At 45.0% G+C, this 71,317-nt stretch overlaps 1 protein-coding gene across 6 annotated transcripts; it reads left to right on the forward strand.

Moving 5' to 3' along the window:
* The first annotated feature begins 8,056 nt into the window (after positions 1-8,056).
* Ptp4a2 (protein tyrosine phosphatase 4A2) lies at positions 8,057-35,063 on the forward strand. Of its 6 annotated transcripts, none has more exons than XM_039110880.2 (6): positions 8,057-8,198; positions 23,751-24,444; positions 27,276-27,368; positions 30,466-30,596; positions 31,882-31,956; positions 32,845-35,063. In XM_039110880.2, the coding sequence occupies exons 2-6, from the start codon at positions 24,349-24,351 to the stop codon at positions 32,951-32,953; spliced, it is 504 nt and encodes a 167-aa protein (XP_038966808.1). In that variant the 5' UTR covers positions 8,057-8,198; positions 23,751-24,348; the 3' UTR covers positions 32,954-35,063. The 6 variants fall into 6 exon arrangements, with proteins under 6 accessions (XP_038966808.1, XP_017449154.1, XP_063144583.1 ...); XM_017593665.3 differs by lacking the exon at positions 8,057-8,198 and adding an exon at positions 8,256-8,392; XM_063288513.1 differs by lacking the exon at positions 8,057-8,198 and adding an exon at positions 8,552-8,689.
* The last annotated feature ends 36,254 nt before the right edge of the window (positions 35,064-71,317 follow it).

The raw sequence follows: 71,317 nt of genomic DNA on the forward strand, positions 1-71,317 counted from the left end.
GTAGCTGTCTTCAGATACACCAGAAGAGGGCATCTGATGGTTGTGAGCCACCATGTGGTTGCTGGGAATTGAACTCAGGACCTCTGGAAGAGTAGTCGGGTGCTCTTAACCACTGAGCCATCTCTCCAGCCCAGTGTATATGTGTTTGTATATAGATGTGTGTATATGTTTGTATATGTGTGTGTATGCATGTGTGCATATGTGTATATATGTATGTCTGTGTGTATGTATAGATGTGTGTGTATGTTTTATATGTGTGTATATGTGTATGTATGTGTGTGTTTGTGTGTATTGTGTATGTATATGTTTGTGTACAGATGTGTGTATATGTTTGTGTATGTGTGTGTATATAGATGTGTGTATATAGATATGTGTATATGTGTGTATGTATGTATGTGTATGTGTATATGTATATATGTGTGTATGTATGTATATGTATGTATGTGTGTATGTATGTATGTGTGTATGTGTATGTATGTATGTGTGTATGTGTGTATGTATGTATGTGTGTATGTGTATGTATGTATGTGTGTATGTGTGTGTGTAGGTTAGCAATCACTATTGGGTGTCTTCCTTAATTGCTCTCCATTTTATTTTTTTTATTATTATTTTTTATTTATTTATTTTCCCTCCCACTCCTCCCACGGCCCTCCATTTTATTTTTTGACCAAGGATCTCTCACCAAATCTGGAGCCCACTGATTTGGCTAACAACATGGCTACAAAGTCCAAGCAATTCTGTCTCTGCCCTTGAAGTGCTGGGGTTCTTATACTGTACTTATACTGCTGCCACATTCAGGAAAGTCCTTCTGATGCTAACTCAGGTTCCTAATCTTGGTGGCAAGCACGTTATCAGCTGGGCTGATGCTTCAGCCATGTTCGTCTGAGACAGACTCTTCATAGCCCTGGGTATGTGCGAGTAGCTTTTATTTTCTCAGATGTAATTGTTGTTTCTGAGACTTACTGCTGAATAAGCTCTCCATTTCTAGCTCTTTCTGAACTCTGGCTGACTGATCGGGCTCAGCTGTTTAGGCTCAAACTCCTTTCTGTGCTGACTGATTCAAACTGGCTTCTCTTGGCTTCTGATTGAATTCCTCTGCTCGGCATCAAACTAACTCTGGCGATCTGTTCTCATCTCCTGGCACCTTATTCTCTGGCTCATGCTGTCCTCACCTGCAGCCTATCTCTGTAAAACTGTCCTGGTAAAACTGCCACACACACCCTGCCCGCCCCATGCTCTCCACCTGTCTGTCCTGTCTGTTCTCATGAGAGTTGGGCATATCCTATCTCTGACTCCTTCTGTCAAATCTTTCTCTGATTAGTCACTTTACCCCTCAATTAGACATCACTTTCAAACATAGGTGCTTCCTTCTAAAACTAACCTTACCTACATTGCTTGGGATTAAAGGTGTGTACTAAGGGCATATGTGTATTCCAGCCAGATCATACTGTAATCCAGGGTATGGGCTGGATCAGATCTTTGGGTGTGATCCTTTGCCAGAACAGCCATGTTGCTGGATTAAAATTCCTCTACTGGGTGACTGGGAACTTGGTATATAAACCAGGCCATTCTCAGACTTGTAGCAATCTTTGTTGTAAATTTGACACTCTGTTAGTCCGCCTTTCAGTGGCACCACTTTATGTCATAGCCTGGTGTCAGGTGTGTTATATTTCCATTCAAGTTGTGTGTCAACACTCACCCCATTTAAAAGACTCCGGCCACCTCAGATTGTTCTGTCTTGTTCATTCTCTTTGTTCCCTTGTCTGTTTTTCTTGTCTGTTTTTCCTGTCTGTCTGTCTGTCTGTCTGTCTCATGTCCCCACTTCCCCAATAAACCTCTTGTGCTAGATCTGTTGTGTGACTTGATCTCTTAGCAGTACACCTTGCCCCGAAGCCACCGGTGTACCCCAGCCACTTTATCTAACAATCCTCCCAAGTGTTCCTTAATGCTGAGGTTACAAGTGAATGGAAAAAAAAAAAAGAAATAAAAAAGGAAAGGCCGTGACTGCTCCTAGATATGGTGGAGGAGAAAGTTTGTTGTAGATATGTGGGACAGCATAGACACATTTGGGAGAGTTCAGAGTGAGCATGACCATGAACCGGGCTATGTGAAGAGAAGTGGAAGGGAAGAGAGGAGAGGAACAGCCAACCAAGATGGGTAGCCTGGGCCAAGAGACTGGCCAAGGGTAAAAAAGCTTACCCATAAAAAGGGTAGACCAGACCAAAAAGCCAAAAAGGATCAGCATAGCAAAATGGCTGGATTATATGGGGAAGGGAAGCTGGGGGAAGGACAGCCTAGCCCTTAGGCTGGAAAAGTTCAAGGGTAGGGGATGAGGTATGCCAGCCCAGCGGGCCCTGTAACAAGTAGGGACTGCAGGGATGCCTGGAGAACCTAGTGGCCATTGTCCACTCTGACACATTAATAGACACTTCAGTTATCCCTAACAACAGGCAAATGTCACTATACCTAGCTTGAGAGCCTATATATATTTTTGTTTGTTTGTTTTGAGACAGGTTTTCTCTGTGTAGCTCTGGCTGTCCTGGAACTCACTCTGTAGACCAGGCTGACTTCACACTCCCAGAGATCCAATTGTTTCTACCCAGTGGGCTGGGATTAAAGGTGTGTGCCACCACTACCAGGCCCTGAGAGCCTATAATTTTTAATTAAACTTTATAACGCCAGTAGTATCAAAGTTTATTTCATATATTATTCTACAGTGCCAAGTGCCATTCTAACAATTATGTTAATTAGCATTTATTAAACACTCGCCTTGGATCTAGTAGAGTGTTACATGAGATGTATACAGTAAGGTCTTCCATGCTCCAAAAGCTTCTTTTTAAAGCATCATGGCCTCCCCCCTTTAATTTTCACCTATTTCCCCCCTTGTGTGGGGGAAACTGAACCCAGGGACTTATGCATGCTAGAAAGTGCTCTACTTGAGCCATAACCCAATCCTGTTTAATTATTAATAATGGCATGCCACTAAGTAAGAAGTTACCTTTTGTTTTGTTTTGTTTTGTTCTTGAGGCAGGGTTTCTTTGTGAAGCCCTGGCTGTCCTGGAACTCACTCTGTAGTTCGGGCCTTGAATTCAGACATCTACCTGCCTCTTCCTCCCAAATGCTGGGATTAAAGGCATGTAACACCACCGTCTGGAGAAAAGTTATCTTTTCATTTTGTGTGTGTGCTGGTGAGCATAGGGGCCAGAGGGCAACCTCAGATGTCATTAGTTCCTTAAGAGCTACCCCAGCTTGTCTTTGTGGTGTGTGTTGAAGACCGGGCCTCACTAGCTTTGCCTGTCCTGGAACTCGCTATGTAGATCAGACTGGCCTCACACTCACAGAGAACTGCCTGCCTCTGCATCCCAAGTCCTGGGATTTAAAAGTGTAGCCACTATACCTGGGTACCTTATCTTTTTTAAGGCAGGGTCTCTCACTGGTCAGGAGCTCTCATCGGCTAGTCAGGCCAGTCAGGGAGCCACAGGGATGGATATACCTGTCTCCACTTCCTCAGTGTGGGGAATGCAAGTGCTTGTATGTGTGTGTGTGTGTGTGTGTGTGTGTGTGTGTGTGTGTGTGTGTGTTTTGTGTGTGTGAGTGAGTATACGAGTGTATGTGTGTGTGTGAGAGAGTGAGTGTTTGAGTGTGTTTGTTTTGTTTGTTTTGTGAGTGTGTGTGTTTTGTTTGTTTTTGTTGTTGTTTTTCATATGAGTTCTGGGACTTGAACTCAGGCTCTTAAGTTTGAGGCAGGCGCTTTATACTTGGCGAGCTCAGCTGCTTAGCGGCCTCTTTTCATTCTATAGAAGGGGAAACTGAGACGCTGAAACTTGAAATAAGGTCCTAAGGGGTCTGCTATTGCTGTGATAGACACTGTGACAAAAAGGAACCCGGGGAGGAAAGGATTCACTTCACCTTTCGATTTATCACCTGTCTCAAAGGAAAGGCAGGGCAGGAGCTCAAGGCAGGAACCTGGAGGCAGGAACTAAAGCACAGGGCATAGGGGAGGTTACTTACTGACTGTCTTGAAGGGACTCTAGCGAGCTAAAGTGTGGCACACATGGCTCTGGTGGGCCTTGCCCTTCTTCATTCCCTCTGCCTCGTTTAAAACAAAAAACAAAAAACGTTTTAGATTACACTCCTAAAACTAGACATCAAGGTCCATTTCCTTTTTGAACAATTCCTGCCCCTGAGGCTGACCACCAAGGCCCAGCTGTTAAAGTACTGAAGTCCAGCAATCAAAAGCCCCCTTTGGCTCGCCTAATTAACCTGTCCAATCAAAATTAAACACGTCATCCTAACACAGGGTTTCCCCCTGTACCTTTAAGAATGGCTATTGGCGGGGCTGGGGATTTAGTTCAGTGGTAGAGCGCTTACCTAGGAAGCGCAAGGCCCTGGGTTCTGTCCCCAGCTCCGAAAAAAAGAACCAAAAAAAAAAAAAAAAAAAAAAGAATGGCTATTGGCCTATGGGCCATGTCTGTCTCCTCTCTATCCAGAGGGAGTCCTTTGTCATGTCATCTCCTATCCCGTGTTCCCCGCCACCACACACACACACATACACACACATACACACACACACACACACACAAACACACAAGATAGACACACACACAGACACACACACAGACACACACACAGACACACACAGACACACACACAGACACACACACAGACACACACACACAGACACACACACACACACACACACACACACACACCTTCTCCCTCATCCTCTATCTCCCGTCTTTGTTTCGTATTCCCTGCCCTTTCCCTTTGTCTCTCTGGGGCGAATGAATCTTCTTGGTGCTGAGAACTTGGTCTTGCGGTGTCCTGAGCCCGTATTGATTCCTTTTATTGCTCCTCGTGGCTTGCTCAGCTTCTTACCTCACAAATCCTAGGACCATCTGTCCAGGGGTGGTTGGCGCCACCCATAGTGGTCCAGGCCCTCCCACGTCAATCATTAATCAAGAGAATGCCCTACAGACTTGCCTATGGGTCATTCTAATGGTGGCACCTTCTCAACTTTAGTTCTCTCTTCCCAAATGACTCTGGCTTGTTCCAAGTTGAAAAGAAAAGAAAAAAAAAAAATCTAGTCAGGACACAAGATTACATAGCAACGTTGTGGCCACACAATGACTCCAAGTAAGAGAGCATAATCTCACAGAATGGGGACCAGGGATGTGGGCCGTGTTCCAACCTTAGCACCTCAGTTTCTCTAATGTACCCCATTACTTCTTTGGTACTGCTGTGTATGGCAGGCCCACACAGCTTCTGCTTCCAAGGAGATCATGCTCTGTAAAACGAGCCAGGAATACCGCCAGCTTAGCCTCACGGGGTGCTGGGAGGATTAATAAGCTAATGGCACTTGGACTGCTTCAGCAATGACCCTGGATAAACTCGAAGTACTTATGTGTGAAACTCACTGCCAAGGGTGGTTTGCGTTTAATAAGGCACCTGCAGCCCAGTTCCCGATCTGTTTATGGTGAGGGAGAAGTAAAACCACATTGTAACCTTCTCTGGAGAAACTAGATTGAGAGCCTAGTATGACTCCTCACTGGCCTACGGGTAAGGCAAAGTGGTGGTGACCCTGTGGACTCTTAGGGGTGGGTGCCTGAGGTCTCAGAAGGCTTTCCAGCATACCCTAAGGGACACCAATTAATGCCGGAAGTCAGAGACTAACACAGTTATTTGGGCCCTAGAGGCAGACAAACCTGGGCCAAGTTCTGCTTCTGACGTTTCATTTCTCTAAGCCTCTATTCTCTTTTAAAATGAGTTAATAATACTTTCTTCACAGGGTTATTTAGAAACATAAATCTGGTAATTTATTTAAAAGCACCTTGCCCAGAGCTTTGAATAGAGTAGATGCTTTTTAAAATGGCCATTAGTGTAGGTGTTATTGTTATCCTATGTTGTTGTGTTATTTACTGGTGTTTTAGGGCCAGGCTGAAAGCCAGATGGTAGGAAATTCATTCTCTCAGTTATCTACTAGTTTGCCCTAGCAGACCCATCAAGCAGAGGAGAATCATGAAAACAGGCATTTATTAGCATGCTGTACATGCTATGGTAGGATGTGCATTAATAAGGTGTTTTGAGGCCATAAAGGAAGCATCAGTAACTAGGAAATGCAGCAAATGTTCTGCCGGCTGGCTAGTTCTTCCTCCCCAGTCAGTCCTTGGAGAAAACACTGCCTAACAAAAAGGCTGGTAGAGAAGCGCAAGCAGCTCTTGAGCGTTCACACCCTCCGCCAGGGGCCTTGATTCTAATCTGAAGCCTCTCTTGCTCCTCAAGGCCTTTCAACTCCCACACAGCGAGGCCACGCAGCCTTGCCCTAAAATACCCGGGTCCTCCTGAGTTCTGCGCTGTGGCTGGAGGAGGCTGAGTCATTAGAGATTTCCTTTTAAAACTAGGTTCTAATGGACAGCTTCAGGTCAGGCTACTCCAGGTCTGCCTTGTGGGAAAGGGCTAACGATCAGCGACCACTGCGTTTCCTCACAGGGCAAGGGCTGGATGAGTGTGCCGGGGAGACAGATTAGGGAGCATTTTAATTTCCCTTGTAAATAAGTGACAGTCCTGGGCGGGTGAAAGTTCCATGCTGGATACTGAGTACACACTTTTTTGCTCACTCCAATCTTGGGGGAAATCTAACCCACTTCTCAGGCCAGCCTCCAGAGCCTTTTCCTGCTCCATTTGGCAATCGGCCAAACCAGTCTCTACTCACTGGGTAACCACATTTTCCAAACTAGAACTCAGGATGCATAAGGTGGCTTATAATTTCTGGCCAGGTTCCAAATGCAAACGGCAAAAAACAAAAACAAAAACAAACAAACAAAAACTCTTTCCACTAGAGATTCTCTAAGATAACCTCCAAAACTGTTAAAATGGGCATTGATTAGACAATCTTGACATCTAGCCCAAACTTTTTTTTTTGGGGGGGGGTACCAAGAATTGAATTTAGGGCCTCACATGCAAAGCGAGCTTTTACCAGAGTGATATTCCCAGTTCCAATTTCAGAGTTGCTTTCTTTTTTCTTGATTTAACCAGTTCTGTAGACCAGGCTGGCCTTGAACTTCTAGGGTTTGGGATTAAAGGCGTTATGCCACCACTGCCTGACTTTTCTTTAAAAATCACGTCCATTCTTCACACTTTATATAGGTACTGAAGAGTGTCTGTGAAGACAGTATTACTTCCGCTTTATAGTTGAGAATAACTTGCTCCTTAACTCTGCATTTCCATACATAAAAGGTTTGTGTATTGCTAGCCGGGTAGGGGTCTGGTGAGCAGTGCAGAGCGATCCTTCGCGGAGATGTACACCCCGTTCGAGGCCTCCAGGAAGGGGCAGCCAAGTATAAGGTACTCGGTTCCCCACTTCTGAACTGGAAATCCCCAGCTCAGGTCTCGGTTGCCGCCCAGTCCCAGTTCCAGTCCCAGCGGGATCTCGCTCCAGGTGCCTCCCAGGATCCGGAATCCGCCCGCGACCTTGCGGGTCACTGCGTGGCCAGAGGCGCTAACTTAGACCCAGGTGCGGATGGGCGAGTCGCGGCGTGGGCGGGCGCTTCCCTCCGCCACGTTCGTCACCCCGCTACCCCCACCCCGTGCCGGTCACATGTATGCGCCTTCCGCCGCCCCAAGTGCCGAGCGCAGCAAACCACGCGGAGGCGGAGCGCGGGAGGCGCCCAGGCCAGTGGGTCAAAGCTCCCTGGGCAGAGTGGGCGTGGCCAACCGCCGCGAGCCGCCGGTAGCCAATCATCGGTTCCGAGGGCGTGGTCGCGCCGCGCCCCGCAGCGCCCCCTGAGGGGCGGCGGCGGGAGCTGGTCGGGCTGCGCGCGCAGCGGTGGTGGCGGCGGCGCGATCGGCCGGGCTGTAACCGTCGTCCGTCCGGGAGCGGCTGTAGCGGCAGCAGCGGCCGGGCACCGCGCGAGGCGACGCCAGCAGGCAGCGGCGGTAGCGGGGGCAGCGGCGGCAGCGGGGGACGCAGCGGCGGTCGCGGTAGCAGCAGCAGCAGCAGCAGCAAGACGGACTCGTGGACACGCGCCGCCGCCGCCGCCGGGCCGGGCCGGGTGTCGCGCGCCGAGGCTGGGGGGGAGTCGTCGCCGCCGCCGCCGCCGCTCCCGCCGCCGCCGCCGCCGCCGAGGTGACTGAGGAGAGAGGCGCCTCCTCGCTCCCGCCTCCGCCGGCCTTCAATGCCCAGTCCCCAGCTCGCCAGCGTGAGTGCGCCCCTCCCGGGCGGCCCCGCGCGGCACCCGGGCCTCGGGCAGGGGAGGGCGGGAGGCGCCGCTGCCATTAGAGCAGGCCCGAGACACGTCCCCGGAAGGAGGGCCGGGCCGGGCTGGGCCAGGGGCGGGGAGCGGGGCTCGAGGTGGGGGAGCGAGCGAGTGAGCTTGGAAGAATGCGGGAGAAGGTGCGTGTGCGGGCAGCATGTGTCCTTGTGGGGGCGAAGGTGTGGCGAGAGCGAGTGGGGGCGAGGAGGAGCGTGGCGGACGAGGAGGTGTGCAGGGGTGCGCCTGCGTTTGTCCGGCGCGTGAGCACAGGCATCCTGGAGGCCCCTTAGTCTTTGTGTTGATAGTGAACCTTCGCGTCCAGGGTCTAAACTCAGGCGGAAGCGTGGGATCCCTGAGTTGCAGTCAAGTAAGAGGAAAGGATCTGAGTCTCCCGAGACGCTGATCTCTGGCGCTTCTTTCCCCTTTCGTAAAAAAATGTATGTAAATTTATGAATTTCCAGAGATGTCTTTGCCGTCCTCCCCACTCCCATTTCCCAGCGCTAACCATCCAAGCTTGACTCTTGTCCAGAAGCCTGACTTTTTGCCGGTAAAGTATTCGGAAGCATAAACTTTTTTTTTCTTTTTTGGCAAATGCTTAGTGTTCAGGTCAAGGATATTTAATGAGGTAAACCGCGGTATTTTATCAGTGAGTGACTCTCTTATTCTGCAGGAAAGCGCCTAAGAAACGGTCATAAATATCGATATAGAAGTGCCATAGTTGAGTCTGTCCTTGGATTTGTCACGAAGTATTAAGTGACTAATCTAGCGTCATCGTAGGCATTCAGCAAATGCTTCAGTTTGGAGTTGCTATTGCTGGATTAGTATATGGTATTCACTCCCCCTCCCCTCTGTTGCTGAGCAGTTTCAGACAGGAAGTGAGAGAAGTTCAGCCTTGTTAGTGCGCAAGAGGAAATAAGACTATAGAACTCACATTATCAGGGCTTTGTTTTCTGATCCTGACATTTTTCGTTACGGATCGAATGATCGGAAAGAGTTGTTAATGACCTTTTTCCAGGGGGGTTGCAGAGTAATTCTTCTGTTTCATTTGTTTTGTCGTACTTGTAGAAATTCCAAATAGTATGGTCTCAAACTCTTCCTAACAGGTTGGCTTTGAGCTCTGACCCTCCTGCCTCAAGTCTTCCAAGTGTTGAAAGTATAGGTGTAAAAGTAGGCTGAAGGGGGGATTCCGAGATGAAGAGTAGTTGGTACGGATTTTATATTCAATGATGTAATCATAGAAAGTATTGGGAATAAGTAGGCAAAGCTACTTGGGAGTCAGAGGCCAGAGGATGGAAGATGTCAAGGGCAGTTAATGGCGTGAGATTTTGTGAACCTTAATCTAAAAATAGTAAAGGGGTCTGGGGGTATAGCACTGGCTCGTGTAAAGAAGTACTCATTTAATTCCTCGTGCTACTACTACCAAAAAATGTTGGGAATAAGGAAAGTTTTGGTTTTTTTTTTTAAAGGTGGTTCTTTGTGATAGTGGGTATAGAATTACAACAAAATTCAATGTTACTTGAAGTTAGAAATTTTCCCTATATCTAACTTATTTTTTTGAGCCTAGGTCTTATTCTCTAACCTGGCCTGGCATTTGTGGTCTTCTTGCTGCAGCTTCCCAACTGTTAGGATGGCAGGCATGACCCAGCTAAGCTTGGGTAGAAATTAATGGTGCATTCTTAGGGTGTCCTTTTTTTCAGAAATTAGCACACTCTGCTTGAGAAGTATTGTCTTTCACTGGGAGGTGGGGGTAGTTAGTAATAAGTGCCACTTACTGTACTACAGGTGGTTTTTTAATACTTAATTCTCACAACCAGGACGGTGGAGGATGTCCTTGGTGGCCCTTGGTTGGCAGTTGTTTTGAGATGCTTCCGTTTGCTGGGCACTAGGGATGTGGCGATGTGCCCCTGGATGTGACAGTGGGATGAGAGACACATGAACAGCGGATACTTTGTTCAGGAGCTTGTCCCAGGTCACACAGATAATAAGAATTGGATTAAAAATTAATGTCATCTAAAGCCCCTGATTTTTTTTTTCCAGAATACCAAGCTATTCTCTCAGTAGCATATCTGACTTTGAACTTTCTCATTCTTACAATGATCTAGCAGCTTGCACACAGGAGAGCTGTGGAAACTAATGGAGAGGACAAGTGGATGGTTGTAGGAGATGCTGACTTGAGATTTTGGGGGCCTAAACTCGGCTTTTATGTGGGAGGAGATTCTGCCTTGAAACTGTCTTGGGGCCCCAGGGTGTGTGCTTTGAGACAGTTTTTATGAGGCACCTGGGATATGTCTGGGAGGAAAGGCTGATTAAAGAAATGTAGCAGACTTTTATATTTGGGAATTTTGTTTGTTATGGGGGTATTTATTGGAGCTGAGGAGTCAACTGAAGTTGCCACTTTGTAAAAGTTTTTCTCTTGGGATGTGCAGCTAATTAAGTCAAGAGATTACAACGCACATGTAAGAGAATTCACTTGAATGTACTATCAGTTGAATTTCAGATGCAAAAGTATTACTAAGACAACAGTTTATTACATTTAGTATCTAGAATAAGCTGGCATTTCAGAACTCCTTTACCAGTGAAGAATAGTTGAGAACTGCTGAACTGGGTATTTTCTGACTCAGAACAGAAGTCAGACCACTCCCTCCATGAGTCAGTCAAGTAATATTTAATTTGAACCAAGTTTATAGCAGAAACCATTTACAACATCTCTGAACTTTGGTGGCATAAGGAAGGAAGAGTGAACGAATGCTTCTGCACGTGTTACTTAAAGTCAAAGGTCCGTACGTAGTAGTTGGGTATTGTGAGCAGATTAAATTGCATTTCTTTTTCTTTTTTTTTTCTTTCTTCTGTTAGGTCCACCTCTCTACCCTACCACCTTTGAACCCAGGGTCTCCTGTAGTCACTCTGTCTACTACAGAGCTTCATCCTAAGTCCTTAGAGGACAGTGTTGAAATTCAATAGGGACTTACATGGTAATCAACCTTTTATTGGAATTAGGGTTTGGAGATCAGTAAAACCTCTGGAGAAAGCATTCTCAAAGAAAGCTTCAGGGGAAGAACATAGAGCTTTTCCACATTCACTCTGGAGACGGAAACGTCATATTATTCCTAAATAGAAGTTGAAGATTGTTAAGTGAGAGTTTGCGCGAATAGAAATTTGGACACAGTTTAATGTGGGGCAGTAATAGAGCAAATTAGTAAGGAGGGTAGTGGTAGAGACGTGGTTTTAGATGCTTATAAAATACGTTAAATTTCGGGGTTCTTGGTAACAGCACTAAAAATAGTGCTCCCCTTTTTAGAGGCCTATTTGTGTCTGATCACAAGCCACAACCTTACATCCATCGAGGTGATAGTTCCTCAGGGAAAGGCGCTTATTGACAACCTGAGTGTCATCCTTGCAACTCTCACAATAGAGAGCCAACTGCAGGGTGTGCTATGACTTCCACACACATGCACATATACAAACATGGGCAGAATAAATGTAAAGAAACAAATAATTCATCACATTTATTAATTAATCTCACAGCAATACTCTTTTACCTTTACAAGTAAGGAAATTGGTTTATAGAATAAATGTTGAATTCCAAGTATTGGTATCTAAGCTGAGACTACAGTAAGGACACGGTGGTGAGTGAAAAATTGTTTTTCCTTTTGGAATTAAAGCACTTACATACCTGCTGAAGCAGAGGATACTACTAATCAGACTTGCATTGGGAAATGGTGATTTGAGTTTAATCTGTTGAATACAGGAAGAGTTGTCCCGCCATTCTTACAAATTGTCATTTTCTCTTCACCTCAATGAAGAAGCTGCTTAGAAACTGTAGGCTCGGGGTTGGGGATTTAGCTCAGCGGTAGAGCGCTTGTTTAGCAAGCGCAAGGCCCTGGGTTCGGTCCCCAGCTCCGAAAAATAAGAAAAAAGAGAAGGAAAAAAAAAGTAAAAGAAACTGTAGGCTCTGTTCACTTTCCACAAGTCCTCATTAAGTTATCAGGGCTTGAGTGAGAAAATGACCTTTCTGTACAGTGCTACACCCTTTAAAGGTATTTCCCTGCACTGTATATATTCTCTCCCTCCCTTTCTCTCCTCTCCTACCTCTCCCCATCTCTTTCCTCCTCCCCCCTTGCTTTCTTTCTGAGAAAGGGTGTCTCTCTGGCAGTCCTAGAATTCATTATGTAGTCCAGGCTGGCCTGGAATTCTCAGCTCCTCCAACCACTGCTTTCCAGTGCTGGAATTGAAGGAGTTCACTATCACACCTGGCCCCTCTATATCTTCAGTCATTGTAGATTTGTGACGGATCAAAGTCTTTCCAAGAAAAGTATATTATTGTTATTTTGAAAAGTATACTAGTTATACAAGTTTTTGTGACTTGATTATCTGTTTCTTGTATGTCTTTTTGACACTTAGGTTCAGTCTGCAGGCTGAAGTTAAAAGTTCAAGGTCACCTTGAGCTTTGGGATCACCCTGGGCTACAGTGAAGCTATGTCTCAAGCACTCTTTATTTATTAGAGAGTTTAAAGATGAGGCTTTAGTGTGCTCCTGTGCTGGTTGAACCTGGTCTGAAACAACACACTTGAACATTCAAGCAGTCTCCTTTGGAGAAGTGGTGTTTAATTCCTTTCATAGTATTTTTGGGTTGAAATTTCATTCTTCTCAGAGAATGTTAATTCTTTTGGCATAAAAATGCACCCTTGATACATTTGTTTTAGCAGTTCTGATAAATTATATTTTTATTCCAGCAGTGGTAAAAAATGTTGGCTCTAAGTAATGTATCATTTGATAGAATTCAGAATCAGATCTTCTAGTTTGTCTTAAGATTTGGACATCTTGTCCCCTCTTTTTCCCCTCGTTTAACAGGAAGGTTGTTCTAGGTTGTGCCATCATTATATTCATATATGTAATTTAGATGCATGTTTGATGTGTTTTAGTAGTAGGATGTGTTTTCTACTTTGCATTATAGTAGAAAGCCTATCATGAAGGAGACATGGCTGGTTAGTGCAGAAAGATGAGAGTCGTAGATTGAGAAGGATGTGTTAGAGAAAGAGTCTAGTGACACAACTGTCGTGTACTTGCAGACAAGGTTTTGTTTGGTGAGTAGTTTAAATTAGGTAAATATGAGAACTACGTTGAGCACTGTGTGCATATGGTGTGTATGCTATGGTCCATGGGAAGCTAACCAAGAGCCTTGCTTATGTAAGCTAAGGAATATCCTCAGCCCTGACTGTCCAGGACCCAAAACTGTCTGTGACCAGTTTGCTCCTGCGACAGTTTCTGAGACCTGGAATTCATGTTCCACAGAGCCTGGCTTAGCTACATTCTGTTTTGCATTTCTGACGAGATGTGATCTTTAAAGTTGTTTCTGTTTCTGGGGGTAAACCAGTTCAGTGATCAAGTGGGATTAATGGGTATAGAGAATGTTTTTATTGTGAAGTTTGTCTGTGTCTTAGAGGATAAGAAACCCCAGTTTGACAGCATTTGCTCCGTTCTTAAGACCACTACTCCACCTTGGAATTTCTGAGAGTCTTGAGTGTGGTTTGAACTAATCTGAAATTCTCCATAATGTCAAGGCTGTCTCCAGTGTTAATCTGGTTAATCAAGACTAATCTTCCTCAAGTCACATTATGTGTCCTTCACAATTTCTGCTGAGTTCTTCAGTTCCTGTCAGTTTCATGCTTTCCTTAAGTTTTTGTTTTTACATGCTCACTGGTATGTGCCATTCAGAGGACAGTTGAACAGGAGTTGCTCCTCGGATGCTCTGGACCCCATCTTTACGCTCGGCAGTAGGCACCTTTTCTTGCTGAGCCGTTTTGCTGACTCTTTTGAAACCTTGATTCTCTTACCTTCTTTTCACACTTTCTCTAACATACATATTGTTAACATGAAAGCCTAATTCCTGTCAAGTATTTTTACTCATAGTGATTTTGTAGGCTTGATCCTGAGTAGGCTGTGCATGGTGTGCTGCATTTTAGTGCCATTCAGAGGTGATGGGTATTACAAATGGAGGCAACATTTGGAAGAAAAGGACAGGGAAAAATTTGATTTTATGTTTGTAAATTAGAGCCCATGTCAGACTAAGTTAGTGGCAACAGAAGACTCTTGGCATGACATCAGTGATCTCACTAGTTTACTTCACAACCCACATACTGCACACCAATGTTCATTGTGAGTTATTGCTTTAAATTGGGAATATTTCTGTGTTTAGTGAAAAAAATCATACTATCATCATTGGACAATTAGTGATTAGATAGTATAAGAGACCTACAGACAGATGACTATGAAACATGATTCATAAAAACAAGCATAGCGGGGGGTTGGGGATTTAGCTCAGTGGTAGAGCGCTTGCCTAGGAAGCGCAAGGCCCTGGGTTCGGTCCCCAGCTCCGGAAAAAAAGAAAAGAAAAAAAAAAAAAGCATAGCGGAAGTGAAGTCATAACACAGCCAGTTTTCTTTGAGATGTAGACAAAAATGTCCTAACAGCAGAACGTTGTAAGAGGAATTTTATACAGACAAGATGGGTTTTGAAATGTCTTATTTGTTAACCTAAACAAAGAGAACATCTTCATCACCTCGACCCCCCATTGGACAAATTGTAGTTTTGTCAGTGAGAAAGGAAAGTGTTGAGTTGACCTATGCATAGCTGGGGAATTTTGAAACACTATTAGGTAGGTAGATGCTAAAAAGGGCCTTTGGGTTCTTGCTTTGCATGCTGCTCCTGTGCTGTGGGTTATTTTGAAAGGTGATTCAAATAACCTTTTCCAAATGTCTGTTTTGCAACCTCAGGGAACTTGCAGCTGCTACAGTCATTTCAACTGTCCTGATACAGGGTAGGAAACATTTCAGAGTGGTGTTGACAAGCAGAAGCCAGGTGTCCTTTGGGGTTTTACTTCTGAATTTGCTTTATCAAAAACTATTATAGTTGAAAGTTGAAGTTTTGGTGGGTTAGTTGGTTTGGTTCTGGGGATTGACCCTAAGGCCTTGAGCACACTTTGCTACCGCAGAATACCACCCTAAGTCCTCAAGTGTACCCGTTAATGAAATAATGAACTCAGTAGGCAGGTTTTGAATTAATATGTAATGAAGTTGAAAAGTGAATTAAAACGATTTAAGATTTAAATTGTTTTCCAGGAAAACTACTTAGTGAGATTAAAAAAAGAACGATAGAAAAATCAAGAAAAGCATTTGACTTAATTTTCAGGCAAAGCAACTAATTGGAGGTAGTTTTTACTGCATCAGGTTGTTATAGTTGTTTAGAAAAAGAACGAGCTTAACTTTATAATAAAAGATGCTTGAGTATCTTCAAGTGCTATTAACTAGTCTCCATAGTACAAGTGAAATGAAGGTATGGATGAGCACAATCTATTTATTTATTTATTTTGGTTGAGACATGGTTTCCCTGTGTAGCCTTGGCATCTGGGAACTCACTTTATAGACCAGGCTGACCTCAAATTCAGAGACCTGCCTGCCTCTGTCTCTCTTGTGTGTGTCTGTCGTTCCTGTGCCACTACTGCCCAGCCCATCTGCTTTAATTTAAGTATGAGTCGAAAATGCTACAATACTTGTCTTAAAGCTATTTGTAGAGAAAGATATTACTAAAAAAAGAAAATTTTGTAATCACCAGGATACAAATTTGAAAACCGTTCCCTTTGATTTGGGTGGAAACTGGGCCCACCTGACGAGAGCGAGCAGCTGTCAGGGTCTCAGAAGCAGGTGTGCTTGTCGCTAATTGCTTTCCTTTCCTGTTTGAGTGGCAGGCCATGTGTCTTTGCTGATTCTGAAATGTTAAGACATTTCCTACCAGCAAGGTCATAGCTTCTTTTTATAGAATGGATATTGATTTCTGTACTGGAACTTCATTCTCAAGTTCCCTTTTTAAAGGAGGAAGTGCGGGAGTGGGAGTAACCAAGGAGTAACTCGGAAACTCTTCCGAGCTCTTTTCTCTAAGCAGAGCAGCCGCGCTGTCTTACTTACACATACCGTGGTTCCTGCTGCATAACATTAGGTACTTTATCTACTGTCGGCTCAAAGTCGGTGGATGGAGGGAAATTAATATCAATCTTCTAAATTTTAAGAAGCCAGTGTCCCAGTTTTTGTTTGATAAGCTAGAGCAAGGGGTTGGGGACTTAGCTCAGGGGTAGGGCGCTTGCCTAGCAAGCACAAGGCCCTGGGTTCGGTCCCCAGCTCCGAAAAAAAGAACCAAAAAAGAAAAGAAAAAAGAAAAAAAAAAAAAGCTAGAGCAAGATAGATGATCCAGGCTGGAGAGAGAGCAGTTGTCTCAACAGCACTCGGGTTAGAGTAAGTCAGGAAGATGAACGATGTCAGTTTGAGACTAGTTAATTAAGTGAACAGTGTTTCATTGGTAAATACAGGCTCTCTTCAGATTGCACACCTTCAGGAGTTTCTCCAAGCTCACACAGTAAGTGCAGTTAGTTCTTCACTCAGTACTGAGTAAATAAGGAACTACTGATGGTCAAAATGACTTCACTCTGTAGTCTGACTTGGTGCCTATGAATTTCACAGTTCCTTAGGGTCTTGGCTTTCACCTTCAATATCCAGTCTGTGGACACAGCCTTCTGGGTTCTACTTTAGAGCGTATCTGAAAACTGACTTTTTCTTTTTTTTTGGAGCTGGGGACCGAACCCAGGGCCTTGCGCTTCCTAGGCAAGCGCTCTACCACTGAGCTAAATCCCCAACCCCCTGACTTTTTCTTATCCTCTGGATTGTTACTGCCTTGGTTTCATCACATTATCTCCTAGGTTATGGCAACAGGCCCCTCCCCCATCTTTCTGCTTCCACCCATATCACTTTCCCAGTCTATCTTTATAAAGCAGCTGGAGTGATCTCTTTAAAACATAATTGTCATTCTTGAATGACACCCTTAGTTGGCTTCATTTGAGGGTCATCGTTCTCTGAATGAAAGCCAAAAGCTTCATGGAGCCTATGAAGTTCTCACTTCTGAATCTGAATGTCTTTGCTTTGCCCTCTATTCCAGTAGCATTGGTCCTCCTGTTTTTCCTGGAACACCCAAAGTGTGTCCTTATTCTATAGTCATAATCACAGCTTACCTACTTGTCTAAAATGGGCTCTGAATATCTATTTGGTTCCCATCTTCTGGATTGGTTAAAATGTCACTTTTCTAGCAGATTCTTGCTGATGGGCTTTTTAAAAAACTGGGATCTTGGTCTCTTCTGGAACTGCAGGTGGTTTTATTTTGCATTTTTCTCCGAGGAGTGGCATTATATTTATTTATTTTTTTGCCCTCTGAAATATAAAATTCGTCCCAACAGTAACTTTTAACTGTTGCCTTGCGAGCTATGTGACATATATCCAATAGATAGGTTAATATGTTCTTAACTAGACATACACAAAGAAACTTTAGCACATTTGAGTCAATTTCCAGATTAGATCAGTTGAATTTATTTCAATGGGAAATGCCGATGTTTTTGTTCATGTAAAATGTATTTCTTTTGGGAAAAATATTGCAAGGTTTTGGCTGTGTATATACTATGTGTACATCTTGGCTTTATGTTGCTTGAACATAGAGGCTAAAGACTCACATGACTTCCTATAGAATTTCTCATAAGAAAAATAACAGGAACTACACTTGTTTTTTAGGCTTTGGGGTTTAGGTTCCATTTCCTTCTGTCTAAAATTCTTTTACTTGTATTTGTATTCTACGTGCTGTTTGAATTTGGTGAATACTGACCCACATTAGTGCTTATGACTTAATTTGGAGTTAAAAGGTGAAAGCTTGATGAGAATGGGTTGATGTTAGTAAGATTATATCAAATCGAATAGGACTGACCCATCTCTCACGCTTTTGAATAGCTGTATTCACATTTAGCAGGACTGTTGGAGTTGCTGGGGCATCGTGTGAAGTTTGCTGAGTTGTAGACAAATGTGAAAACTGTCTTCCTGGAACTGTTCCATGCTTGCTTAAGGCAGAGGGCTAGCCCTCTGGAGGCCTTTACTAATAGCATTGTTTGGAACCTAAGTTTTAAGCCATTAGAGGTTCTTGATCACCTTAGAATTTAAGCCGAAACCATTTGAAAGGTGTGTGTTAAGATAAGCAAATTAATGCTTCTGTCCTTAGTCATCCCCCCCTTCCTCCCCCACCCCTCACTCTCTTATCTTTTAACCTTTGAGATAGTCCTTGGGTTTGAAAGTACCCGCAAATACAGTTTTAAAAGCATACCATTTATTCTGCCATGTTCTTTTAAGTTTGTTTGCTCCATAGCATCTTTTATCTATCTTTGCCTGTTTGTTTATTATGTAGGTCTATTATATTTTTAAACTTTGCCTAGTTCTCCATTTTCAGAATATACCTTGTATCTAGATAGTGGAGGTGCACAAAACGCCTTTAATTCCAGTACTTAGGAGGCAGAGGCAAGTAGATCTCTGAGTTTGAGGCCAGCCTTGTTTATAGAGTGAGTTCAGGATAGCAAGGACAAGAAAACAACAAAAAAGAATATACCCTGATTAATATACCCTGGGTACTGGACCGTGCCATATATGTTGGCTTTAGAGTCTCATTTAGGTAGATGCAAATGGTAAAATTCGGATACCAGGATTTTAGCTATTTTATACCCCCCAGAATGTTTTTTTTTTCTTTCTTTTTTTTTTTTTTAAGTAACTTATTTTTACTTTACGTGTATTGGTGTTTTGCCTGCATGCTTGGGTGTATGTGTGCTAGTTTTCCTGGAACTGGAGTTCTAGACAGAGTTGAACTGCTGTGTGGGTGTTGAGAATTGAGCACAGGTCTGGAAAAGCAGTATGGTGCCATCTCTCCATCCCCCTGCCCTCAGAGTTTTACCTAGTCTGTGTACCATTGACTGGCAGAACACTGTCTCAGCTAGTTAGGACTCTGATTGCCTCTTCTTTCAAGACCTCTAGATTATCACAGACCATGCTCTTCAATTCTTCTGAAAATGCTCTTGCTGAAATTAAAATACTACATAAAAACAGAAATGAATTTAACGTAACATGTAAGAGGTGCTCTTGAAGGCCAACTGTGTTGTGACTGCCTGAACCAAATGATAGTCTTCTGAAAGAGAAGCGAAGGCTCTTAGCCACTGAGCCATTTCTTTACCCCCACACTCCCAAATGTAATCTTTCTAAAATTAGGCTCTATAAAAGATTATTTTGTGCTTAATAATTTATTTGTCAAGTAAACTGTATCATGTTGCTGCTAAGTTTTTTTAAATAGGGTTTTGACCTTCCTCACTAGGTGAGGCGGCCTTGAGACCTCTGCCTCTACCTCCTGAGTTGTCAAATATAACTATCTCCACTCTTAGAAATCAAGTGCTGCATGCTGGGTTTGCCAAGAATGTGTTTGCCCACAGAGCTACTTTCCCAGGTCAGTGATGGTTCTTATTTTTTTAAGTAGGTAGAGCAGAATCAGTGCTTGACCGATGCTTAGAGAAAATGTTCCCCTGTATGGGACATGAGTGCAGAATTCATGCTGCAGCACAGAACTCTGTGACTTGTGAGCGTTCTAGCTGTGGTAGGTGATGGAGATTCTGATTTGTTTTTAAAACAGGTTTGCTTTGTGGCAAGTGTCAATTGTGGTTAACATTAGTTCAGCTGAAGTGACAGGTGCAAAATTTGTACTATCGATGGGTGGTTGGACTCTTGGGAGAAGGGGTGGGACAAAAACTTGCTTTTATCATATGTCTGTTAATTTTGATAGAACATAGTGTTTCTTTTGGCAGAAATTCTGCTGTTGGAGCTCTTCAGTATTAAGGATTGAAAAATCTAATAAAAAATTATTGTTATCTCTGGAAATGGTTCTTCCAGAATGAACCGGGAAGAATAAGATGGGATAAAGCTTGTTTTGTTTGCTCAACAGACAAACACTGGAGACTAGGTAGAAAATGGAGTGCTAGGATTGTAAGCTTTTAAGTCTGGCTGCCACTACAATGTAGTCCTTTTAGTGCCTCTACTCATCTGATACACATTAGCTGTGATAAGCTTGAACCAGAAGATCCAAATGCAGGTTAGAATTTCCTTGTTTTCCTGTGCTGTGTATGCAAGCCATTGTTTTTGAGTAGCTTTTTAAATAGAAGTCATCAGTTGTAGTTACTTGAAAAGTTAGACTTGCATGCAAAGAGAATGGGACTTGAAGAATATGTGGGTGGGTCCAAAATTGAAAAAATTAACTAAGGAGTCAGGAGCTCTAGGCTCTTGTCTGTGATTTGTTTCTAGTTAATAGTGTTGGCTTAAAAACAGATTTACCAGGGCTGGGGATTTAGCTCAGTGGTAGAGCGCTTACCTAGGAAGCACAAGGCCCTGGGTTCAGTCCCCAGCTCCGAAAAAAAGAACCCAAAAAAACAAAACAAACAAACAAAAAAAAACCAGATTTACCTACTTGAAGATCTTTTGGTTTTTAAAAGGCCAGAATATCTTATCTTCTCATTTCTCCTAGCTTAAAGCTCTTTGACTGTACGAGGAGTGTTCTGTAAAATGTCTTGAATAACCTCAGGTGCCTGTGTTTGAGGTTGCAGTTACAATTGAGTCTTACAAAAGTAGTTAGACTTTTGACAGTGCCTTTATGTAGCCCTGGTTGTCCTGGAACTTGCTATATAGATCTGGCTGGACTTAGAGATCTGTACATAGCCTAGGCTGGTTTCAAATTTCTATGTATCCAAGGATGACCTTGAACTTGTGATACATCCAACCCTCATCCCCAGCTTCACTGTCTAACCCCCACTGTTCTGGAACTTTCTCTGTAGAAGGCTGCCCTTGAACTCAAGAGATCCACCTGCCTTGGACTCCCAAGTGCTGGGATTAAAAGCATGCACCACTACCAATGCAGGCCTCCATCCTCCTTCCTTCCTCCCCCCCCCCCCCCCACTTTCTTTTTGAAACAAGACTTCACTCTGCATCCCTGGCTGGCCAGGGATTTGTTTTGTAGAGCATACTGGCCTTGAACTCTCAGAGATCTGGTTGCCTTTGCCTCCTGTGTTCTGGTTCTAAAGCCATATCCAAGGCCGGGCCATATTTTAGGAATGTTTTATATTGTGTCCACAGCATTATCAACTATGCCATTTATAAAATAAGAATATCTATAAGGAAAAAAGATGTGAGACAGAAGATATTTGAAAGTTTGTAGGCCCAGGTTCTCTGTATTTTTCACTTTCTTCCCCAAATGACTTATACCAATACATCTTTCATATTCTTTTCTATCTGCTCACATAGAGCCTTTAGTTTTTTTTATTTTTCCTTTCAGTCCTGAGGCCTGTGCCTGCTGGGCAAGCTCTCTCCAGCAAAAATGTTTTCATAGTTATAAATTTAATGTTTTTTGAGACAAGGTCTTAACAATGTAGCCCTGGCTTGGCCTGGAACTTGGATTCTTCTGCACTGTTTCCCAAGAGCTGGAATCCATAGGTGTACACCGGTGTACCAAGCCTTTTAAATTTTAATTTTTGCAGTGTTAGGGTATTAATATTAAACCCAGGGTTTTATGCAGGTTAGGCAAGCATGGCTATATTTTTAGCCCTGAAACTTCAAATAAGTATTATTGGTGGCTTAATAGAAGAGGCGAGAGAAAAATTTTAGACCATTTCCCTGTTTCCAGAGGCGTTTTGGGTTATAAAGACGCCATCTGACTGAGCCAGTTTGTAATGGAACATTAAATTGAAAGCACCGGGCCTAAACTGACATTTTAGAAGCTGCTACTTCTCTGAGTGTTGTTATAGCAATATTTGGAGAGGATGCTCTGGGAATCACTGACCTTCAGATAGCTCCTACTTTTTTGTTTGTTCTTTTCTCCCTGGCTGTCCTGTAACTCACTCTGCAGATCAGACTGGGATCAAAAGCCTGCGCTGCTGCTGCCGCCACTCAGCTGTTTTGTGGGGTGCGCCCTACATGAAGCCTCAGAGGTCACAAGAGGGTGCTCAGTTCTTTGGAACTGGAGTTACAGACGGTTGTTAACTGCCACGTGGGTGCTGAGAACCAAACCCAGATTTTTGCAAAAGCAACAAGTACTTTTAATACTGACTGAGCCATTCTCTAGCCTCCAGAGTTGTTCCTATTTCTTTTTTCCTGTAAGGTTTTTTGTATTGTTTTTATCATTTTAACTCTTATTTGTGTACATGTGCTCTGCCTATGGAAACGTGGTGCAGGTGTCCTTGGGAGGCAGAAGTTTTGGATCTCTGGAACTGAAGTCAAGGGGAGTTATGAACTGCTTATTGTGGGTGTTGGAGATTTGAAGTCCTTTGCAAGAGTAGTTTACCCTCTCAACCATGAAATCATCTTTTAGCCCTAAAATTATTGTTTTTTTGGTTTTTTTTTTCTTTTTTCTTTTTTTCGGAGCTGGGGACCGAACCCAGGGCCTTGCGCTTGCTAGGCAAGTGCTCTACCGCTGAGCTAAATCCCCAATCCCATAATTATTGTTTCTTAGGGTCTTACTATATAGCCCTGGCTGGCATAGAACTTCTATGTAAACTAAGGTGGCTTCAAACATACAGAACTCCATCAGCTTCTGCTGTTTCTGCTTCCCAAGAGCCGAGATTAAAGGTGTATGTCACTAAGTCCACATTTAAAAAAAAATCCCTTAAATTATTTTTGATAGAACTTCTCACCGTATAGCTGTGTAGACAGAGTTGGCCTAAGAATTGTCATTTCCCTGTATGAACATCTTGAGTGCTGAGACTACAGCTATGCCTGGCTGATTTTGTGCTCTTGAGGCAGTGACAAAAAGGAAAACCTGGACCAGAAGAGCATTTATGTGTGCGTGAGCTGAGCCCGTAGACAGTGGGGATACATTAAAAAACAAACCACATGGCCCAGTTAATTTACTATGTGACTCAAGGCAAATCCTTTAACTTATAACAGCTCTTGTGTGCATGTAGACCAGGCTTGCCCTAAACTTGAATTTCTGATCTTCCTGCTTCTACCGTTCAGGTGCTAGGATTACTGGGTATGTGCCACACACCCATTTATGAGGTGCTGCCAGTCGAATTAATTAGACTTGTATGTTAGGCAAGCACTCCAACTGAGCTATACCTCCAGACCTGAAATAAAAAATTTAGCTGTGCTTAATGGATTAATATCATAATTGGGGAGCCAGTTCATATTTTAATATAATCAAATTTTTGAAGTAAAGTTATGTTAATTATCCTCAGCCTATTTACAAATGAATACCCTGTTTTAAACAGAATACATGTGAAAGAGCAAGTTACCAAAGCAGACAAATGCAGTCGCTTTGTGAGTTGAAGAGTTAAAAAGAGTCCATGGAAAGACATTTTCTTCAAGTACCCTTAATTTATTGGATGAATTTTTAAGATCTCAAGACAATGAAAAATGAGTTAGACATGATTATTGTAAGACCTGTGTTTAAGACCTTGTTATGTATGTCCCCCTTATCCCAATCTTTAAAGGTGTCGATAATTTAGCATTTGTTACATTTTACCTATTTTGGTCTCTTAGAGAATCTGTTCTTTCTGAAGGCTTCATGTTTATTCCGTTCTGTTATTCACTTCATTTTACCTGTTTTTTTCCCCCCCAGGTTTTTCGTTGGAATATACGTTGCACATTTATGGCGATTCTGAGCGTGAGGGCAGACTTCTGCCAGGCTCAGCACAGCCTTTTCGCTGACAAGTGAGCTTGGGGTTCTATGTGCCATAATTAACATTGCCTTGAAGACTCTGGACACCGAGACTGGCCTCAGAAGTAGTAGGCTTTTTTTTTTTTTTAAATTGCAAGCGTATTCTTTTAATGACTCCAGTAAAATTAAGCATCAAGTAAACAAAAGTGGAAAAGAACCTACACTTTTAACTTGTCTCACTAGTGCCTAAATGTAGTTTAAAGGCTGCTTAAATTTTGTGTGTAGTTGGATTTTTTGGAAGCTGAAGGTATCCATCTGCAGACATTGAGGCCCAAGTTGAATTTGGATTCAAGTGGATTCTTAACACTTCTGCCTGTGCTGAAGAGAAGCTTCATAAGGAACAAGCAAGTTGAATAGAGAAGATAGTGATCAATAAGAGGCATTTAGTGGTCTTTTTAATGTTTTCTGCTGCGAAACATTTCAAGATTTATTGATTTCCTCCTCCCCCATTCCCCCCACCACACTCACACACGCACGCTCACACTTTTTATTTGCCATAATGAACCGTCCAGCCCCTGTGGAGATCTCGTACGAGAACATGCGTTTTCTGATAACTCACAACCCAACCAATGCGACTCTCAACAAGTTCACCGAGGTAAGGTGGTGGCAGGGTCGACTTCCGGGTCAGCTTTTCTTAACTACGAAGGTTTAGCCTTTCATAGTTTACGTTGGGTTGAATTGTTACAATTTTGGAAGAATATGGAATTTGGAGATACTGTAGATTATCTAGTACTTCTAATTGTGTGTTCTTTCTGTGTTTATTAGCAGTATTTTTGCCATTTTTCAGTAAACTCAACATTTATTGACCACAGTATGTACTCAGCATTGCAGTAAGCACTGAATACTGTTTGTAAGGTCCAGGTACGACTATGAGACCACGGGTGCTATTGTTTTCTCCTTCTAGACGGAGCACCACTCAGCTTCAAAAGTCATTGTATGGGTAGAACTAGTACCTTAAGCCTGTCATGCATCCTAGTGCACATGTTAAGGGGTGAGCAAGATGGGTAAAGGAGCTTGTTGTCATGACAACCTAGATTCTATCCTTGGGAATATGAGAACTGATTCCTCCAGGTTGTCCTCTGACTTCTGCACATTGCCATAACACACATGTATGTCCCATATGCCCTAAATCAACGTGTAGTAATTAAAAACAATAAACTGATGTCATACTTCAACCACAAACTGCTTAGTAACAGCAGTTATTACAAGTACAGGAATCCAGAAACTTGGGGAAGGAAGTGGTCATGAGTAGTAAACATGGAGCCTCCTTTTTTCCTTTTTTCCTCCTTATGCAATGGAGAAAGTCTTTACTCTTCAGGGGAGATTTAAATATAAAGTCTTTAATCTTGTATAGATGATAGCATCAAATGTGAGTTCAGTTGATGTGTTGTGGAGTGGAGAGCAGCTGGAGGACCAGTCAGCCAGGGACTCTTGGTTATGGGTGGCAAAGCTGAGACCAAGTAGTTTTACCAATAAAAATTATAACAATATTTTGATGAGAAATAACCATGAAACTCATGTTAGCTCCCCACCCCCTATTTTTGTGGCTGGAAATGGAGCTCAGGGCCTCATGCATGTCAAGAGGGACAGTGCCACGAGCTGTGTCTCCAGCCCTTCTGTATTTACTTTCTATGTGAAGCACTCACAAAATTTCCCAGCCTGGCCTTAATCTAATTCTGTAGCTCAGATGATCCTTGTGGTCCTTCTGTTTAACCATCTAAGTAGAGATGACAAGTCTGTGCCACTAGAAATACTTATTTTTAAAATTCTAGCTGGGAGCTGGTGAGATGGTTCAGTGGGTAAAGGTCCTCACTACCAAAGCTGCTGACCTAAGCTCAACCCCAAAACCCATGTGGTAGAAGGAGAGACCGGAGATTGGAGTATTGTTCACAAGCACAGGCACAAAAATGAACAAATGTAAATAATTGTTTGTTAGGGTCTCACTGTATGGCCCTGTCTGCCTGCCTTTGTGTCTGGAGAGCCGCTCCTGGCCTGTATTCTGTTTAAAGGAATAACTGGCTATAATTGTGTACTAGCTCTTTTTTTTTTTTTTTTTTTTTTTTTTGTGGTTCTTTTTTTCCCCCCGGAGCTGGGACCGAACCCAGGGCCTTGCGCTTCCTAGGCAAGCGCTCTGCCACTGAGCTAAATCCCCAACCCCATGTACTAGCTCTTTTAAAATTACTTTTCCCCCCAATTTCAAAATTAAACTTTTGCTCTTTAGAAAAGCAATAGATGATTATCGCATAAAAATTAAAGCAGCCAGCCAGTGGAGGCACACACCTTTAAATCCTAGCCCTGGGGAGGCAGAGGCTGATCTCTGAATTCCAGGCCAGCCTGATCTTCAGAGCTAGTTCTAGGATACCCAGGGCTACACAAAGAAATACTGTCTTGGGGGGAAATAGAGAAGGCAAAATAAGAAGTAGGCATTAACCCAATAATTGGGAGTCGGGGACAGGTAGGTGGATCTCTGTAAATTCAAGGCAAGCCTGGTCTACAAATCAAGTTTCAGGACAGTCAGGGCTGTTAAACAGACACCCTATCTTGAAAATAGACAGCAAAATAACAGAAATTATAAAAACATTGAATTGTTAAATACCTTAGGCTTCTAGGTTTTGTTTCCCACATGTGTGTATATTCAGAAATACACATATGAGATCATACTACACATTTAAAACGGTTCCACCAGTCTCTTTTGTGTTACTTTTGTAGCCATCATAGAATTCACCGTATAGGTGTGCCATCCCTCTTTGGGAACGCTAATAGACAGTATTTATACCTTTCAGCATTCTGTTCTGTCTATGGTGAAGATGCTGTCCTGACCTTAGTACCTGCTTTCTGTGAAGTCCCAAGAATACAACTTCTAGGTCATTGTATATATGAACTTTTTTTTTTTTTCTTTCTTTTTTTCGGAGCTGGGGACCAAACCCAGCGCTCTACCACTGAGCTAAATCCCCAACCCCTATATATGAACTTTTAAAAATCTTGTGCTATTGCTACTAAATTGCCCTTTGAAAGATGAGTATTTCCACAGGAGTGTATGTGTGTGTCTGTTAAGCTTATGCAGTTTTAAGCTTTGTCTAAGAAGAAAACTGCCTAGTTTTAGTTTCTGATAGTACATTTCTTTCTTTTTTTAAAAAAGATCTTATTTATTTATTATATACATGTTCTGCATGTACATCTGCATGTAAGAAGAGGGCATCAGATCCCATTACACACAAAATTAAAACAATGTATCAGATCCCATTACACACAAAATTAAAAACAATGGTTGTGAGCCACCATGTAGTTGCTGTGATTTGAACTCAGGACCCCTGGAAGAGCAGTCAGTGCTCCCAACCTCAGAGCCATCTCTCCAGATAGTACATTTGTAGAACCCAGGTTTCAGATTCCAAAAGCAGGTTCCCTGATAACTGTTTTTCTTTAAAGGAACTCAAGAAGTACGGAGTGACAACTTTGGTCCGAGTTTGTGATGCTACCTATGACAAAGCTCCAGTTGAAAAAGAAGGGATCCACGTTCTAGTGAGTGTCATGTGTCTTTGTGGTGTCTGGGAGTGCACTACATTTCAAACACTGATGTTTATGAAGCTTGAAACTCAAGTGCCACGTTAGTAGGCAGTGTTAATAGCCGTCTCCTACAGTTTCTTTGGATTAATACATGAGCAACATTATCCGTTGTGTCCTTAGAGTCTACATTTGCAGTGTATTTTCAACAAATGAAAGGCAGAATTAAGTGCACACTTATTTCTCAAATGTGGAAATTGGGGCCTGGGGAATGTCTCAGACAGTGGAGTGCTTGCCGTCAGAGCCTGAGCACCTGAGATTGACACTCAGAACCCAAGAAAAAAGACCCTGTCTCAAAAACACTCTCAGTGGATAAAAGGGATTGGGTATAGCAGCGCCTGCCTTTAACTGAAGGCACTCCATGGTTTCAAGGTCATCTTGGTCTACATAGCGAATTCCAGCCCAGGCTACAACCGTGAGGTCCTGTCTCAAGACCCCCTCAGAAATGAAGTGGACAATATCTGAGTAGGAACAACACCTGAGGTGGTTCTCAGACTCCAGCACACACAGTGAAAATTGTCGTAGTTTGGAGGTGCATGAAGTGTTTAGCTTTTGTTTGTATACTACTAATTTGAATATAAGTAGGTAATTTCCATCAGAAATACTTCATATGGAAATATCCTTTACCATATCTGTAAGTACTAATCTATTAGTAACTTAATATTTTGTGGATAATTGTAGAAGACAAAAAGACAGGGAAAAAAGCTAAGGACTGGGGGAAGGCATCTTGGTGCAGAGTAGTTTCTAACACTTGGGTAGATTTTCCTGAAGAGCTCTGGTCCAGTTAGATGTAGTTGAGTTCAATTTGAATACAAAGTAAGCATGCTAATTGCTGTTTCTTTATAGAAAAGAAGAGACTCATGCTAGTTAAAATCTACCTTTTCCTTGAATAATTTGGCCCATAAGGTGCAGCTCTTAGGAATGAAATGACCTTACAGTCTTGTGTGCCATAAGATCTTATGTGACTTTGTGAGGACAGTGTAATAGGAGGATGTGTAATTAACTGGGAAGAAAGCAGTAAGGAGAGGTAGGTATAGTTCAGTGATCTCAGGTGTCCACCCGGTGAGTGACTGGGAAGGCAGTTATGTAGGCAGGTATCCTTGTTGGTCAGGTGGGTGGTCATTTCATGTCTGATCTATAAGGTTTCTCATGTTTGCTTTAGTAAAAATATAAAAACTACCACCAACATTCTGGTTTTTAAAAACTATTTTACTACTTGCATTGTAACATTTGGCTTGCATTCCCATTCTGAAAGACTGGTCCAATATAGTACAGTAGTGATTGTACTATTTGAAGCGGTCTCTGGCCGCTCAAAGTAGGCCGGTCTGACACTCACCAAGCTGAGGGTGACTTTGAACAGTCTCCTTCCTCTACCTCCCAGTGCTCAGGCTTCAGATGTGTATTGCTGTGTTTGCTTATGCAGTTTTGGGGACGCGAACCCAGTGCTTCATGTATGCTAGGCAAGCACTTCACCAACTAAGCTATGTCTCCAGCCCATTGTTTTTAATTTTGTGTGTCTGTGTGTGCAGGCGCCCAAAGAGCCGGGATTAAAGGTGCGCACCATCACTTCCTGGCTCACAGGAACACTGAGCTCTTAAACCCTGAGCCAGTTACTGTTTTACGTTTTTAAATAACATTTTCATTATTGTGTACCTGAGTGGAGGTCAGCAGAGAACTTTGTGGAACCAGTTGTCTCCTTCTACATTGATTTGGATCTCAGGGATTCAACTGAGTTCATTGGGCTTGGGTGGCAAGCACTTTTACTCAGTGGAGCCATCTAGCTTGCCCAGCCTTTTGCTTTTGCTTTTGTTTTTTTGAGACAGGGTTTCTGTGTATGTAGCTCTGGCTGGCTTAGAACTTGCTCCATAGAACAGGCTGACCTGGAACTTGCCGAGTGCCACTATCCCATGTGCTGGGTTAGTGAGCTCCACAACAACCTGCTAGAAAGCATTTCTTTAAGGAGAAGATGATAACTGTCATAGGGTGTCCATTGCTGTGAAGAGACCATGACCATGGCAGCTCTTATAAAGGGCAGCAGGTAACTGGGGCTGGCTTACAGGTTCAGAGGTTCAGTCTAGTACTGTCACTGCAGAAGCAGGGCAGTGTGCAGGCGGGCCCACATGGTGCTGGAGAAGGAGCCGAGAGTGCTCCATCTTGGTCAGCAGGCAGCAGGAGGAAACTGTAGCACACGGGGTGGAGCTTGAGCACACATCCGAGGCCTCAAAGCCCGACTCCAGGGTGACCTTCCTCAGCAAGGCCGCAGCACCCTATGGCCAAGAATTCAAACACATGAGTCTGTGAGAGCCATTCCTGTTCAAATGCACTAGTGAAGAAGAGGACAGTGAGACTCATCTGGCACACAGCGCCAGGTGGGCTGAAAACACGATAGCAATGATCCTCTGACTTGGTGTCAGCCTGGAGAGTTTTCTCTATTAGCCTAGCTGCTACCCTGACCATGCAAGAGTTCAGTCTGTGACACAAAGATTTTTGGTTAACGTAGGGCTGGGGCGGGGTGTGGTCAGTGGCAGAATACTTCTCTAGTGTTTTTTAAAGCCCTAGGCGCAGTTCAAAACACTTGTGTGTGTGTGTGTCTGTCTTTAGATGGGTGTGCCATTTCCTGTAGTCCATCTGAGAAGACTTGCTTGGCATTCAGATTTTGGTCCTGGGTAGTTTTTCAACAGTGATCAGGATTTTGCTAAAATAGATGTATGAGGTGCCAGACACCTCTTACCCCAGCAGGAGAGTCTCTGGAGTTTAAGGCCAGCCTGGTCTACAGAGTGAGTTCCAGGATGGCCAGGGATACCCAGGGAAACCCTCTCTCTGAAACAGACACAGACTTGCACGCATGCACACTCGTGGTGTGAGGTGGTCAGTGGTGACTCACGCCTTTAATTCCAGCACATGGGAGGTGGGTGGGTCTCCCTGTCTCTGGGGGTGGGGGGGATTAAAAAGGAGTAGCTAAGCCTGTCTGTCCTGACTGTTTTCAGCTCTTTTTTATTAGGAAGTTAGTCCCTGAGAACATACCAGCTTGATGTAAGAAGTCATTTCTTTTCAGGACTGGCCATTTGATGACGGAGCTCCGCCCCCTAATCAGATAGTAGATGATTGGCTAAACCTGTTAAAGACCAAATTCCGGGAAGAGCCAGGCTGCTGTGTCGCAGTGCATTGTGTTGCAGGATTGGGAAGGTAATTCCTCTTTTTCTGAGATCTAAATAAGCTAAGCTTCTCATCGTGGCCGAATCTGCATTCAGTAATTAATTGATACTAAATCACCAAAAAGGAAGTGAGAAAATGCCAGTGTAATAAGCTCTAATAAGAGCCTTTTGGGTTGGGTCTGGATCTGATTTTAGTGCCATACTGAATGTAATGAAGGTCCTTGCCCCTCTTTCAAGAAGAGATTTAGGTCATTAAGTGGGTGACAGAATTACAATTGTTTTAGAGATTAAATTATCTGTACATGGTTGGGTTTGGATTGAAAGGAAAGGAAATGAACTTAGCAGGTAGAAGGTTACTTTAAACTCTTTAATAGAAATGTGTACATAATGAGAATTGTCTGTGAATGTAAAATCCTTCTCACCAAGCATTGCTTTTGATAGTGCTTTATACTTCGATCAACAGCAGGATAAATGCCAGTTTTATGGTGTGCACTGTGACTCAGAACATTACTGTGAGCTTAGCCCCTTTAGTATGGCAAGGTTTCTTCATGAGGTTGGAAGGTTCAGTTCTCCTGAAGGTTGATGGTGTGAGGCCTTCCTGGGTGGCTTTATCTCTATCGCCTGTCTCAGATAGTTGGAGGCAGTGCTCTATTAATGTGCTTTTAAAACATTTTTTCTTTTTTAAGAATAGAGACTATAGCTGGATGGTCGTGGCACACTCCTTTAATCTCAGCACTTGGGAAGTAGGAGCAGGTGGATCTCTGAGTTGAAGGCCAGCCTGGTCTATAGATCAAGGATAGCCAGGGCTACAGAGAAACCCTGTCTCAAAAAACAAAGAAAGAATTGAGAAGCTGAGTGCAGTGTAGTAGGAGGCAAGGATGGCTTGTGAGTGTTAGGCTGGCCTGCGCCTCATAGTAAGAACCTGCTGTAGAGGAGAACATCAGTTACTGAGTCGGAGCGGGAAATACTTTTGTTCCTGTATGTCCCCATTTACCCACTCCTATGTCTGTCTGTCTGTCTGTCTTGTCTGTCTGTCTGTCTATCTATCTATCTATCTATCTATCTATCTATCTATCTATCTATCTATGATACGTGGTCTCTTGTTTTGTAGTCCTGACTGCCCCAGAACTCATTGTGTAGTTCAGGCTGCCCTTGAACTCGAGGTTTGCCTGTCTTCCAAATGCTGGGATTAAAGGCATTTATGCCACTATACCCAACACAAGCTCAAGTTGGAAATGAGTAAGCTTTCAGGTAAAAAGTAAAACTCTTGGGATTCTCAGGGCTTGTGGAGACTTACGGACGGCTTCTCTCTACAGGGCTCCTGTGCTAGTTGCACTTGCACTGATTGAATGCGGAATGAAGTATGAAGATGCTGTTCAGTTTATAAGACAGTGAGTATGAAGCTGTATGTTCAGACACTTGAAGCGGGCTGTGCATGAGGAAGAGGTTATGGGATGGAGTCATTTGGAATATACAAGCACTGGCTGCTTTGGGCTTAAGACACTAAAGGTAGAAAAAGAAAGGTTAAGGCAAGTGACAGAGACTGAATACCATTGGCATTTGTGGATTGTTGTTCTGATTTTGATGTCAGTATATCGTTGGATGTCTAGGAATCCCGACAGTGATTATTGATCAGTGCTGCTTGTATTGGATTTTATAACAGCACCAGTGCAGCTCCATAGGACCAGCAGGCAAAAGCAGTGCATGAATTGCATGAAGGAACAGTCATCACTTGGCAGTCTTGAGAGAGTGGCTGTTCTCATACACATATCCCCATAGTCCGGGCATTGATCTGAAATCATAGGCCATATTGTTCCTTTCTTTAACAAAATTAGAGCATGCACATCTGTCCTGAACCTGAGGCTTTGTCTTTGTAGGTTATTTTTTAAAGCATCCTAATCCCTGTTTGTCATTCTGATCTGAAGACTCTGTTAATCTAAAAGGAAAGAGTGATCTGGTGTTCAAAACCCTGCTGGTTTCTGTTAGACTACAGTAACAGGCAGAGAAAGAAACTTGGGAGGCAGAGGCAGGAAGAGTCTGAGTTTGAGCGGTTTATACCACAAGTTCCAGGACAGCTAAGGCTACACAGAGAAACACTGTCTTGGAAAACCAAAAGGGATGAAAGGTCATGTTTCAACTTTCTCAAGTAATGAGGTATGGGGGTAGGCAGGCTTTTAGCTAGGGAGGGCGAGCTAGAAGGCGTTAGTCTACTGACAATGCATTTCAGGAAGCTGTACAGTTGTTTGCTACATGACAGCGCACTGCTCTTGTATTTTCAGAAAAAGAAGAGGAGCATTCAATTCCAAACAGCTGCTTTACTTGGAGAAATACCGACCTAAGATGCGATTACGCTTCAGAGATACCAACGGGCACTGCTGTGTTCAGTAGAAGCAGAGGAAGGCCGGCTGGATCGTGGCATTAGAGGGAACTCTGGGTACCTGGAAATGTGAATCTGGATTCTTACCTGTGTCATCAAAGTAGTGATGGATTCCGTACTCCTCGACTCCTCATGATTGAGAAGAAGGCAAACGATAAAGAAATCCCTCTATAACACGAATAAAATGTTTAAGAAAAGAAAAAAGAAAGGAAAAGGGATTAATTTAGTGAAAGATGATTTTGCTCCTAGTTTTGGAGTTTTGATTTTTGCCAGGATTGAATTATTTCAAATCTCCTGTGTTTTTTAAGCTTTTTCAAAATAGATGTCTGAGGAAAACCAGCAGAATATTAACCAGTGCGGAGCCAGTTGTTGGGGAGCACACACTTCCATTATGCTTGGCACATAGGTCTCCTTGTGGTGGGATTTGGGGGAGGTAGATTTTCCCTCTCTCCTGCCTCCCTCCCTTCTCCTGATAGACGTAGATGGAATAGAAAGAAACCCTTGTTGCTGTAGATGTGCGTGTGTCTGGCAGCCTTAAGCCCACCTGGGCACTTTTAGGAAAAAAAAAAAACCAAAAAATAAATAAATGAATAAATAAATAAAAATAAAAGCAAAGAAAAAGCAGTGGCGCATATATTCTATGGTCCAGGCGGTTTCTAGTCTGTTGATAATGGATGCTGATGTTAGTTTTTTTTCCCTTGCAGCCCTGATCTACCATTAGGGCATGAAAGGTAGCCAGGAGCCTTTGGTTTTGTAAATGGTGAGGAAATGACGTCCTAGGTCTTCCTTTTCCCATCAGTGAAACAAGTGGGCCTCCTATTATTGCAGAGATGACGGGAGGCCATTGCTGGTGTGTCCAGGAGAGTTAGCGTGTTTCTACAAGTGTAGAAGTGTGGGCTGTGGATTTGCTATCTAACGATGTCCTAAAAACTGGTATCTTAAAGTTTTAGGACCGATTTCAGCAATAGTCAGAGGAGCAACAGAACACTCAGTCTTGAGAAATGCCTGTGGTGGTGGTTTTCCAAATTGTTGTTTATTTGTACAGTTCAGTGTAACCACCCCATCACCTTATTGTTACTAGATTCTTCAAGAAAAATCACTGTCAGAACCAGCTTTCCCTGGTGAGTCTGCGTCCACAGGGTGTCGGGCTGAAGCACAATGGTAGGCACCCAGTGACCAGCACATGCTAATGGCGTCGTGTGGGCTCTTGCTCAGTGTGCCGATGCAGAAGGCAGTTGACCAGACAAAGCAAGTGGGGGGCATCTTCAGTACCCTCCTCACCTGAATGTTCCACACTCAACAATACCCTGCTACCCAAGCCTTGAGTGCAGGCCTGCAGTCGTCTTTCCCCACTGGATTTTACTGTGCAGAGCCATAAGCCTCCCATTTTGTTTGTGTCAGTCAGGCCAGTAGGATGGACGACATCTCACTGACGATACCTCAGATGTTGGCAGCTTTCTGAGTTGCCTGTTTACTGTTGATGGAATTGTTCTGATTTTTAACTAAATGCAAATATGTAGTCCTCCTTTCTGCCTCATCTCAGAAAATGAAAAATAATGCTTTTGACACTGTTTCTAGAATTTTAAAGTAAAAAATGATGATATAATCCAAAAATTCTTACTTCAGAGCATGACATTCGATTTCTTTAACAAAGCTTGAGATGAAAACTTCTTACCCTTACGTTTAGGTTGACTGTTGACTCCTCCAGGGTTCTGATCAGTACCACCCAGACCTTTTCCACTGACGTGCTCATAGTGTTGGCGTGTGTGTAAATGCATTTGTTTGTGAGCACAGTAGCTCCCCTGAGGGTCTGCACACGCAGGTGCCCAACAGCATCAGTGCTGCCTGACACAGTCTGTCATTCCTGCTGGGGGGAGGAGGTGTGTAAAGGAACACAGAGCAGCCCTCGCTTTGTCTTCAAGACTAATGTTAATTGTTCTCAGAACTGGACTTCTTTTTCCCCCCTCAAGATTAAAACTTTTTTCTTTTGGATTTAATGAAGTATTGCTAGCTGGAGCCAGTTTGACTTGTGAGAGAGGTTAGACTGATGGAAGGCGTGCAGCCTGATTGACACCCGAACCCTGAACCCTTTTGAAGAACAATAAAACATATTTTACATGCTCTTTGTGCATTTCTTCCCTACTCCCAGTTTGTTTGCTCTCTTTTCTCTGCTTAGCATTCTCAAGGGCTGTCTGGTTTGTGTCCCACCATTAATAGATCCACAGGTATTCAGTAAGTATGTACCTGACTAATCCTATTCCAAGGAATTCATTTTTATTACAGGTTTGCATAGGCATTGCAACTTCTATTTGAACTTTTTTTGGGGGGGCAGGGGAGTGTTGCAAAACAGGGTTTTTATTTGTAGCCCTTACTGTCTTGGGACTTGCTTGATAGATCAGGCTGGCCTCCAACTCAGATCCATCTGCCTCTGCCTCTTCAGTGCTGGGATTAAAGGCCTGGGCCACCACATGCCCAGCTCTTTAAACTCTTAAGAATTATTTATTTATGTATGTGAGTACTCTGAAGCTGTCTTCAGACACACCAGAAGAGGGCATGATCTCATTACAGATGGTTGTGAGCCACCATGTGGTTGCTGGGAATTGAACTCAGGACCTCTGGAAGAGCAGTCGGTGCTCTTAACAGCTGAGCCATCTCTCCAGCCCCCTCTTTAAACTCTTAAAGTGGAGAATTAGCTACTTTATGTATCATAGAATTTCTCTTCAATCACTGGTAAACTAGATAAATTGAAGTAGGACTTCAATCTAAAGGAAACAAAGTTATAGTGGGTAGAGGTAGTGAGAATTTTGTTTAAAAACAAATGTTACAGGAATGTTGTTTAATCCCTTCTGTGGGGTATGGGGCTGCTTTAGATTGTCCGCAACAGCTGACTGTGATTTGCTTCATGCTCTAGCATGGGAGTGATTATACCAGCTGTAGATAGTTTCTGCAAGTGTTGCGGGAACCAGTGACTCTTTGAAAGGGTATATAAATGGTAGACCCGAGCGACCACTTTTGCTGTTTGTCAATTGGTTGTGGGTAAAGAAACGAGAAGAAATTGAGTATCCTGACTGGAGCAAACTTGCCCCAAGGAACTTGGGGTCTCTAATCAGCAGGACATAGTCTGAATGTTATAGTTGACCCCTTTTCCCTAGTGTTGGGGGCTTGGAAGGTGGAATAGGGCTGGAGAAGGGTGACAGGAACCCATAAAGAAGCCAAAGGTCTGGCTAGAGGTAAAGGCTGGGTGTCTGTAAGCTAAGCAGTCTGGCTGGGGAGACAGGATCCAAAAGTTCGAAGTTACTCTAGGCTTTATGGCAAGACCCAGTCCATCGTGGTGAGCAGTTAGAGTGGACAGCTTTGTGCTGTGCTGCTACCAAGCAGGTGTGGGTCCCATTGCTTGGTGTTAGCCTTGGTTAACCTTGCATTAGCCCCCTTAGAGTCTATGGTTGGTTGTGATAATTACTCTTGGCTTTCCAGGAAATTGGCATGGTTTGTCCTTTGATTCTGGCTGAACTGTTTTTGGTTAAGCTCAGTACACCACCGCCTCTGGTAGTGGGCATTTGACCATGCCGATGCCTCTAAGGTTTCATCGTCTTGTGTCAGCCCTAGTGCTGCCTTTCAGACTTGCCACATCTCTGTCTCATTTGGTTTTTTCCTTGGGGTCCTTACATCTTTAATGCCTTCCCCATCCTCACTGTAGTTCTAATTGACTTTTAACCTAGAAACAAGGGGCCCGGGAGACAGCTCAGCAGGTAAAGAGGCAGGTATAAATGCTGAGTTCATCCCTGGAGCCTGCAGCAAAGAGCTGAGCTCTGTTGAGATTTGTCATCCTAGCACTCTTGTGGAGAGTGGGAGAGCAGAACTATCTGGAAGCTCCCTGGCTAGCCAGCGTGTGATAGTGCCAGACAGTCTCAACAATGACCCTTTGAACCAACTACTGAAAGCTGTCCTTATTGCCACAGTGTGTCCTAGCACTCACCAAAGCTTTAAAAGCTTCACAGGTTCTGACACGTTACCTATCTCTGGTGGGCACAGGTGGTAGTCATAGTTACTGCTACCAACATACTGACCCTAAGGATCCCCGTTCTACATTTTTAGGATGTAGGAAAAAAGCGCGCCTATGTGCCTGCTTGAGTATATATGTACCAGATTGTGCAGGTATCTGTGGAAACGAGACAGAATGTGGGTCCTCTGCAGAACCTACCTGCGAAAGCACTTAACCACCAACCATTTCTCCAGCCCCCTCACCATTTTTTTTTTTTTCAGAGCTGGGGACCGAACCCAGGGTCTTGTGCTTGCTAGACCATTGTTTTTTTAAATTTAAGGCAAGCCTTTACAACTACTTAATTTCATCCTTTATTTGATTAAAGTGTTCAAATTTAAGTGCCTTTCTCTAGAGCCCTTTTCATTAACTTTTCTAGATCATCCCCACCATAATCATAAACACACTATTTCTTGCATACTAAGAGCCGGAGCTGGAGAGAGTGGCTCACACCTTTAATCTTGGCATTATTTGGGTAGCAGAGGTAGGCAGATCACTTTAAGACCACCCTGGTCTGTGAAGTGAGTTCCAGGGTAGGTGGAGAGATCCTGTCTCTCCCCCCACCACCCTTTTTTTTTTTTTTTTTTTTTTGCAGAGTTGTCAAGATGGCTGCAGAGGCGCCACCAAGTCTTGAGTGTGATCCTTGGAGCCTGTGCTGTAACATACATACAAGTGTAACATACACTTACAAAAGACAGACCTGTTTGATTCCACGTCTGCTTGTTCTGCCTCCCGTCCCTGCCCACCCTTTTACTGGGAATCAAACACTACAATTAAACGCTCTCCTTACTTCACAGTGAAACCAAACTTGTATTATCTTTTGAGTCTGTTCTGGCACAAATTGTTTTGTGGCTTGAGGATTTTATTTATTTTTGAGACAGAGTCTCTCTAGGCTGGTCTATAACTTCTTACGTAGACCAGACTGGTTTAATTTGGGGGTTGTATCCGACCCTTTTCAGGCATTCACGGCCCTTCCTTGCTCCCAGTGAAGATTGTGGTTTCGTTGGAATTGCCCCATGAAGATCACCAGAAGTTCTGTTTCACTAGTGTTCTCCTAACTTTGGGCGTGTCTACCTGATGGAATGGATGACACTGAAGTCATCATTGAGCTGGACCGCTGTGGTGCACGCCTTTAGTCCCAGCAGCCAGAAGACAGGCAGGAAGATCTCTGTGAGTTCGAGGACAACCAGGGCCACAACACAGAAACCCTGTCTTGGGAGGAAAAAAAAAAAGCATTGTGACTTAATAATGGCCCCTCAGAGATGTATGCATGTCAAGTTCCTGGGCCCTGTGAATGTAGTCCTGAGTGATGAGGTGTGAGCGGTGGTGCTGAGATCAGCCTTTCCTAGGTGACCTGGCAGACTGGAGCAGGTTCCTCAGAGAGCCTTTCCTGGGCATGAAGAACAGGATTTAATGTCGCTGGCTTTGACATGGATGAAGGGGCTACAAGGTAGCATTGTTGGCAGTGTGAAGGTCTCCTATCCAAGAAGGAGCAGTTCCTCCACGTGGATCTGAGGCACTGGCATGGGAACTCGTGCCATGGTGATAGTGTTGGGGTAATACTGGGGTTACAGGTGTGTGACGCCACACTTTGCTTTTACCTTTTCTAATCTTCCCCGGGTATGGGGACTCATTATGTAGCTCCCTCTACTTTGTAGACAAGGCTGGCATTGAACTCCGAGATCTACCTGTTTCTGCTTCCTGAGTGCTGGGATTAATGGTGTGTCCCACCACATCCAGCTTCAAACCCTACTTTTTAAAGGGATTGGTTCTTCCACGGCATGAGTCCAGGAAGAGAGGTTGGATTATAGCTGATGCCAAGCAACCGTATCTGCCGAGCCATCTTGCTTGCTCTGAGTTTTTTCTTTCTAGTTGTGTAACCAAACCAAAACAAAAACCTAGGTTGGCCTAGGACTCCCAATGGCCCTGCCTCTCACTCCACACCCAACTATGGGGCTCGCGGTGGCACACACTTGTAACTCTAGCATTCAGATGGCTGAGACAGGAGGATCATGGGCTCATAGCCTAGGCTCCGTGTATCAGAACCTCAGTAAATTAAGCAGAGCTTGGCGAGTGCTGTGACAACCTCCTGTGAGTAAGTATGGCGGTCCTGCTATGTGTTTACCCACTATCCTGGGATGGGGGGGCGGGGTATGACAAATTGGCAACTAGTTGTTAAGGGATAGGAGAAGATAGAGGATAGTTTTCAGTTAGTGATCGGTGCTGTGCAAGTGAGACCGTGAGGAAGAGCATAAGAATTGGTGACAACGAATGCACTTAAGTGGGAGATGAAGGAGCCCACTACGTGTCTGAGATATGTATGACGTTTTCCAAGCAGTTTGCTTGGTGTGTGTTGGCACAGCAGTGCAGATCCTGAGTATAGTAAGGAAGTCGAGCAAATTTAGTAAGGCTGGGAATGTGGGTTGTGATGTTAAGACAGGGATTGCAACAAATGGCCTGTGTACTTCTCAAGGGGACAGGCATGGCCATTTGGTTTAAAAGATCCATGTCTCCATACCCCAAATATCTTCTTGTTTCATTTTGTTTTTGAGACAGAGTCGTAGAGCCCAGGCTGGCTCTGAACTGACTAGGAATTGTTGAGGATGACCTTGAATTCCTGATCTTCCTGTCTCCGCCTCTTGAGTCCTGGCGGGACAAGTTTGTGCCACTGGTTTTTGAGATAGGATTATGCCTAGTTTGGCCTGGAATTCCCAATCCTGCCTCAGCCTCCAAAGTGCTGGCCAGGATCACAGGATCAGAATGACATCTAGGACACACAAGTCCATGAGTCAGATCCTCTAACTGCAGATTGCTGCGTTCTGCAGAGCAGCGCTCCTGAAGGTCAGTGATCAGCAGTTACAAGGTCAGGTCTTTGTGCAAAAGGTTATGTAAGAATCTCCTTGAGTTAGAGGCTGGATTTGTGAAGTGTGCCTGACCTGTACCGTGTATGCGATCTGTTTCATCCAAGTGGATGAGAGTGAAGAGAGGGTAGAAGCTGAGGACTCCAAATGGCTAGTGATGGGTTGCCATGGTCCAGGCCAGAAGTTTCAGGCCTTAACGACGGGAGCAAGAGGTGACTAAGACAGACTTCCTTCTGCAGCATCGTGCAGATCTATGTGAGAGGTCAGCAGTATATTCCCCGTCATTAGTTCAAAGGGATCAGCTGGGATGTTTGACCACGGAAAGGGGTGGTAAGCCCCTCCCACCTCCGCCCATCTCTCATCCGGTATAGCTCACACACACTGAAAGCAGTTAGAATCCTCAGGTTTGCAGCTTTGCCATCTGCCCTGCAAGAGGCCACTGGCAGGCATGGCACACTGCGGTGCTGGATAAGTCACGTGGGTCTGCTTGGTTGTTTTGAAGAGAGGGAGGGAGTCCCTAGAAAGATGGAGGAGGGGACTGGGGATTTAGCTCAGTGGTAGAGCGCTTGCCTAGGAAGCGCAAGGCCCTGGGTTCGGTCCCCAGGTCCGGAAAAAAAAGAACCAAAAAAAAAAAAAAAAAAAAAAAAAGGATGGAGGAGCAAGGGGCGAACAGTACCCGTATCTGTCTTGTTCTCTTGTGCTCCGGGTTGTACGTGCCTGATTAGGTTTAGTCTCCGCAGGCCTCACCACCAGCCCCATTTATAAATGATACACTTCAGAGTAAAGACACTGAGCAGGTCCAGGCTCATCCTGCAACGGCTCTAAAATTGGCTCTTTACCGTCCCGCTGGGCTGCTTTGTGGACTGGGGAGATGTTCGTTGATGACTTCTTAGGCATAGGACGGTGCAAAGGAGTCCTTGTTAATTAGCTGTATCTTTGCATTAAATGCGGGGGCAGAAGAAGGGTTGGCATGCTGGTGCATGTGCGTGTACGCAGCAAGTCCGCCTTGTCCGTGACTTTAACTTGTGCAAACTGTGTGTAATGGACCTTGCCAGTAACAAACCGGGACATTTGAGCCGAGTGGTTTATAGTTTATAATTGGCTTCTTATTACTGTTGGCTGCCTTTCCTGCACATAGAGTATTACTCTAGAATTGGTATTTGATTTAAGAAATTTTCAAATTGATTTCATCTCAGCGCATTAATGCGTGGCCTCAATTCCTGCAGAGGCATCAGATAAAAACAGCCGAGATGTGTTTTAGAAATCATAACTGGATCTGAGCTGCCAGTGGCCCAGCTTTCAGTCAGCGTAGATAAATCCCTTTTCTGGAAAAAAAAAAATTCTATATAAGCCCATCGACTTCTTAGGGCATCTCAAATTGAGGCCCCATGCAACTGGAAAAATTTTCCCAAATAATGCTAAAACACATAAATGGGAATTTGCTGACACGAATTGATCTAATCACTCTCTTCCTTCGGGAACCCAACACATAAATATTCAAGGAATAATGTGGAAATCAGCCTAACTGTCAAGGGTGCCCAGTTGGGATGCCTTTCAAAATCAGGAAATGCGAAATATGACCCTAGCAATAAAAATGCTCTTAATCGGGGGTTGGGGATTTAGCTCAGCGGTAGAGCGCTTGCCTAGGAAGCGCAAGGCCCTGGGTTCGGTCCCCAGCTCCGGGGGGGGGGGGGGGGGGGGGGGTTGCTCTTAATGTGGTTGAGTGCGTGGGAAACTGGAGGGTGTTCTTTCTGTAATTTCATGAGGATTAGCATAGGTAAATGTTTTTAGGTTTTATTTTTTTCATCTCTAAAAAGTGCAGAATAGATTGCAGCTGTGTGGAAATCCCCATTAATCATCTTCTAATGCTTTTATGCAAATGCTTATATTTGACTTTAATTTAGAGTTGCTATTAACACCTGGAACTCTAAGATTGATAACAGGTAAAAATTTAATGAATGCATAAATTAAATATTTGAGTCATGTTTAGGTTAATTTACAGCGTCTTTGTTCCTTGCTCCGCGTCCCCCTGATATCTAAAAATCACGGGATTAGGCAGGACGAGCGAGCTCTGAGCTTATCATATCTTTTTGTCATTAAGATTTATTTATTTATTTATTTATTTATTTTTTTTTCTTGGTTCTTTTTTTCGGAGCTGGGGACCGAACCCAGGGCCTCGCGCTTCCTAGGTAAGCGCTCTACCACTGAGCTAAATCCCCAGCCCCGATTTATTTATTTTTATGGGGTTGGGGATTTAGCTCAGTGGTAGAGCGCTTACCTAGGAAGCACAAGGCCCTGGGTTCGGTCCCCAGCTCCGAAAAAAAGAACCAAAAAAAAAAAAAAAAGATTTATTTATTTTTATGTGTATGCTTGCTTTGCTGGGCTATGTCTGCCCACCATGGGCATCCCTACTGTCCAAGAAGCCAGAAGAGAGTATGAGGTCCACCAGAAAGGACCTCACAATGGCGGTGAGCCACCCTGTGGGTGCCAGGAACCAAGCCCCATGCTCTGCAAGAGCAGGTGCTCCTGACCTCTGAGCCCTCCCTGTAGTCCTCCCAACCCCCAACCCCACTGAAGACAGGATTTCACTGTATTGCCATGGCTGGCCTAGAACTGGATTTGAAGATCAGGCTGGCCTTGAACTTACTACAGAGTTCCACCTGCCTCTGCCTCTATTCTTTGCAGATGAATTGGCTATGCCAGATACATGAGTAGCAAGAAGGCTTTTTGGTTGTTTCATGCCCTATGAATATAGATTCTTTAGATTGTTTTTGTATTACTTTATTTGTTTTACTATATTATTAGCGTTGGAGTAGTTTTTTTTTCTCCTTCCTCTTTTTCCTCCTCCTCTTCCTCCTCTTTCTCTGGCTCCTCTTCTTTTTTGAGTCAGAGTCTTGACTTTGCGAGCCTGGCTTCCCTCTAATTCACCATGTAGACCAGTCATGGTCTGTAACCTGCCCTCTGTCTTTTAACCTTTAATCTGTCTGCCTTCAGGATACAGGTATGTGCGGTCACATACGGGTTTTAAATATATGAAGTAAAAAGTTATGTATGCGTATGTTTCTGCGTGTATATGTAGCGCCTTAGCGGGCCAGAGGTGGGCGTTGGAGATCCTATAGCTGTAGTTCAGGCAGATGTGAGCCAACTTCTGTGCAGGGAACTGAACCCAGGACCTCTGTAGGAGCAGCCAGTGATCTTCACAGCTGAGCCGTCTCTATATCCACACCTGGCTTTTAAAAATGTCTTTGAAATGTTTTTTTCCTCTTCTTGTGAAGCTTAAAGGTTTTTGTTGTTGTTGCTTCATTTTGTTTTTCTTTCTCCTTACTTTCTAGCAAGGTCTCAGCTTACCCCTAGCCTTCCCAGACTGGTCTTGAACACAGCAGTCCTCCTACCTCTGCTTCCCGGTGCTGAAATTATGAGCCACTCTACTCAGCTCAAAGTATCTTCAGAAGGAAAATTAAAATAGGTTTATTGCAGAACTTTTGAATATTGGAGTCAGAACCTTATCCTAGCTTGAGTGTGGTGCTTCAGACTTTCAGTTCCAGCTCTTGGGAGGCAGAAGCAGATAGATCTGTAAGTTCAAGGACCAGCCTGCTCTCCACAGCAAGTTCTAAACTGGCCAGGGCTGCACACCAAGACTCTGTCTCAAAAACAAACAAGCAAACATATAAAAACAAACAAACAAAAAAACTGGCCTGCCACCCAGTGGCTGCCATTACTAACGTGACGTTTCCTTCACCCCTCACGTATAATTGTAATTATACAATTATGTGTCTGTTTCCCACTTGGTCATAGTAGTGCACATGATGTTAACCTAAGGTACCCATGTGCTTAGCAGCATTAAGTCTGGAGTCTTCTGAGTGGGAGGAATCATTTCCATTTTACACATTTGGACATGAAAGCTTGGGTTGAGGGGTGTCCTGCCCAAGCAAAAGCAGCAGACCCACAATTCTCACCGGTCAGACTCACCCTGATCAAGTAGGGCATGGTGGCACAAGTCTGTAGTCTCAGCCCTCAGGCAGCTGAGGCAGGAGGATCATGTGTTCCAGGCCAGCCTAGGCTACATAGTGAAACAGTATGTCAAACAAACAAAAAGACAGACTTCTGTTTCTCCATTGGCTGTGCCACCGGATGCAGCCACTTTCCTTGCATTCGATGAGTGGGAACTATGGTAACTGGAGACCAGATTGTCCCTCGAACACTCTTCTTTTTCTGTAACCTAAGAAATTGAGGCTCTTCATTCTCCCATGACCCGTACACTAAGGGCCTGTGGAAACTGAGGGGCCAGCCCACCATAGCCATGGTCAGACCTTTTCCATCTTGAATAAAGCTGCTTTGAGCCCATGCTCTTTAAGCTGTCATTCCACCCCACTGTGTCTGGCTTCTGCCTCCCTCCCCCTCATTCAGTGCATAGAATCCCTTGATTTTTAAATGCCCACCTGAAGCCATTGTCTCATCCTGTGAATCGGGTGTCAGCACCGGAAGCCTCACTGCATTTGGATGATGGGTCCCCTGGGTGCGAGACTGCTGTGCCTCCTAGAGGGCTAGGAGGCTTGCCAGGGTCTAAACTGCTTCAATCTTCCTAAATATAAAGTTGGAATCACAGAATCGCCATTACAGGCAATCTCAAGGAATATCGAGTGGGTCAAAACGCTGCAGACAGCCTGCTGCTGCACGCGACTCAAACATGCGCTGTTGGTGTCTGCCGCACTGACATTTCTGCATCGTCTGTAAGTGGCCGGGTATTGCTTTCCTAAGGCTGCCACAGCGGAGTGCCACAGAAGAGGTGGTATCAGAGGACACACATGTACACACATGTACACACATGTACACACATGCTCACATGCTAACTTGGCGTAAGTTTTACAGATACCATGAGAACACTGTTTGTAAAAATAGAATATACCGTATTCCAAATAAGCACACGAATCCTCGTGTTAGAGCCAGTATATGGCTGTAACTGATAGAGCCAACACAAAAGCTGATGGCTCTTTTCTCTCGAAGACCCAGAAGTAAAACAGTATTAGACTGTCATCTATTGGCACTGGAGAGATGGCTCAGCGGTTAAAGCACTGGCTGCTCTTCCAAAGGTCCTGAGTTCAAATCCCAGCAACCACATTGTGGCTCGAAATCATCTGTAATGGAATGTGAGGTCCTCTTTATCATACAGGCATACATGCAAATACATAAATTTTTTAAAAATCCTAAAAACAGGGGTTGGGGATTTAGCTCAGTGGTAGAGCACTTGCCTAGCAATCGCAAGGCCCTGGGTTCGGTCCCCAGCACCGGAAAAAAAAAATCCTAAAAACGTTGTTTATCAGAGGAATGTGAGGCCTCCATGGGACTGGATGTCCGTCTTAGAATAGTAGACAACTTTAAGTTTTGGTGTGCTATTTTATGCCTTTCCAACATAATTGTTGAGGACATGATGCACTTCTAAATTTGAGCTGCACCCCTAATGTTCATTACTTTATTAAGTCTAGGTAATCAGCAAGGTGAGCTCTTGTTTGCAGCGCTTGCCAACTCCCACGGCGTGAGTATGCCATTGATGTCACTGACGGTCGGCTTGGAGAGAGAGCACGTTATTGTAGTGTCTCCATCATACAATTGTACACAGTGGAGTGACATAAGAACACTGGTGGGGACTGCAGAGATGGCACAGGGAACAGGCTACCAGAGTTCCTGATTTTGCTCCCTGGGAACCATGTAGACATAGGAGAAAACCAAATCCCCAGATTATCCCCTGATTGTCATACATGTGTCATGGTTTGCATGCCACGGCCCCTCCCTCAAATAAATGAATAAATGTTTAAAAAATAGAACATAGTAGAACATAGAATGGCAAAAATAATTAGAAATATGAATTTTTCAAGAACTTTCAAATTTGTTTTGGTTTTTAAAGAAATTTATTTCACGTATATGGGCACACTGTCGCTGTCTTCAGACACACCAGAAGAGGGCACCAGATCTCTTTACAGATGGTTGTGAGCCACCATGTGGTTGCTGGGAATTGTACTCAGGACCTCTGGAAGAGCAGTCAGTGCTCTTAACCGCTAAGCCATCTCTCCAGCCCAACAACTTAACTGTTTTTTAAAAAATATTTTATGTATATCAGTACACTGTCCCTGTCTTCAGACACACCAGAAGAGGGTATCGGATCCCATTACAGAGGGTTGTGAGCCACCATGTGGTTGCTGGGAATTGAACTCAGGACCTCTGGAAGAGCAGTCAGTGTTCTTAACCACTGAGTCATCTCTCCAGCCCTTAACTTTTTTTAAAAAAACAGGATCTCACTGTGTAATCCTGGCTGGCCTGGAACTCAGAGATCTGCCTGCCTCTGACTCCTGAGTGCTGGAATTAAAGGTTGTACAACCACACCTGACCACATAACTTAATTTTTAATATTGGCTGTATCTAACCAGCTTGAAATTTTTCTGAACTGGGATGAACAGTGGTGGAAGCTGGTTCCCTCTAGTCCCCTGTGTCTTGTCATCTCTGCAACTAGTTGGCCACAAACCACCCTTTTCCTCAGCTTTTTGTCCGCTCAGCTGTTGCAACAAGCTTACCCTTTGGCTAGTTTCCCATTCACTCCTCAACCCACCATTTTATATTTTCCATGATAGAATGTGCTAGAAGGTAAAGGCCCCCTTTCCTCCACTTATCCCCGAAGCCCAGAGTTCCCTGGGGCTCTTTTCAGATGTCTGATTTTCTCTTCCTGTGTACTCTGTCCCCGTGATTGCATCCAAAGCCCTGGAGCTAGGGGTATTGATGACTCCCAACCTGTAATTCTCATCCATTCGGACAGCATCACAAGAATATATTCATGGCATCTCTTCTCACTAAGTCATCTGACCAGACACCTAATGGTTATCCTCGCCGCCGCCTCTCTGCTCCATTGCCCTCACTTTCTGTGTGGGCACCAAACCCAGATTGAAGACACAGCCATCTGTGTATGCACTGAACTTTTCCGAACATCTGTTAGAACCGTGTACACTGCGCATTAGAGCTTAGAGTCAAACCTGCACACATAATTTTGGTGTCTGTCGTTTACCGGCTTTTTGTAAGCTTGGGGAACTTGCTCAACTGTTTTCAGTTTTCCTAAATACAAAGTAAGAATTACAGAATCTCCCTTTACAGGCCATCACAAGGAACATTGCGTGGGTCAAAAACCCTGCAAGCAGCCTTCTGCCGAGTAAGACTCCAACGTGCACTGTTGGTGTCTGCGCTGAAATTTCTGCCTCATCTCTAAGCCGCAGAGTATTGCTTTCCTAAGGCTACTGCAGCAAAATGCCACAGACGAGGTGATAACAGAGGACACATTTATCTCCTACAGTTCTGGAGGCTAGAAATCAAGCTGTCGGCAGGGCTGGGCCCCCACTGAAACCTCCAGCGTCAGAGTCCCTCCTGACCTCTCCCTAGCTTCTGGTTGTTTATTGAAACTCTTGGCTACTTGAGCACAATTCCAGTCTCAGTCTTTGAGATAACAAGGGCTCTCCCACTTTACTTCAGTCTTCACATGCCTGCTGGAAAAGTACAACAGTGACATTGGCTTAGGTTCTGCCCTCCTGCAGTGCGACCTCTGGAATTACATCTGTAGCAATTCTGTTCCTAAGTAGGGTCATGTTTGGGGGCACTCGACAGGAGTTCTGAGTGGTCATACCTACTCTAGTTGAAATATGCCTTTCCAGTGTTCCTGTGTTAAATCCCAGTGCTTCCCCTCCCCCAGGAAGAGTAGCAGGAAGGTGGGGTCTTTGGAACTAGAACATTGTAATTAGTCTCCCTAATGAAGGAGTCGGCCAGATACTGTGAGGACACAAGACAAAGACTCTAGAAACAGGAAAGAGGCCTAGTCTGACACTGCACCTGCCAGGTCTGACACTGCACCTGCCAGGTCTGACACTGCACCTGCCAGGTCTGACACTGCACCTGCCAGGTCTGACACTGCACCTGCCTGGTCTGACACTGCACCTGCCATGTCTGACACTGCACCTGCCTGGTCTGACACTGCACCTGCCTGGTCTGACACTGCACCTGCCAGGTCTGACACTGCACCTGCCTGGTCTGACACTGCACCTGCCTGGTCTGACACTGCACCTGCCTGGTCTGACACTGCACCTGCCTGGTCTGACACTGCACCTGTCAGTGCCTTGATCATGGGTTTTACAGCCTCTAAAACTGTGATGAACTTCTGTGGTCTGTAGGCAACCTGGTTTATGTTATTTTATTACAGTGCCTCAAATGGCCTGAGATACAATCTAACCCAGCACAAGCAGAAACTACACAATACAGGGATCATGGGTGATCGTTGACCTTATGCCAATGTTCCACTATTGCAGGTATACTGCACTGCATAGCTTTATGTTTAAAGTTTTTCAAATTTAAGATTAGTCACCCAATAACAAAAGATAATCCATCTGACAAAATGGACAAAATACTTGAATATTTATGTATGTATGTATGTATGTATGTATGTATGTATGTATGTATGTCCCTGGCTGTTTGCTCTGGGTGGTGGGGTGGGGGACTGTTTAAGGAATATAGGATTTCCTTTTGGGGCTGGTGAAATATTGAGCTATGGTTATGTAATGTGGGGGGTCCACTAGGCAGTGCTGGACTACACGCTTCAAATGGCTGAAATGGTACTTTACCTTTTATATTTCACCCTGCATGAACGTATTTCCTCCAGAAAGCGTTCCCGAGATGACGGCAGAGCTCACAGACATGTTTTGGGATGCGTGGCTGACTTGTGCTGAGGAAGGGTCGTTCCTCCTCTGACTTCCCACACTGTGTCCTCAGTAGACTCCCGCAATAAAGTAACCTCGCCGGATGTCACCTAGTTCTCCCGAGTCTGTGGGCTTCCCGGTTGATATGAACGCAAAAAGCTCAGAGAGACACTGACCACTGAGTGGCACCTTCAGGGTTCACTGATACCCAGCAACCATCTTGCGTTCTGCTGGGAGGCTCGCTGCTACGGTAGAACCTGGGAGTCTTCAGCCAACATGGCTGCCGGCGAGAACTCTTGGGTTTGAGCTGGGAGCCAGCTGGATGACCTGGGGCACTGCTCAGTTTCTTTGACTATGAAATAGGGCGAGTGACGTTGTCTACCCAGGCTTGTTTTGGGGTTAGATGAGTTGATATGTCACAAATTTAGGGTTACAATCCTATAAATTTAAGCGAGAAATAAAAATAATTAGTAATGAAGTCTTTTAAAAAATCACTTTGTGTTCAGGTGCACGTGTATACACTTGGAGGCCAGAGGTCAACCTTGGTTGTTATTCCTAGGGTGTCGTCCATCTTGGGTTTGTTTGTTTGTTTGTTTTTGACCCAGGGTCTCTCGCTGGTTTGGAGCTCAACACAAAGTGAGATTGGCCAGTCACTGAGCCCCTGGGATCGCCTGTCTCTGCCTCCCCAGTGCTGGGATTACAAGCACGTGCCACCATGCTTGGCTTTTAGGTAGGCACTGGTGAGCAAGCACTGGTCCTCTTGCTTGTGTGGTAAGCATCTCAGCCCACTGAGATTTCTCCCCGGCCCCTGTTGTTGTTGGTTTGGTTTTTTTGTTTTTGTTTTTGTTTTTCTTTTTTTAGGAGCTGGGGGCCAAACCCAGGGCCTTGTGCTTGCTAGGCAAGCGCTCTACCACTGAGCTAAATCCCCAACCCCCTACCCCCTGTTGTTTTTTGAGACAGGATCTTGCTATGTAGCCCAGGCTGGCCTTGAGCTTGAGATTGTGTCTTAGCCCCGAAAGTGTAGGGGTTACAAGGGTCCCCCACTGAGCTCAGCAGTAGAGCAAATGCTCTTAGCTGCTGTGTTATCTCACTTCCCATGAAGGTTTATTATACACATGGAAACATATATAGGGCCCCCTCCCTTTTTTAAAAATATAGAATAGAGTTTATTCAGAGCCTGGGGAGGGGAATTGAGAGGGTAGTAGAGACAGAGGAAAGACAGAGAAAGAGAGAGAGAGAGAGTAGGAGTAGAGGCAGGCCATGAGCATGTGGAGGGAGAGAGGAGAGGAATGAGGACAGAAGGGGGGGAGCAGGACAAGAAGACAGAGCGAGAGCAAGAAGGCAAGAGCTAGGGTCCCCCTTTTTTCCTGACTGTTTTTTTCAGCTGTTTAATTTTTAACATTACTTATGTGGAGCCAGTAAGATGGCTCGGCTGGTAACAGTTCTCACCATGGAAGCATGACAACCTGAATTTGATCCTTGGAACCCACAGGTCCGCTGTGTCATATGTGCACCCACCCGTACAGAGATCAAAAAAGGGAAAGATAGGGGAGAGGTGGCTCAGTGATCAAGAGCACTGGCCACTGCTCCATAAGACGGGAGTTGGGTTCTCAACACTCTCATGGTGGCTCAAAATTGTAACTCTGTTCCAGAGAATCCCACATCCTCTTCTGGCCTCCGTGGGCCCTGCACGCATGTGCACAGACATACATGCAGGCAGAATACTCATACAGGGTTGGAGAGGTGGCTGGATGCCAATTAAGAATACTTGTTCTGACTACCCATGCTCACCTGCAGATGCTGGCTGCGGATGAGCTTGAGAAAATGAGAAGGTGGTTTTGGGCCTGTGCCGGCATTTAGCCTTGGCCCAGCCTGAAGAGAGTGGCGTAGGAACCCAAGGATGCTCCCTGCACGACACCTGTGAACCGACTCCGGTCTTAGAGCTCGGGGTTGCAGGTCCAGGCAGCCGTAACTCCTTTACTTGTTGGATGACTATAGGTATCCCTAAGGGCACAGAAAGCCCTCCTTTCAGAATGAGGCTGGGTCTGTCTCCTGTAACGTTGGTTCACCTCTCACAAGACGTCTCCTCTCTTAGACACGTTTAAGCTCCTCTCTTGCCCTGTAACTTGTTTTTGCTGTGTGCTCTCCTGATAGCCTGGGTCTCATTTTTCAGTGCCAAGAAAAGTACTTTCCTACATGTAGAATCCATAAGTTCTGTTCCCACCAAAAACTAGAAAAGGTTAAATAGCAGTAACCTTAAATAATGTACCCAATAGTCTGGATTCTTCTAATGCCCTAACAGTGGGGACCAGACAACCCTATACTAGAGGGTGTTCAGTAAACAGATCCCTGTTGTAAATTTTAAGTCTCTCTGTGTAAATGTGTACTTCTTTGTTTTCTCCCTTTCCAACCCAGACCACTGACCCACCTGCCCACCACATGTGTCTCTTTCCTCGACTTCCCTTCATGTTTGCCCCGTGTCCCTTTCCCCAAACCTCTGAGACGTGCTTCTTAAGACGTACAGATGACTCCTCCTGTCAGAAACAGGTAGACATGCTTATGTGTTTTCCCAATGTTGGAATTTATCGAATGACAATGAATTTCACAAAATACAGTGGTTTCATGGGAAAACAAACAAACAAACAAACAAACAAACAAACCAAAAAACTTGCTCTTCCAGAGGTCCCAGGTTTGATTCCCAGCACCAGCATGGTGGCTCACGGTCATCCATAATTCCAGGGGATCCGATACCCTCTTCTGACATCTCCAGGTACCAGGTTTACACGTGGTGCACATGCATACATGTAGGCAAACACTTAAGCATACAACAATAATTTTAAAATCCATATACCTAAAATTAAAATAAAATCTAAAAACATTTTTAATTAAGGAAATAAAAGTAAAGTCATCAATGAGGCTACCTGTATCAATAGTTCCCCCTTCCCCCAGATTATCCATTCAGTGGGATTAGTTTGTTCACTTGTCTATTTTTGCATACTTCAGTTGCTTCTAGTTTGGGGTTATCAAAAACAACTGACACAAATCTTCATGTTCACATCCCTCCCCGCCCCATGCCTCCAGACAGGGTCTCTCTGTGTAACCCTTGCTGTCCTGAAACTCACCCTATAGACCAGGCTGGCTTTGAACTCCGAGATCTGCCTGCTTCTGCCTCCCAAGTGCTGGGATTAAAGGCGAGCGCTGCCTCTGATCCCCGGCTATGCTCACATCTTTAGACAGAAACATATTTCCTTTCCTCTTGGCTAGGACCATGTGTTACTCTTGCATTATAATAAATGCTAGTTATCTGTCATTTATTAAAACCAAAGTTCCCCAGCAGGACTAAGTTTCCTTTGATACCCCCAAGCTGCTGGTCCCTTCTGCAGACAGAGCTGGTCCTTATCTCCCTGAGCACGTTGCCTTGGAGAAGCAGTGTTGACCTCTCCCTTTCCAAAGTGGAAAATCAAGACATCTTTGCAAGTGAACTCCTGCTGCTTCTGGACCTGCATGCTAATGTTGGAGGTCTTGTCTGGCTTAGCAGTCTGATTAAAAAATGTCTGTGGGTGGACAAGGTCAGCGGCTGACTTGTGGGAGGAAAGCTTTAGATCAGAGGTTCTCTCTTGGGGGTCACTCCCTCCTGGGGGGTCACATATCAGCTATCCTGCCACATCAGATATTAACATTCCACTTCATGGCGGTCTCAAACTTAGTTATGAGTTAGCTACAAAAGCAACTTTATGGTTGGGGGTCACCAGGACATGAGGAATTGTATCAAAGGGTCAGGGCATTAGGAAGGTTGAGAACTACTGTTTTAGCTGAAGAAGGGGAGGAACAGAAAGCTGAAGGGACAGCCTGTGAAGATGGGCAGAGACAGAGAGAGTCCTGAGTGTCAGAGCAGCTCCAGGCAGCACAAGGCATGGGTAGCGGGTGGCTCAGAATATTCTTTATTTTGTGCGTTTGGTGTTTTGACTATTATGTGACGGGAGGTGTTTCTTTTCTGGTCCAATCTATTTGGAGTTCTGTAGGCTTCTTGTATGCCTATGGGTATCTCTTTTTTTAGGTTAGGGAAGTTTTCTTCTATGATTCTAAGAATTCTCTTAGTCGTTTTCACGGTTACCTGATGTCCCCAGAGGTTACCACAACTCCTCCCTCAGCGGTTTCTGGCATATTCTCTCAGAGATTTGCATATGTAAATCACGGGTGTATATCTGAGGTGGACTTTCTGCTTTCCTTTCTCTCTGGCCTGTCCACTCTATAGTCCTGGCTATACAGAACAGGCTGGTCTCGAACTCACAGCCTGAGTTTCGTTTTTACAGAAGTGTTAGCAGACTAAACATGTTGCTGAATAGTTTTGTTTCTACTATATGTCACTTATTTATATTGTGATGCTTACGTGTGTGTGTGTGGGGGGGGGGATGTGTGCCTCTGTGTGCATTTGGAAGTCAGTGAACAACTTGCAGGAATCCCTTTTCTCCTTCTACCGTGTGATTGTGGAGACTGAATTCCGGTCCTGAGGCTTGGTGGCCATCTCTCCGGCCTCTACTTCATATATGATTCAGTTCAGTCCACACTACAAGGGAAGAACGTCTGTACTTATGGTCTATATTCTCATGCTGCTCTGGTACACATGCCACAAAGGCGGCATTTGAACACTGATGTTGGTAGGAGCCGGACCTCTAGGGGTAAAGTTAGCTTACAATAAATAATGGCCCGGTAGGTGGCAGGGAGACACGTGACAAGCTCAACAGTCATATAATCTCAACATCAACAGATGAAAGGACAGCTCGTATTTCTGGGGTCTGATGGACCTAGGCTTCCCTGGGTGTGGTTCCTGGACTCAGGGGACTAAAAGTGTGGCGAGGTGGCTGGCCCTCACCTCCCTGCCCAGAAAGTCTTGCTCCCTGGGGCCTGAGGTGGTCGGAGCTTGAGATTCTAAAACACAGGATCCTTTGATGGTTTTAAAAAGCTTCTTTGCTGGAAAACAAAACAAAACAAAACAAACCCTTCATCTTCCTCTCGGGGAATAACCAAGTGGACCATTAATTCAGACGGGGAAAGTGATTTTACTGCTGTGTTTTTACATCTGGGGAGCTTTAACTTTACAAGAGCAACTGAGGGCCTGTTCTAAGCTGCTGGGAGGGGCAGCCAGCCCCACCCCCACCAGCCGGGCCTTTTCCTTTCTGACCTTTCTCTCTCTCAGTCTTTGAGTGTCCTGCCAATTGTCACCTTTGAAGAAATCATACTGCAGGGAGAGCCACTCTAATGGAGGAAGTGGACCTTGTCCCAGGGCAGAGGCAGTGTGGTAGGCTAGAGAGACGACTCCAGTGTCAATGCCAGACTCCTTGTTCCCTGTTATGATAAACCAGCCTGTTTCCATCTTGGGCTCGAAAGCTATCTTACAGTAAAGACGAACTAGATTCATTCCTGTATATGATTTAATCCGTTTCTCAAGGACTGGGCTATGCGCTGCCTGTAACCTTAACGAGAAATGGTTGTGGGCTGCCTGTTCTAGGAAACGACAACCATTTGAAAAGTTACGCTGACCACCTATTAGTGCCATTCCCTTGTCATGGCCTCTGGTTGGTGGGGTTACCTTGGTATGACTATCTTGTCACGAGCACCTTGCCACCAGGCCTCTGTTTTAAAGGAGGTGGTTAATGGCTAATTTGTTAACTTGTGGTCTGCTCCTGTAACCCCACCCATCTGCCTACCAAATCCCCAATTTGGAAGCCCCTCCTCCTGAACTATAAAAACCCGTATCTTGAACCCTACCTTTAGGGAGAGACAGCCCCTAGACACAAATTTCTTTTTAAAGCTTTTTTAACTAAATGTCTTCTTTAATTAATTTGGCCATGATTTGAGTCAGTGGTCTTTCTTCTCCTTTCTGTAGGATTAACAGTTAACTACTCCTGGCTGTCTGTGCCAGGCCCAACCTCAGGATTTTTACATCTATTGTTTCACTCAATCAACGAGGACCCGTTTTACAGACACACACACACACACACACACACACACATACTTTAGATTTCTTACATGTTCCACAACAATTAGAAAAGCTTCTTTAAATTTAAAATTTAATGTGTGTGTATATGTGTAAGTGTGTGAATGTGAGTGTGTGTGTCCATGTGTCTGGTGTATGTGTGGTATCCTTGTGAGTATGCCCATGTATGAGATGTATGTGTGGTGCGTGTGTGCTATGTGGTGTGTGTATCCATGTGTTTGGTGTATGTGTGTTGTGTGTATGTGTATGTGTGTAGTGTATGTGTGTAGTGTATGTGTGGTGTGTGTGTATCCATGTGTTTGGTGTGTGGTGTGTGTGTGTGTCCATGTGTGTAGTGTATGTGTGGTGTGTGTGTGTCCATGTGTGTAGTGTGTGGTGTGTGTGTGTGTCCATGTGTGTAGTGTATGTGTGGTGTGTGTCCATGTGGGTAACATTGTGTGGTATGTGTGTGTCCGTGTATGTAGTGTATGTGGTGTGTGTGTATGTCTATGTATGTAGTGTATGTGGGGTGTGTGTTTGTGTGTGTGGTGTGTAGTACATAGTGTACATGTTATGTGTAGGTCAGAGGACCACCTTCAGGAGTCAGTTTTCTCTTCTCACCTTTTTGTGTTTTGGGCTTAGGTCATCAGATTTTCCTGGCAAGCACCTGGAGCCGCCCCCAGCCGCTTTTAGAGCCGAGTATCTGGGACTGGGAGTGTTGTTCTGGGAGTAGAGTGTGCTTAGCATTCACAATTGGGACATCACTATTCCACATGTGAGGAGAATGAAGCCTAGCTTGCAGGAGGCCATCTTATTCTATTGTGAGCTCAGCCCTGTCCCACAGTGGCTCTTCTGCTAGGAGAGTGAGTATGGGAGAATGTGTGTGAGGAGAATTCTGATCAGAGCCCGCCAGCCTGGGAAGACTGTGACAGGAGCAATGAGCGGGTCCCCAGGGCTCTCGGTGACTTGCTTACATATCTGTGAGTTGGTCTCTCCTATCTACTTGACACAATGTCCTTATACATGCAGCTGACCCTTGGAGCCTGAGAGCCTCTGCAAAGTGGGCATTGTAGTGCTTCCTCCCTCAAAGGACTGTTTCCAGGACTTTATAAAGCAATGAATTCAAGGTTCTGAGCCTGGATCCTGGGGCTAAGCAGCTGCCCGTGTTACTCACTTTCCTGCTCATTGTGACCAACACTTGACAAAAGTGGCTTGAAGTGGGGAAGGTTTATCCTGCCTCTTGGATTACAGGATGCAAGGGGTGTTTGTTTGTTCATTTGTTTGTTTGTTTGTTTGCGACAGTGTTTCTCTTTGTAGCCATGGCTGTCCTAGAACTCACTCTGCAGACCAGGCTAGCCTTGACCTTGGAGTTCTGCCTGCTGGGAAGGCAGAACAGTCTGAGAGGTGACTGTGGGCTTTGTGAAGCTCCTTGCTCCCACCTTGGCCCCTTAGGAAGCAGAGAGCTTGGGCTGGAAACAGTACTGAGTTACCTTGCTGGAAGCTCTATGACCCTATGTCCAGCTCGGCCCTTATAGCTAAACGATTTCACAACCCTCAAAGCATCACCAGCACCAGCTGGAGGCCAAGTGTTCAAACACAGGAGCCTGTGGGGAATGGCTCACATTCAAACCATCGGCACAGCGGTGTAGTGGGACCTCAGTCAGTAGCAGTTGGAGAGGCTGCCCATGGGCTGATGTGACAAGAGTGCTAGTTATTGTTAGGCCACTGTGACAGACTTAACAGAAGTCAAGTATGGGTGGCAGGGCTTCAGTGGGTTCCCGGTTTCAGGGCTTGCTTCCTTTCTTTCTTTCTTTCTTTCTTTCTTTCTTTCTTTCTTTTCTTTTCTTTTTCTTTTTTTTCTTTTTTTGGTTCTTTTTTTCGGAGCTGGGGACCGAACCCAGGGCCTTGCGCTTCCTAGGCCCCAACCCCCAGGGCTTTCTTTCCATCGAGGTGAGAGACACAGTGAGGAACTCAGTTCAGTGGTCAGTGGGTTGGTGACAGAAGCTGTGCACACTGCTTCTGACCAGAAAAGAGAGTGAGGCCAAAACCGGGGACCAGATTCAACCTTCAAAGGCTTGCCCCTGGTGGCTTACAATGGCTAGCTAGCCTCTTCTTCCCAAAGGTTCCATATTCTCCCAAAATAGCTCCACCAGATGGAGGATAAGCACACAGAATGAGTCTGTGGGGGACATTTTAAACTCACACTATGACAGTGACCTTTAAAGCTGGATAAAACATTAGTGTTCATAGCAACACTATTTACAAGAGTCAAAGAGTTGGAAATAATCCCAGTGTTCACTCATTGGGGAATGAGGATGCAAAATCAATATCTCTCTCTCTCTCTCTCTCTCTCTCTCTCTCTCTCTCTCTCTCTCTCATTTCTCCCTCTCATATAATGGAATATTAGTTAGCCTTTAAAAAGGAAGAAAAGGACCATGGAGACGGTTCTGTAGGTAAAGTATTTGTCAAGCCTGACAACCTGAGTTCCATCCTTGGAATCCACATAGTGGAAGGAGAGAAGTGATTCCCACGGGTTCTCTGAATTCCACAAGCACCTTCTGGTAGCCCAGCACCTCAAATATATAGATACACACACACACACACACACACACACACACACACACACATAGATACACACACATATAAAGAAAGTGACACACACACAGAAATACACTATACACACACAGACATATACATACATACACAGAGAGAGACAGACACATACACATAGAGAAACACACACAGACATACACACAGAGACACACACACAGACACACACATGCACAGAGAGACACACACACAGACATTCATGCACACACACAGACACTCATGCACACACACAGACACTCATGCACAGAGAGACACACACACAGACACTCATGCACAGAGAGACACACACACAGACACTCATGCACAGAGAGACACACACACAGATACTCAGACATACACAGAGACACACACAGAGACACACACACACATGCACAGAGAGACACACACACACATGAAAACATTTATTTTAAAAAGAAGACAATTCTTTTCATGACTTGGTGAGCCTTGAAGACATTAGAGTCTCCTAAGAGAAAAAGCCAGCCTGGAAAGGCCTGTGCCCAGGCTGCAGAGATGGCTCAGTGGTTGACGGCACATGCTGCTTTTGCAAGGGTTCAGTTTCCAGCGCCCACATGCTGGCTCACAACCACCTGTCACCAGTTCCGGGGGATCCAACAGGCACCCATGCTGCACATACATGCACATGCATGCTGGCAAAACACTCATACGCACGAAGTAAAAGCAAGCATTAAAACTATTTTCCTTTTAAAAACAGAAAGGCAAATGCCACTTAAACGAGGCACCTAGAGCACCTGGTTCTCCCAAAACATCAAAATGGCATTTTCCAGGAGCTGAGGAGGAAGGAGGTGTGCGGGTGTGGGTGTGGGTACTTTGCAGAATTGCAGCTTGAGAAATGGAAAGGGTTTGAGAGCTAGAAAGCAGCAATGGTCACATGATGTCACGAACAGACTTTACCATCACTGGACCGCACACTCACAGAACATTAAAGTGGCACGTTTTATACCCCTTGTATCTCACCTCAATGACAGAAGCCAGAGAAAGCCTCATTTACACGGAAAGAGGGATCAGCTCACGTTTGCCTCTGTCACAGGCTGTGTCCAGAGCCTCTCTTCGCCCCGGACCATGGATTTTACGCCTTTTTTCTTTTTCTTTTTTTTTTTTTTTTTTTTTTTTTTTGGTTCTTTTTTTCGGAGCTGGGGACCGAACCCAGGGCCTTGCGCTTCCTAGGTAAGCGCTCTACCACTGAACTAAATCCCCAGCCCTACGCCTTTTTTCTTATTACTCCTTTTTATTTCATGGTCATTATTTAAAGAAATTAAAATACAGTTAAGTACACGGAAAAGCCTAGCCACGCACCCGGCCTGCAGCAGTAAGTCCTGGTAATGTTCCGCCTGCCTCGTTCCAAACACTTTCCCCAACACTTTGCATATAATTACACCCGTCTGTAGACGTTTATACCGTCTTGCATTCAGGCGTAAAATCAGGTCGTAGTATAAAATAGTGATATGTAACCTACTTTCCCTACCAAATAACAACGATGCGAGCATGCGTCACCATTTTTCACAGCTGCCCAACTTCCCGCTGAGCGCGTGGGTGTAACATCCTTATTTAACCAAGTCTCCGTCCCCGGATTCCAAATAGTCCCAGGTTTTGTTATTATAAACAAGCTATGGTGGGCATGATAATAGTGGCCTTGTTAATTTTTGCTATGGGCCAGACAATCTTGTCGTCCCCACCAACAACACCCTGTTTTTTCCCCCCTCTCTGAAAAAGACTCCTGTGGTATAGCAGAGGCGGGCCTCAGATTTAATAGGTAGTTCAGAGAGGTCTCGAACTCGGGACAATTCTTTTGCCTCAGCTCTGAGTGCTGAGATTCAAGGCTTATACCACGATACCCAACCTGATCTCGCTCTTGGGAAACCAAAATGGAGTCAAAAACTCCTAGGCTGGCTGCTCAGCTGCTTGGCGAGATCGGCCATCAGTCAAGACGCGGAGACTGAGCAGCTGTGGAGCGCTTGTCCCTCTCTGCATCACATCCTCTCCATCCGAGGCTCAGAGAACTCACTGAAGACGGGCAGAGCACGTCAAAGGAGCAGGAAAAGTGCCTCAAACCATTGTCTGCTTGACACGACAGGGACATTGCCCTGGTGGACCCCAGCAGCTGTGGTTGCCTGCCTGTGACCAAACCAGTCGACGTTCCAGCACGGAAGATGGAGAATGGGTTCACAGGCCTCGCTTCCGGCTGAGGAGTTGTGCATCCTCCAAGGCTGCCAGAAGAGGGAGAGAGCTTTTCTTCAGGGATGTGGCCCCCCTGGTAGGTGATCCGTACCTGAGAGCCTTCCATATGCGGGCAGCACTTTCTAACTCAGTGAACTATATACAAAAGATGGCTGGATGTGGTGGTGCACGCACACACTTTTAATCCCAGCACTTGGGAGGCAGAGGCGGGGGAAGTCTCTGTGAGTTCAAGGACAGCCAGGGCTACACAGAGGATCTCTGTCCAAAGAAAAAGAGAGAAAGAAAAGAAGGAAGGAAGAAAGGAAGGAAGGAAGGAAGAGGAGGTGGAGGAGGAAGAGGAGGAGGAAGAGGAAGAGGAAGAGGAAGAGGTTGAGGAGATGGCTAAGTAGTTAAGAGCACTGGCTGGTTGCTGGAAGAGGAAGAGGAAGAGGTTGAGGAGATGGCTAAGTAGTTAAGAGCACTGGCTCCATTCTCAGCATCTACGGGGCTGGTCACAACCATCTTGTAATTCCATTTCCAGGGGATCTTCTTCCCTGTTCTGGTCTCAGGCACTGGGAATGCGGGTGGTGTACGTACACACCTGTGAGCAACTCATTCCTCCACATAAAAAAAATTGATTTTTAAAATTAAAAAAAAAAGAGAGAAGGAAGGCTTGAAGTTGTGAGGGGGATGGGGGAGTATGGGAGAAGCTGAAGAAGGCAGTGAAGGGTGGATATGGTTCCAGTACATTCTATTCATGTATGATATTCTCAATCAATCAAATATTAATCAATATTAATCAATGAAATAATAATGGAAGAAAGTCTTGGCCCATTTTCCTTTAAGAATATTCATGAACTTGCTAGGGACGGGGATGTTCCTCCCCTGATAGGGGCTTGCCTGGCATGGATGAAAACTAGGGCTTGTCCCCAGCACTGTATAAAACACGGTGCTACCTATTCACAATCCCAGCATTCGGGAGTTTAATGGCCAGCCTGCACTACAGCAAATCTTAAGGACTGTAGCTTAAGGGCTCAGGGCTGCTCTTAAAGAGACCTGGACTTGGCTCCCAGCCTGTATGATATGGCTGGCTACTCACAATTGTTTATAACTTCACTTCCAAAGGAAACAACCTCCTTTTCTGGCCTCCATGGGCATCAGGAATACACCACGGAGCACGTACATCGTGCACTCTGGCAAAACACACACCGAAAGTAAAAATAAATCGAGAAAAAAAAAAGAGCAAAGTTTATGGACTTTTTAACAAAGATACCACCAGTTCATCCCCTGGCCACTGAAGCCGTTGATTTAGGTGGTCGCTGCCAGGCAGAAGGATGGGTCTCCAGGGTCTTCAAGACGCTTAGTCGCGGGCTTGTCTCCCCACTTCGTGCTCCGGCTCGCATGCCTAACAGAAGATTGATTGAACCAGGCTAGTGCCTTGGTGAGTGCATGCGCACTGGGGCAGGAGCCTCTCACACAGGCCCTGGAATCCAATAGAGGAGCCACGCGTCAGCTCCTGGAGACACAGCTCAACGTTAGCGTGCAGGTCTTAGCGGAGAGCAGGAAATGCCAGCAAGTGGGGGATGGTACAGAGAAGGGTGTGCCCCAAGCTGAGCTCCCTGGGGCACCTGGGAATCTGTCATAGCCTGTGTCTAAAGAAGCCAGGTTAGGCCGCACTTCCTCAATAAGGGAATTTAAAAGAGCCAAGTTAAAAGCGGAAAGAGGAGAGAGGAGATTTAGTCAAGATGAGCATACCCGGAAGAGAGACAAAAAGATCCAGTGACTCCCTCCCCCAACTCCAAGTCGGTCTACAGGGTCTTGACCCGAGGATGGGGCTTACACAAAAAGCAAGAGACGTGCATAATTGAGCAGTTCAGCAAATGTGGTCTCCTGATCGCCACTCCCTCAGCTTCGAGTCCCCCAGGGCGTCACCCTGTTCCTCTTCCAGCAGAAAACTCCTGGAGAAGCTCTAATTTCTTGGGGTCCATTCTCTCAATAGGCTGAGAGCCAAAAAGGGGACACAAGTGTCTCTTTAGGATGTACCTATTCTTGCCAGGGAGGTGGTTATGAGAATGTCACAGGGCCACCTGGCTGATTCACCAGGGGGTGGAGGGGATACGGTATTCGCTCTTTGGTCCCTAACAGGGCACAGAGACGTCTTGTGTCTTCTGATAAGGATCAGAGAGCAGAGACTGAGGTAATGAGGCCTGAGGGATGTAGGTGGGATTGTGGACAATACCCTGGTGTCCTCAGTACCACACAGGAACTAGATCTTCCCACGCCCAGCCCGAGATATGGCTGGAAGCCACATTTTAAATATCCGCGTAGAAGTTTGCATTTATTCAAACCTCTTATGTCCTAATTTACATTTCTTTTGCCTGTTTCTTCTGAGATTTGGTTTTTCATCTTGTTCTTATTTCCTGATTTGAAAGCTCTCCTCTCCGGTTTTTATTCTTCCTGTACCCTGGTAATTCAGCATGCTACCTGACTTATGAAATCTTAAAAATTAATCAATGTCTCATTTTCGCCCCCAGAATGAAAAACTGCCTTAAACACTGTAGCTTCATTAGCTAGCCCCCAGCCATCCGCTGGCTTGCCTGTGTTCTCTTTCTTTCTTTCTTTCTTTCTTTCTTTCTTTCTTTTTTTTTTTACTTTACTCATTTTTTTTAACCCTCGGAAGACATCGTTATAATTTTCTCTGTAGTCAATGACTAACATGAATTATTTAGAAACATCTTCGTTTGCAAATAATGGAGATTTTTGCCGTTACCGTTTCTTTATTAATTTATAATATAAACGCATTGCGGTCTGAGAACATCCTGTGTAATTTTAATGCTTTGAAATTTGTTCAAACTGAAGGTCCCAAGACGCCTTTGGTTTTTGGGTTTCCGAGCGCTGGAAAGGAGCATGGAGTCTGCGGGAGTGCGCGTGCGCTGTAGGTGCCTTGGGGGGGGGGGGGGTGTCAGACCTGGGAACCTGGCCTCTTGTGTGACTGCTTTTTTGTGTTGGTCCCAGCAATTACTGGAGTGTTGGGTTGCAGTCTCCCGCCGAGATGGTGGTTTGTCTGCTACTCTTTGTCATTGTGCTTTTTCCTCCTTTGATTACACCTTCTGGAAAGCATGTTATTAGGTACACGCACATTTAAGATTGTTCTATCTTCCTGGAAAATCGAACCTTTAAACATTATAAAGTGACCTCGCATTACTGAAAGTATATTCTTAAAAGCCTATTTTCAGTAGGCTTCTGCTTTTTAGCGTTTGCTACGGTTTTGTATGGTTCTCCTCACCAGACCCCATGTCAGGTGGTGAAAGCGGAACTAATTTTAAAACATGTTTTATATTTATTTATGTATGGGGAGGAGGATCCTGCCACGGCGAACATGTAGAAGTCAGAGGACAACTCGAAGGAGTGGGAACTCGCCTTCCACCACGTGGGCTAAGGGCGGGACTAAAATCATCACCCATGGCGTGGTAGTTCCCACCCTCACCAGCTGAGGCGACCCCTGCCTTCCCTCACCTCCCCAGTACCGGGAACTGAAGCAGGTCCTCCAGTGGTGATAGGCAGACAATCCGCCACAGAGCTGTCCTAGTCTAGGAGGCGCTTGGCCTCATGAGGGCCGGGTCCTCTTAAATAGGCATGGGACAGGAGTTAGGTTGTCTGTCTCTCTTGCTCTTTTCTCTTTCTCCCTCTCCTCTTGGTTAAGAGCACTGTCTGCACTTCCTAGAGGTCCTGAGTTCAATTCCCAGCAACCACATGGTGGCTCACAACCATCTGTAATGGGATCCAGTGCCCTCTTCTGGTGTGTCTGAAGATAGCTACAGTGTACTTACATGAATAAAATAAATACATCAGCCTACTATTTCTGCCATTCTCTCTCTCCTCTCTCCTCTCTCTCTCTCTCTCTCTCTCTCTCTCTCTCTCTCTCTCTCTCTCTCTCTCTCTCTCCAGTCTTCCTCTTCTCTTGGTCCCCTCTCTCTTGCCCTTCTAGCTTGGTCTCCTTCCCCCACACTCTTTGCCTTCCTCTCTATCCCTGCCTTCCTCTCTATCCCTGTCTTCCTCTCTATCTCCGCCCTCCCATGGTCAGGTCCAGTCTGTTGGCCATATTCAGTTTATTATTTTCTCTGTTCTGGATATTTCCAGCCTCTGGCTGTACTCTCCCTCATACCTACACGAAAAGTCTTTCCCTAAACCACATCTTGGAGAGGTTACCTCCTCCTCAGTTCAGTTTATACACTCAGTGCTCACTTAGAACTGCTACTTGAGATCCGTTCCTGGCTGCCTGAAGTAAAACATTTTAGAACATCTGGAATATTCCAGTTTGCTGATGGCCAACTGCTTCAGGCTTCTCATCTTTCCTTTCTTCTTTGCTCTCTGCTCTCTCCTTCCCTCCCCACTCCTTCCTTCTCCCCCCTCTTTCTCTTTCTCTTTCTCCTTTTGAAAGGGGGATCTGAGGCCTGCAGAGGGATGCTAGGCAAGTTGGCCTCAGTCTCATGTTTCAATTTCATTTGTGCGAGCTTGACACCTGCTTGGCTACTTTTATCTCAGCTATTTAATATGCGCAGAGAAAGTGAAATGCCAGCCCAGAATTCTACACCGGCAAGCTTACCCTCCGGGAATGAAGACTGAATGAAGCAGAAGACGAGGGGGCCATTCCACCCGGCTCCCTCAGCGTTCCCCCACCCCATACCTGTTCTCTAGGGAGCCCAGAAATCTGGTGGCTGAGGAGTGGGCCTGCCTGATCCATTTTCTTTTCCTTTATCTTTTTGGGTTTTTTATTTATTTTTGAGATAAGGTCTTACTCTGGTTTTGCTGGATTTTTCTATTAGACCAGACTGGCCTCGAATTCACAGAGATCTGCCTGCCTGGGATTAAAGGAAAACTTCACCAAACCCAACCCTCAGTCCGGGGCTTACCCCAGTTCTTACCCCAATTCTGCCTTAGTTCATACTGTTGTCTCAGCTGCTCCGCAGTAACAGCTCCTGACTGGTCTCTGTGCTTCCTTTTGTCTGTCTGTCTGTCTGTCTGCCTGTCTGCCTGTCTATCTGTCTGTCTATCTTCTGTGTGCATGTGTCTAAGTATCCTCACACAGACGCCACATGTGGAGGTCAGAGGAGGGCTGCTAGGGACGGATTGCTCTCAGTCACATCTGTCTTGGGGTTTGAACTCAGGCTGTTGGGCTTGGCAGCAAGCCCCCTTACCTGCTGAGCCATCTCAGCCGCCCCCTGTTTCTTTCCTTACCTCCCACATCCTATTTTTGGCACGGCATCCATTTTGGAATGTGGGGGGAGATATTATTTCTCTGCTCCAACCCTACAAAGCCTTCCAGCAAATGCAAATTCAGGGCCCTGACTTAATTGAATCCTCCTTCTCCCTGTACACATACAAGCGATTCTTCAGGCACACCTGAACTCTGCTGACCTCACACAGGTCAGCTCAGGGTCTCCTCTGTAAACCCCAGCCCCAGCCCCAACTCTAGCCAACTCCACTCTCCTTACTGGCTCCCAGTATCTCCTGCCAGCCTGGGGACTGGCTGCTTCCTCTTCATTCCCATGCCTGGTCGAGTGTTCGTCCATTAGGAAGGGCTTCTCCCACAGTCTAAAACAGGAGCCCTCCCCACTTCCTAGTCCCTTCTCCACTTTAATTTCCTTGTAAATTATGACTGTGTGACATTAATGTCTAGATACTAGACTATAAGCTTCCGGAGGCCAAGAACCTTGTCTCTTTCACCTTGTTAATCCTGGGTGCCTAGAACATTGCCTGGCACGAAAGGGGTTCTCAGCCTGCACACGTCAAACAAACCAACCATCCTTTGTGTCTGTTTTATGCAGAGAAAAAGCAAGTGAAAAATATTTTGATGCAAACACAGAACAAGTCTCTGACTCCACCAGCTTGTTGCTAGTGAGCTGGGTTTAATTCCCTGCTTGTATTAGCACCCCACTTGTGTCCTCAGTTCTCCTTAGAGGCTCCCCAGTTATCTTTGGGACTCTGCAGAGAAGGGCTCATGGGAGTGGCCCTGGGAGGATGAGCAAGAGAGAGCTGCTTGCTAAATTTGCAGGAATTCCGTGAACTGCTTGTTACACTGTGGTAGCGTGAAATTGGCCCCGGTGGGAATATTTACATCACGGAAGTGAGCAAATGATGCAAAATAGAGTTTTTAATTTTTTTTAAAAAAGAAGTAACCAGTTTCCTAATACAAGGATACCCCAAGTAGTAAAGGACCGTCCAAGAGGTGGCCTATGTGCTCTTCTGGCAGAGGCCATGGTGAAGGCTCTTGGAGCCCCACCCCCACTGTCATCCTGCCAAGCCTGCATGCCACATCCTGTCAGCCAATCAAAGGTAAAGTTCAGGCCCACAGAAAGTCCTTCCCTACAGAAACTGGAGCAAGTATCTAAAGTTCCCCTCACCCCACTGCCCTGCTCCCTCTCTTCTGGAACCATTTAGGGACTTAAAAATTGTGCATGTGCCTTGGAGAGGGAGTGCCGATGTTAAAGTGTGTGCTACACAAATGTGAGAATGGGAGTTTGGGTGTCCAGAACCTATGAAAGGCCAGGCCGACGTGGCAACCTGCTGGAAGGCAGGGGAAGGTAGCTCCAGAGTGGGCTAGTGAGACTAGCCCATCGGTGAGCTCTGGGTTTGACTGAGAGAGCCTGCCTTAATGAATGAGGTCAAAGAGCAGTGTAGGAGGAACTTCTCTTTTCCTTTTCTGTTTGTTGTTGTTTTGTTTAGAAGCAGAAGCCCAGGGTTGTAGTTCAGTGGTAGATCATTTGCCTGAAGTTGGCTGAGATCCCTGGCTTCTATGCCCAGAATTACAAGTTACAGAGAAAGAGAAAGACAGAGAGACAGAGTCACAGACATAGACAACGACACAGCAAGCAAGAGACAGAGAGACAGAAAGAGAGAGACAGAGACATAGAGAAAGAGACATAGACAGCAAAAGAGACAGAGACACAGAGAGACAGAGACATAGAGAGCCAGTGACAGCAAGGGAGAGAGAGGCAGAGAGAGGGAGAGAGAGAGAGAGAGAGAGAGAGAGAGAGAGAGAGAGAGAGAGAGAGATACAGGCAGAGAGAGGCCAAAGACTGTGCTGTTCATGGTGGCCGCAGTCCTGAGTTCATCCTGCCTCAGCCTCCTGAGCTGTAATTTGTTTATTGCAGAACAAGTGTAGATTTATTAAAGAGAAGCCAAAGTCTAGCAAACAGCTGGATTTGTAAGCTTAAATCTCCCAAACCAGGCAGAGGTGGTGCACGCCTTTAAACCCAGCGCTGGGGAGGCAGAGGCAGGCAGATCTCTGAGTTCGAGGCTATCCTGATCTACAGAGTGAGTTCCAGGACAGTTGAGGCTACACAGAGAAACCTTGCCTTGAACAAAAAAGCAAACAACAACAACAATGTCCTCCTAAGACAGGTGGGAGCTGGAGACCTTATCTGTACCTGAGCATTCTCAGGAAGACACTGTAAATTTGGGTGGGGCGGCTCCTGAGGAAAAGGAGAAGACTGCAGACTGTGGGAAGATTAGGATGAGCAGCTCCAGGTGTGTGCAGCTGCAGAAGCCAAGGGACAGGTGCTCCGTGACTGAGGAGGTGACCAGCTTCAGTCGGAGATTAGGCCGAGCAGCCTGTGTTGAGGGAGAAGTGAGACAGGCTAGGCTGAGGAGATAACACAGGCAGGGAAGCTGATGCTAAGAGTGGCCGCAGTGCAGGCAGGCTAGGCTGGCTCATCTCTCTACTCAGTAGTCCAAGATTTAGCCAGTATTTAAATGCCCCACCTATCTCCATGGAAACCAGAGCCTTGAGCATGCTGGGTAAGCACTCTGCCACCCAGTGACTACTAGCCCTCTTCCTATATCTGACAAATTAAAGTGGCTAGGTTTTTTTTTTTTTTTTGAATTTGCATTTATTTGATTATCAGTGTAGATTAGCAAATTTTGTGTGTGGAGGTTTATTTGTTTTTGAGACAGTCTCATGTTTCCTAGGATGGCCTCCAACTCCTAGAGTAGCTGAGGATAGCCACAAATTCCTGCCTCTACCTGCTGAGATGATGGGTGTATACAACCAAGCCCAGATTAGACAGTACTGGGGTGCAGGGCCCATGCCTGGTAGCGTGATGGTTTGAATATGCTTAGCTCAGGGAGTGGCACTATTAGGAGGTGTGGCCTTGGAGTAGGTGTGTCACTGTGGGCTTTAAGACCCTTATCCTAGCTTCCTGGAAGTCAGTCTTCTTCTAGAGGCCTTCAGATGAAGACATAGAACTTTCTGCTCTTTCTGCACTATGCCTGTGGAGGCCTTCAGATGAAGACATAGAACTTTCTGCTCTTTCTGCACTATGCCTGCCTGGATACTACCATGTTCCCACCTTGATGATAATGGACTGAACCTCTGAACCTGTAAGCAGCCCCAATTAAATATTGTCCTTGTAAGAGTTGTGTTGGTCATGGTGTCTGTTCACAGCAGTAAGACCCTATGATGGTAGGCAAGGACACTACCAACTAAGCGATTCCCTAGCTTTTACTTTGATATTTTAGAAAACATTTTTAATGACTTATTTATTCTTATTATATGTGCATTGATATTTTACCTGAATGCATGCCTATGTGAGGATGTTAGATCCCCTGGAACTGGAGTTACAGACAGTTCTGAATTGCCATGTGGGTGCTGGGACTTGAACCTGGGTCCATTAAGTGCTCTTAACTACTAAGTCATCTCTCCAGCCCTGCATTTTGATAATTTTTGATTTTTTTAAAAAAATATCTCAGGGTTCTGCCATGTCCAGGAGAAGTCCCCCTCCCAGGGATAGCTAATTCTTTGCTCCTAAGATTCTTGTGGTCCCATGCAGGGCAACCAGTTGGAAGGCAGTAGATAATCTAACATCCCCAGAACCCCCAAACTTCCCTGCCCCAAATCACCATTGGGATGTCGGACAACTTCAGTACCATCCCTGTAGCCCAGCCGTCTCTGAAGGTATTTAGACCGTTCAGGTCTAACCTGCTACCTCTTTCCTGCTGTGCCCATCCCTTCCCATGAAAACCATAATACAGGCTGGTTGCCATACTCTCCTCTTGTCCCTGAACAGCCTGCTTGACCCCGAGACTTCCCTATGTTGCCTGAAAAGTGTGACAGGCTACATTCCACAGCTGTGCATTTCCACACCCTGGTCAAACACATCTTAGGTCTGCGCATCTTTTTTTTTTTGGTTCTTTTTTTCGGAGCTGGGGACGGAACCCAGGGCCTTGCGCTTCCTAGGTAATCGCTCTACCACTGAGCTAAATCCCCAGTCCCTAGGTCTGCGCATCTTAATGTGCATGGGAAAATCCTGCTCACTCCCCTGATAGACTCGGCGGCGGTGTATGCATGTATCCATCCATATGTATGTGCATATGTGTGCTTGTGTGTGTGTGTGTGTGCATGTGTGTGTGCCATGTGTGTGCAGGTGCCCACCAAGACCAAAAGGGGGTGGGAACCCTAGAGCTGGAGTTACAGACGGGTGCTGAGATTTGAACCCAGGGTCCTCTGGAAGAGCAGCAAGAACTCTTAATTGCTAAGCCATCTCTCAGTTCCCTTGACTTTTATTTCTACAGCTTTATTGCTCAAATTCTCTTTAGACTCACTTTGCCAGGTTCTGGGATAAGGCCTTTGGGAATGCTCAATACGATTTTTATATTCGTTTGAAGGAAGCATACTATGATTCTGTTTTCTTTTTTCCTAGGCGAGCCTGGCTGGCCTAGAACTCAATCTGTACGTCAGGATATCCTTGAACTCACAGAGATCTGCCTGCCTCTGTCTCTTGAGCGCTATCATTAAAGATGTGAACCACCATGCCACATTTTCGGTTTGTTTTTGACACAGGGTCTCATGTAGCCCAGACTGGCCTCAAACTCATTCCATGACCTGTCTCGACCCCAGAAATGCTGACATTACGGTTCTCTGCCATGTCTGCCTTATGTGGTGCTGGGGATTGAACCCAGGGTTTTATGTCTCTTAAGCAAACACTCTACCAACTGAGTGCCTGGTGGGGTTTATGCACCAAGTGTCTCTTGTTCAAGTCTTGATGTCCCTCCTCAGGATTTTTCCCTATAAATGTTTTGTTTATCATAGTAAGTTTGTCTCTTCAAAAAAAAAATTTTTTTTTTTTTTTGTGGGCAAGAGAGATGGCTCAGTGGTTAAGAGCACTGACTGCTCTTCCAGAGGTCCTGAGTTCAAATCCCAGCAACCACATGGTGGCTCACAACCATCTGTAATGAGATCTGGTGCCCTCTTCTGGCCTGCAGTCACATATGCAGGCAGAATGCTGTACATAAAATAAATAAATAATTTTTTTTTTAAAAAAAGAAGCTTTTAGGGCTGGAGAGATGGCTCAGCGGTTAAGAGCACCCGACTGCTCTTCCAGAGGTCATGAGTTCAATTCCCAGCAACCACATGGTGGCTCACAACCATCTGTAAAAAGAGATCTGATGCCCTCTTCTGGTGTATCTGAAGACAGCTACAGTGTACTTATATATAATAAATAAATAAATCTTTAAAAAAAAAAAGAAGCTTTTAAAAAATATATTTTGTTTGTCTTTATGGGTGTTGTGTATAGGTATTTGGCCTATGTCAGTTTCAGAAGTTGGGTGTTGCCGTGTGGGTGCTGGGAATCAAACCTGAGGTGTCTCTCTGTCTCGTTTGCTTTTGCTGCCTTCGTGCTTTTAAGATCCTGTGGCTGGAATCATTGTGTGTCATATTTATTAAGTACCTTTTATTGTGTGATTGGAATGCCTTTGGTTTTTGTGTATTTATTTTGTAATTGGCCAAGTTCCTGGACCCAGTTAATATATTTAATCGATTTCTGGGAGGGATCTCTAGATATTTAATCATGTGAACTTTAAATAATGATGACTTTGCCTCCTCTTTCCTCATCTCTATCTCACTTTTCATGTATTTCCCTAATTAAACAACTACGGCTTTCGGGACAATGTTAATCAAGAGCATGGTGGGAGGTGGCAGGGAGTCACGCGTTTGAGGTCCGTCTAGACTGGGAAATGAGTTTTGGTTTCCCAAGAAGCTACTGTGGGCATTCTTTTTTTTTTTAAAGATTTATTTTATTTATTTAATGTATGTGTACACTGTTGCTGTCTTCAGACACACCAGAAGGGGACATCGGATCCCATTACATATCGTTGTGAGCCACCATGTGGTTGCTGGGAATTGAACTCAGGACCTCTGGAAGAGCAGTCGGTGCTCTTAACCGCTGAGCCATCTCTCCAGCCCTACTGTAGGCATTCTTGACTATTCTTTACCTAGAAGAGCTGTTTATACAGTCGCACGGTGTGCCTTGGGACATCAGAAACCCTCAGTGGTAGTGAATGCCTGCGAGCCACATACCCAGGATGTGGGCACAGGCAGCCCAGAGGTTGAAGGTCATCCTCTACACAGTGAGTTCTAGACCAGCCTGAACTAGAGACCCTGACTCAAAAAAGAAATAGGGTCATTGAGGGCCTTAGTGAGACAGATGCCAGCTATCAAGAATCAAGACCTCAGTTTGGTCCACAGGACCTACATGACAGAGAACTGACCCCCCCCCCACTTGTCCTCTGGTGTCCACATATGCTTGTACACACATACTAAATACATACACGCATGCATATATGCATACATACATACATTTAATAATTAGAATAGGTCTGGCAAGATGGTTCAGTGGTTACTGTGCTTGATGCCTGACGACCTAAGTTTGATCCCTGGGACTCACAAGGTGGAAGAGAAAACTGATTTCTGCAAGTCATGCTGTGATCCCCACTTGTATGATAGAGCAGGCACGTTCACACCGACCAATAAGTAAAAGTCAAGACAACTGAACGTATAATATGAAAGTATCATATTTTTTATTTTGGTAAGATGTTATTTTCATTATCTTTATATAATGGTTTTCTTTCTCAAATTATAATTCAACTAAATTATATCAATAGATTTTCTAATATTGATCTATGTTTTCGCTCTTGTAGTGAGTGCCACTTGG

Source organism: Rattus norvegicus, chromosome 5 (genome assembly GCF_036323735.1).
Source record: "Rattus norvegicus strain BN/NHsdMcwi chromosome 5, GRCr8, whole genome shotgun sequence".
Classification (NCBI taxonomy): Eukaryota; Metazoa; Chordata; class Mammalia; order Rodentia; family Muridae; genus Rattus; species Rattus norvegicus.

What these genes read in the sequence shown, in the direction of transcription:
- Ptp4a2 (XM_039110880.2), top strand. Translation starts at nt 24,349, where the DNA reads ATGAACCGTCCAGCCCCTGTGGAGATCTCGTACGAGAACATGCGTTTT. An exon ending in CTCTCAACAAGTTCACCGAG is followed by an intron (nt 24,445 to 27,275) that starts GTAAGGTGGTGG and finishes TTTTCTTTAAAG; the next exon opens with GAACTCAAGAAGTACGGAGT. An exon ending in AAGAAGGGATCCACGTTCTA is followed by an intron (nt 27,369 to 30,465) that starts GTGAGTGTCATG and finishes ATTTCTTTTCAG; the next exon opens with GACTGGCCATTTGATGACGG.